The 72089-nt window shown below is 43.1% G+C and overlaps 1 protein-coding gene across 2 annotated transcripts; it reads right to left on the bottom strand.

Moving 5' to 3' along the window:
* Positions 1-40265: 40265 nt before the first annotated feature.
* Positions 40266-68045, bottom strand: Mmd (monocyte to macrophage differentiation associated). Of its 2 annotated transcripts, XM_004669981.2 has the most exons (7): positions 67888-68045; positions 60217-60298; positions 57318-57478; positions 52612-52686; positions 50606-50707; positions 49745-49814; positions 40266-42178 (listed from the first exon to the last, which is right to left on the bottom strand). In XM_004669981.2, the coding sequence occupies exons 1-7, from the start codon at positions 67911-67913 to the stop codon at positions 41978-41980; spliced, it is 717 nt and encodes a 238-aa protein (XP_004670038.1). In that variant the 5' UTR covers positions 67914-68045; the 3' UTR covers positions 40266-41977. The 2 variants fall into 2 exon arrangements, with proteins under 2 accessions (XP_004670038.1, XP_045015422.1); XM_045159487.1 differs by lacking the exon at positions 50606-50707.
* Between the last annotated feature and the right edge of the window lie 4044 nt (positions 68046-72089).

Genomic DNA, 72089 nt, shown 5'->3' with positions numbered 1-72089 from the left:
TCCTTAGTATCCACTGCCATCTGAAAAGAGACGTAAGAGTAGCATTAATAAATGGGCATTAGACACCAGACAGACTGAGGGTAATGTGAATTTCCCATAGCAGACCAGCTGGGACTGCTCCACTGAGATCACAGTGGTGAGTTACGGCCAACGCAGCATCAGTAAGCACATAGCAAACACATAGTAACCGCACTGTGCCAAGGTTCCTGACTTTCCTTATAGCTGTTTCACGTGTGCTCTGCTACCCTGGTGAATGACATTGAACATTGTTCCTCAGACCCCTTCGCCAGCTCACAACACAGGTTCTGGAAGAAGACATTCTTCCCAAGTATGGAGGTCCATAAGCCCTAGGCTCTGATATGGACCACTGTGTAGTCTACAAGACCTAAACACATCCTTCCAGACATAACTCTGTTCTTCATCTGCAAACTATGGAGCTATAAGCTAACATTATAGCTCTGAAAGTCTCCTCTCTGAGCTACCACAGAGCAAAATAATGTGGGTGTCCTGTTAACGTGATATTCCTAACCAACTCCCCCAGCCCCAAAGGCTGCTTGCACACCCGAGTCCTCCCTCCTTTATACTTCCAAGCCAGTCTCTTTTGCCTGGTACTATTCATATGTTGGGTGTAGTAGGTGAAAGGTGTAGATGAAACGATAACATCCCCTGAAACTACCCGCATCATTTTCTGCCTTTGAGAGCCATAATTCTGGTTTCTGGGGAAAACAGAGCAAAATAAAACACACAGGGAAAAAAAAAAAAAAAAAAAAAAACCAACCAGATTTCCTCTGAGCATTTTCACTAAGGACCAGATGTCCTGTAGGGGAAGCTTCTAGAATGGAGCAGATGTTTGGAGCAGCTCAAGCTTTCCTTCCCTCCAGCCTCTTGTACCACAAGGCCTTGTGCCTTTTAGCCCAAGGAGAATTTCATTTCCACAGCATGGGTCTTTGGTTTCAAAATTACCCTGCTTGATGTGTGGGGGACCAGACAGACTGGCACACTCTTCCCTTATAGAAAGACCTCCTCCTCCCTCCTTCAGCCCCCCAGGCTCTTGAAAACACATGCTCAGTCATCTTCAGCTCCAAAGCAACCTCTTCCTTCTTGCTGTTATTCTTAGACCGGCCGTCCTCTGTGCTGCTGGAAGATGAGAAGAGCTAACATTTCTCCAGCTATTGTATATCCACCGTGTGCTCTAGTCCCTGGAGTATCAGAATGGAAAACAGCTAAGATTCTGCTTCAGAAGCCCTCTTCATTTATCTGGGCACTGTGAGTCACCTAACTCACCATGTTTCCTTTCTTTAATGCCTTGGATACACAGAACCTCCAGATGAAATCCGTGACCCCATATAAGCAAGTCCACCAAAACCTGTGATATGACCCAAGGTTCTAATTTATCTTCCCCCCACCCTTACTGCTTTTCTACCACCTTGGTTCTATTCCTGTCCTTTTAAAAGAAATGTCACATGGGCTAATTTTGGAATAGGTAAGCCCAAAACCTGTCTGAAATGGATTACAATAAAACTAAATAGCAAGTAGAGGGTATCTTATATGCACCTATTTCATTTTCATAATAATCTTGCAACCACCAAGGCAAGCGGGGGCTCTGAGGGTTTTGTGACTTAGTCACAATCAGAAGTGGAACTCAGGGGCTAGAAGTGAAATCTACGAATCCATCTGACGTCAAAGCTCATACTCAGCCATAACTACTTATGCTTAGTCAGCACTTACTATGTAATTGCGTTTGGGCTAAGTATTCCACTTGCATTGTGTTATTTATCCCCACAACACGCCTCTTACCATTACACCCATTTAAGAGATGAAGAAAATGAGCACATCTTTTTTTTTTTTAATTATTTATTTATTTATTTATTTGAGAGCAACAGACACAGAGAGAAAGACAGAGAGAGGGAGAGAGAGAATGGGCGCGCCAGGGCTTCCAGCCTCTGCAAACGAACTCCAGACGCGTGCGCCCCCTTGTGCATCTGGCTAACGTGGGACCTGGGGAACCGAGCCTCGAACCGGGGTCCTTAGGCTTCACAGGCAAGCGCTTAACCGCTACGCCATCTCTCCAGCCCGAGCACATCTTAATTAATCCCCAGATGGTGGGGTGTTCAGGAAGGGGAGCCTTGCTGGAGGAGCTGTCACTGAGAAAGGGCCTTGAGATGTATTTCTCCAGCACACTGGGCGCGCAGAGCTAACGGGCTGGGACAAGACACGGCCCTGCCCCACCGCCCGCGTCTTCATGCTTTCCTTGCCGGGGTCAAACTTCCCCCTCAAAACTGTACGCTTCCGAAACAAGCCCTCGCCTCCCATACACTGCTTCCTGTTGGGTGTTTTGTCCCCCGCAATGAAAAGATCTCTACCCAGCTGACAATGCTGCCAAGCCAACCTGATGCGTCTAGAACCTGGGATCTCTGGACGCTTTGCAGCCATTCCGATTTATAGCAGAAGAAACTAAACAAAAACAGATCACAAATGGAATGTTGTTCAACTCCTTTGGAATGCCCACCTGCACGGTTAGCTATCACAATTTCGTCATGGGGGTGGGGGGAGGGAAATCTTATGGATGTCTGACCTGGAATAAGTATTTCTGAGTTTCACAGTTCTTCACAGAGCATATGTGCCCCAAACACAAAGTCCATGTGCAACACTTGGACTTTAACCGCCAGCCAGAGTGAGGATTACTTAGCGTCCAAGGGGTGGAAATAAAAAAAGCTTTAGAAAAGCAACTCTGCTCGTTGGCCTCACCTAGTGGTCATAGTTGGAAATTGCTCAGAGAAAGAAAGGGTACAAATTCCCCAAAGCAGAATTTATTGGGCCTGTTTGTTGAGTGTTGAGTATCTCACTGGTAGACTTAGAAATCCTAGGGAAAACACGTGGAAATAGATAATTTCACAAGTTTGGTTCATGAAGTCAGCGATTCCTTGGAAGGAGTAACCAAACCGTGCACTAACAGGCTGCTCTGTGACCTGATTGGCTATGTTATGTACAATTTAAAAGATTTTTTGCAGTGTTATTCTTGATGTCAAGATTCAAAAACACTTTCACATCTTTGGCAATAGCAGACACTAAGAAAATGAAAATTAATTTTAAAAAATTGAAGTTTTAATTCTACTTAAAAATAATCAAATGCCATATAGAGTAGCCAGCAACAATCATATGTAAACAGAAATCAACAATTTTGGCTGCTGTGAACCAAGTATGAGTGAGAATATGATGTGGTTACTTAGCACTACAGCAAGGCTTCTGACATCAATAATGGCAAAGTCATCTGAAAGTCTGCTGTCCTCCAAGAAGCAGTAAGAGATTGACACACACACAAAGTCAGACTCAATTGTTTTTGAATTCGAAAATGAGCCTAAGGCTTCTAATACTGAAAAGAAGTATTTATGCAGGAAAAGTGCCTAGTGCCAGTAGGAAAAAAAAAAACAACTGAGCTTTGTGGCTTTTAACTGCCTAACTCCACTCCCCTTTTCCCAGCATCACAAGAGCCTTGAAACCCAGACACTTCACAATCTTGCTCACCTAGCTGTGGAAATCAATAGTGTAACAGTCACTGGAAAATGCAAACATGCTGAATGCATCCCAAAACTTACTTTCAGAGAAGTGTCACTATCTGGTGCCTTCCAGAAAACCTCCACTTGCCGCTCATGTTTTAATATTTTTTAGTTAGTGTTGAAATAGGCGTCATTATGACATTTTCATACATACATATCATTGTACTCTGGTCATATTTCCTCCCCATTACCTTCCTTTGCCCCTCCTTCTGCCATAATATTATCCCTTCTGATTCCAAATCATATGTGTGTATGCACATACACGTGGGCATATGTTTAAATCTAGATTACACATGAGAGAAAATGAGCACTATTTTGTCTTTTTTCTCCCCATTCCTCTATCTTGTACCTTCACCTTCTCTTTAAGTTCCTCTCACCTCACAGTCCCCTCTACTTTCATATTATATATGTGTGTATGACTTAAATATTAATTCATATCATATATACTCAAGTCTACAATTCATATATGAGAAAAAAAAACATGTAACATTTGTCTCTCTGACTCTGGCTTAGTTCCCTTAATATGATGATCTCCAGACACATCCATTTTTTTCCAAATTGTAGTTTCATTGTTCTTTTTGACTGAACAAAACTCTATTGTGTGTATATATACTGTTTAGGTTAGAAAAAATGTTAGGGTTACAACAGCCAGGTCAGGAACTCTGGGAAGAGAAATCGGCAGCTTGCAGCTTGGAAAATCAATACAAGGCTGGCATCCATGGCTCCAGAAGCCCTTAACAAGTGCTTCCCTGAGAGCAAGGTGCTGTTGTCCTTTCACCTAGAAAACTTCTCAATTTTATGGTACACCTTTATACATACTCTTGCATCAAATTAGACTGTCTATGAAAGCCTCCCCTATTCCACAGAGGGGACCACCCCACAGTGCCCCAGGGATGGTAAGAGGGGGAGAAAAGGTAGACCAAGATTAGAAGTTCAGGTATGAGGGGAAGTCCTTTGTCCCTTAGGTCAGTCTGCCCTCCACTCTAGAAAGCGTCCTAATTTTCCACTTCTTTCTCATTGCTATACATAAGCATGGGTTTCTTCCTTGCTGTACCTTGTGCCCTGAGTGAATTCTTCTCCCTCAGAAACACGGGATGCAAGAATGTTGGCCACAGTTAAGTTCTGAAGAAATGTGAGAAGAGGCATATTTCTCCTCACCCTAACATATGCCACATTTTTCTTATCCATTCATCTGTTTATGAGCATCCAAGCTAGTTATATGTATTGTCTATTGCAAATAGTGCTGCAATAAACATGTATTTGCAAGTACCTTTGTAGCATAGTGATTGAGAGTCTTTGAGGTATATATACATCCAAGAGTGGTCTAGCTGGATGGATATTTATTTTTAAATATTTTTTGTTTACTTCTATTTATTTATTTGAGAGCAACAGAGAGAGAGAGACAGAAAGAGGCATATATATATATATATAGAGAGAGAATGGGTGCTCCAGGGCCTCCAGTCACTGCAAACAAACTCCAGATGCATGCACCACATTGTACATCTGGCTAACGTGGGTCCTGGGAAATCGAACCTCAAACTGGGGTCCTTAGGCTTCCTAGGCAAGTGCCTAACTGCTAAGCCATCTCTCCAGCCCTCATATGGTAGTTTTATCTTCAGCTCTTGGATGAACTTCTGAGCTGATTTGCATACTTGCTGCAGTGTGCTTATAATCCCACTAGCAGTGTATGAGGGTTCCTCTTTCTCCACATCTTCACTAGCATTTATTATTATGCGGGTTTTACATGATAGCTCATCTAATTACGGTGAAATAGAATCTCAGTGTAGTTTTTTTTTTTTTTTTTTCTTTTTGGTTTTTTTGAGGGGGAATATCGCTCTAGACCTGGCTGAACTGGAATTCGCTTTGTCTCAGGTTGGCCTCGAACTCATGGCAATCCTCCTTACCCCTGCTTCCTGAGTGCTAGGATTAAAGGAGTATGCCACCACACCTGGCTCAGTGTAGTTCTAATTTGCATTTTCCTCAAGGATAAGGATGTTAAATATTTTTTGAAATATTTATTGTCAATTTGTATTTGTTTTTATAGAGCTGTCTGCTTCAGTCATTTTTCCATTTATTGGTTGAATGATTTAGTTTTGGGAGGTTTACTTTTCTAAATTCTTTATAGAATCTATACATTCATCTACTGAAGATTTTATCCCATTCCATAGGTTGTCTAATGATCAGCTCCTTTGGAGCATATAAGATTCTTCCTTTTATGAACCAAATTTATCAGTTAAGAACAAGTATTTTATGAACTGTAGGAGTCCCCTTCACGAAGTCCTTGCCTCTGCCTATATCTTAAAGTACTAAATTTGTCTTTATGTGACTTTACTCGGAGCTGCTTCAATAATGAAGTTTGGGGGCATTTGTTAAAAACAAATATGTGTAGCTATTTTTTTTTTACATTGTCATTGCCTAAAGCAGAGATATCATTTGAGACAAACACAAATCTAAGAAGAAAACTTAAAAGGAAGAGTGAAGAATAAGATTTCATGGGAGACTTTGAAAAGGTACAACAGATCTGTAGGGATCAGAAGGCCACATGCATGTGCAGGGCTCTGCCTGCAAAGACCTGAGAATGCCCAGAATTCTCTTGCCTCCCGTTGATATTGAGGCTCCACATTACAGTAAGTGAAGGTCAAGACGTTTCTGAACTGACTGCCAGAGAGTTGAGGGCACACCAAAACTCACATAGAAGTTCGTGGCAAAACTAGGAAGTTTATTAGTACATGGCATTTAAGAACATTTCTGTTCAATCACTTGCTAAGCCTTAAGCTGAGTAGAGAATTTTCAGAATTTGATCAGAAGTAACACCATGTAAGCAAACACCAACAACAATGATAGCAAACAGTAGTGAGGAAGGGATCTGGTTTCCATGGTTGTTATATTATCATTTAAAATATCCAATGTTCAACAACACTTACTAGGCCTGGAAATAAAAGAAAGTATGGTCTATATTTGGAGAAAAAAATAGTCAATAGAAGTTGTCTCTGAGGAAGCCCAGACTTCAAATCAGTATTTCACATTGTTCTCAAAGAACTAAAAGAAAGCATGTGTAAGAATGAAAGGCTAACATGAGAACAAGCCACAGGAAATACAGACTGCCAATGGAGCAGGTCTCATCATAGTGTTCAAAAAGCAGAGGAAGAAAATGGCTGTGTGAATTGGCTTTCTCCTTTGATTCCATCCAGGCCTCCAGCCTATAGGATTATGATGCCCATATTCACAGTGGGGCGCCCCCCGCCCGACCTTAGTTTACCTTCTCCAGTCCCACACAGACATACACAGAAGAATGCATTGCCAACCTCCTATGCACTTGCCAATCCAATCAAGTTTCCAATCTTGATTAACCAGCACACCTGCCTAGTAAGGTATTGTCTGAACAATCAAACAAAAAATAAACTTAATGAACTCTAAGTGGGACAAATGCAAAACAATCCACTAATTATAATGAAACTGTCCAAAGACAGAGAATCCAAAAAGAGCAAAAAAGAAGCAACTTATTATGCACAGTAATATTCAGTAAGATTAATAGGTTATTTCTCACTAGAAACTACAGGGGGACACATTCAGGGAAAAAAAAGTCAATTAAGAATTCTATTTCCAGAAAAACTATCATTAAAAATGAAGGAAAAAGCAATAGATTGCCATAACATTATTTTATTTTTTTATTATCTTTTTAAAAGCTCAGCAAGACCAACTTTATTGAAAACTATTGCCATAAGAATAAGGAATTCAGTAAGTATCTCATCAATGGGATTTTGCAACAAGAGAGAGAAATGAGGCTTGAGTGTAAACATGGACTTTAAAAATGGGATTCACAGGCTGATGAGATGGTCCAGGAATTAAGGCAATGGCCTGCAAAGCCTAAGGACCCTGGTTCAAGGTTCAGTTCCCCAGAATACACATAGGCCAGATGCACAAGGTGGCACATGTGTCTGGAGTTCCTTTGCAGTGGCCAGAGGCACTAGTGCATCCATTCTCTCCCTCTCTCCAAATAAATAAATAAAAATAAACTTTAAACAATGGGATTCACATGCAAATAGCATGGATTGGATCAGTAGATAGAAAATGGGGGCTGGAGAGATGGCTTAGCGGTTAAGCACTTGCCTGTGAAGCCTAAGGACCCCGGTTCGAGGCTTGGTTCCCCAGGTCCCACGTTAGCCAGAGGCACAAGGGGGCGCACGCGTCTGGAGTTCATTTGCAGTGGCTGGAAGTCCTGGCGCGCCCATTCTCTCTCTCCCTCTATCTGTCTTTCTCTCTGTGTCTGTGGCTCTCAAATAAATAAATAAAAAATGAACAAAAAATAATTTTAGATAGAAAATGGCTGAGTAGAATCTTCAGGATGAAAGAAAGATTTTTTTTTTCTCATTGACAATTTTAATACATAAACATTTTAATTTGACCATAATACCCTCCAATTGCCCTCGTTTGTCCCTTCCCCCTCATCTCCATTCCACTTATCCCCTTCCCTTTCCAAGTAGCTCTTCTATTTTGCTGTCTTGTTCTTTATTACCTCTCCATCCCTTCTGTCAACATGTAGAAAGGTCCAGTATTGTGCAGCTCTTGTGGAGGTGACAAGCTCCATGTGAGGTCATGGATAATGGGTTGCTTCCTGTCTGGAGGATAGTGTTCCAAAATAATCCTCCTCACCCTGGGGCTCTTTCATTCTTTCCACCATTCTTTCACACTCTTCCCTGAACATCGGAGGGTGTGGGAGAAATGTCCTATTTAGTGTATAGTTCTCAGCATCCTCTTATTTTCAGCACTTTGATGAGATCTGAGACTCCTTAGTATCCATAACATCTCCAAAAAGAATTTCTCTGGCCACTGTCGGGTGCAGCACTAATATTCTTCTTACCACCTCCTCCACAATGTTCTCTGTATCCTAGCAGGAGGTATAGGAATGTCTCGTCCAGTCCTAAGCACTTAGCTGTCACTTCTCATCACCTTGACAAGCCTTGGGTCTCCCCAGTAGTTATTACCATCTGCAAAAAGAACTTTCTCTAACCAAAAGTGAGAAAAGCATTAATCTATGGGAATAAATACCAATATTTATAGTGGAAACTGATGGACCCAACATATCCATTTAGCCAAAGTGCAGTGGTAGTTTTCCCCCTAGGCCCTATGACCTTCCAAACCATAAATTTTTGACAGTTGTTAATACCAAGCATGAGTTCTCTACCATGGAGCAGTATTAATTCAAATAGCATTCTTATAACTACTGTTGAATGCAATTTCCAGATAACACATTTAGAACACACACAAATTACAAAATACCAAGAAAGTTAAAATAATAGATATTTTCTACTATATTTATTTGTGGTAGTTTGAGTAGGTGGCCCCCAATATATTCAGTTGTTTGTTTGTAGTTTGCATCTGCAGCCACCTGGCTGGAGGCAGTGTTACTGGGTGGATGTTAAGGTGTGGTGGTGGGTTTCAGGTTTCAATCTAAAGATATGCAAAGTGTGCCTAGTGGGAGTTTCTGAAGTGAGCTGTGTTGTGTGGCTTTTAGGCGTGTGCTTCTCTCTCTCTCTGCTTGGACCTGTGAAGCAGGCCAGCTTCTTCTGCCATTATGGAACTTCCCCTGGATCTGTAAGCTTCAATAAATATCCCTTCCTCCATAACTGTGCCTGGTCTGGAAGTTCATCTCAGTGAACCTGAAGATGTCTGCTACAATATTAATATCTATTTAACACAAAAGAAGGCAACAACAGAAGAATGAATAAAGAAAAAAAAGGAAACATAAGATATTTAGAAAATGAATAGCAAAATAGCAGAAGTAAATCCTACCTGATCAGCAGTTACATTAAATGAAAATAGGTTAAACATGCCACTGAAAAGGCAGAGGTTGGGCTAGAGTAATGGCTTAGCAGTTAATGTGTTTGTCTGCAATGTCTAATGACCTGGATCCAATTTCCCAGTACCCACATAAAGCCAGATGCACAAAGAGACAAAGTGGTGTATGTGTCTGGAGTTTGTTTTCAGTGGCTAGAGACCCTGGCACACTCATTATTGCTTTCTCACTCTCTCTCCCTCTCTCTCCTTGCAAATAAATAAATAACATAAAAGACAGGTCTAAAGAAAACATGGGATATAATTGTATAGCATCCATAATTCTAGTCTAAAATACATACATAGGTTAAAAATAAAATGATGAAAAGAATATACCATGCATAGTAATTAAGAGGGAATTTAAGTGCTAATCTAATATCAGACAAAATAGATTTTGAGAAATAAATTCAAGTTTAGGCAACATTCACAAATGTAAAGAGTCCATAGGAAGAGAGAAGGCAGTGTTTTCACAGCCATGCCATTTACACATTACTGATTTCTTAAAGAAATGTTGCATTTTGGTGCTGGTGGGATAAATGCTGATAAAGAGCCAATTTGCAAAGTCAGAGGGCCCAGAGTTCAATTCTGCCATCATCCATATAAAGCCTGATGGGCTCTTTTTTTTTCTTCCACAGCAAGAGACCCTGATGTGTGCATGCACAGGCAGGCTTGCACATGCATGTAGGTGCACACACACACACATACACACACACTTGCAAATAAGTAAATAATTTAGATTTTTTAAATGATATACTGAATTTTGAAATGTACATTGGTATACTTGGAGGCTCCAGAGAAATTAAATGGTGATTTAGAATAACACCTGGAAATAATGTCATATAACTAACAGTTGAAAGATGTGTTATCATCTAGGTGGAAGAGAACTTTTCATTGATCTTATCAAAATTACTTCAAAGGCTTCCACTAATTCCATTAAAAGATGAAATTTTGTCTGCCTCCCAAACATGGAGGCAGATAGTAGCCATGGGAACAAATGACACAGAGATATTTGGGCTCAAGTAAGATTAAATCACCTGTAAATGGAAGAGAAATCTGTTTCTGGAATCAACCAGCAGAAATGGTATCTTACTACATAGCTAATATTGCTCTCCTGTAATTCCTTTGCTTTTAAGTAAGGATGCTTCTCTCTCTCTCTCTCTCTCTCTCTCTCTCTTTCTCATTGTTAACTTGTAATTCGTCTACCTCAGACAGTAGCAGATCTCAGAAACCACTCCAAATGATTTTCACAACCAAATATTTATTCCCAAGAACTAGGTGACTTACTAATGGTAGGAAAAGGTTAAGGATCAGGTTCCTGTCTGTCCCAGTAGAAATGACCACAGCCCCCAATATCGTGGTCACTCTGTCAGGACCACAAGAGATGATGGCGCTGTTGACAGAAACCAAACCAGGGTGCAGCCAACTGTGAAACCACATCCTTGAAACAACGTCTTTAGCTAAGACTTTAGGTAAGAGATGGACTTAGACCTTGATGAATTTGTAAGGTTTATGCGATGTTATAACTTTTGTTTTATTTCTTTTTTGAAGTAGAGTCTCACACTAGCCCAGGCTGACCTGAAACTCACTCTGTTGAGCCCAGGTTGGCCTCAAATTCATGCAATCCTCTTGCTTCAGCCTCCTGAGTACAGGGATTAAAGGTGTGTGCCCCCATGCTCAGAAGGTTTGGGAGATAGTGTTAAGGTTCGCATTGCTGGTAGAAATCACCCAACCAGGAGCAGTTTGTGGGAAAAGAGGTTTATTTTTGTTTACAGGCTTGAGGGGGAAGCTCCATGATGGCAGAGAAAATGATGGCATGAGCAGAGGGTGGACATCACCCCCTGGCCAACATAAGGTGGACAATAGAAACAGGAGAGTGTGCCAAACACTGGCAAGGGGGAGCTTGTTACAACACTCATAAGCCCGCCCCCAACAATATACTGCCTCCTGTAGGCTTTAATTTCCAACTGCCATCAGCTGGGAGCCTAGCATCCAGAACACCTAAGTTAATGGGAGACACCTGAATCAAACCACCACAATAAGCAAATGAAATTATTATTATATTATATACATATGTATATGTATTATATATACTGTAGTAGAAGGATTATTGCAGCTGTCATGTCTACTTCAGGGATCTTCTCTGCAAGTAGAATGAGGTAAGATAGGAAAGTACTCTGAAATTGGTTAATCTCTGCATATTGTTTCCTGTACTCAGTGCCTGATGCTTCTATCAGGAAATATTTTTATTTATTTGTTTTCATGTGTGTGTTGGGGGGGTGGAGGATCCAGCAGGTTCTTTTCCTACTGCAAACAAACTCAAGATGCTTGTGCCACTTTTGCATCTGGATTTACATAAATGTTGCAGAATAAAACTCAGGGTGTCAGGCTATGGAAGCAAATCCTTTAACTGCTCAGCCATCTCCCCAGGCCCGCAAGAGGTCTTCACTGAACTGAACTTAACTAAGGTGGAATTTGCAAAGAGTTTTTACAATGAGGATACACAAAAATGCCATTCCACAAAGCCTTCCTGGGTTTGTGTTATAAATGTCTTTTGAATAGAAATTAGAAATGAGGTTGGGTTACTGGTGTGGGCTTACATGGGGATGATTTGCAAAATAGCTAGAGAACATTGGAATCCACAGAACACTAAGTTTAAGAGCTTTGAAGTCAGACAGATGTGAGTTTGAGCTCTGGCTCTGTACGTTCTGGCTACTTATCTGATCTTGGGCAGGTAGTGTGTGTGTGTGTGTGTGTGTGTGTGTGTGTGTGTGTGATGTACCCAGTACATACATAGCATTAAACAACAGCTATTTCAGTCATTCTGATTTTACATTCAGCCAGCTACTAAATGCTTTATTATTTCTTATTATTTATTATTCATTATTTTCTCCACATTTTCACAAGAGCTAGAAGATCCTTGCAGATCTAGCTGTAGGTCCATGCTAGCTAGCATTCTCACAGAGACAAAAAGGGCAGGCCCAGGCAGGATTCTTTCTGCAAAGTGAGAGGCAGTGTGAATTATAACCAACAGCGGGAAGCAAGATTAATGCCACACACTGGGCTCAATCCCTGAGCCTGTGCTTCTGTCAGGCAATGGGCAGAATGTGAAGGAAGGCTGGAGAAACAGCATAAGAGATGGAGGTGAAGCACGTAGGCTGAGGCAGTGACTAACCAAGGTTTCTGTGGCAGTTAAGGTCCATGCACGCCCGTCACCATTCTAGACCATTTTCTACATCCTCACAACCATCCTGAGTGAATCAGTTTTTTTTTTTTTTTTCCTTGCTGGGACAAAATACTCAACTAGAATCTTCAACTTAGGGGAGATGAGGGTTTAATGTGGCTTATGGTTTTGACAGGAGTTTCATCATAGTGGGAAAGGCATGGCAGGAGAGGATGTCACATCTTCACATCAGCAGGGAGAAAGTAGAGAGAGGGAGAGCACCCAGTGGGGATGGGCTATAGAATCTCAAGACCCACCTCTGGAGACACACTTCCTCCAGCAAGGCTCCACCTCTTAAAGGTCCACCACCTCCTCACACAGTGCCACCAACTGGGAATTAAGTATTTGGAAACATCAATGTACAGTGGATATTTTACTTTCAAACCACCATTATTCATTTGGCTGTCTGGATCATTGTGATGCTTTTTGAGTTGTGTTATACAGAAACAAATGAGATATCTTCCCAACATTCGGTTATATTTTTAAATCATAATATTCTGGAATGTTAGAAAAAAAGAAAGGAGACATAGTAAATGGAGACTTGAGTTTCCTTATATTATTTCAAGATTTTTAAAATTTATCTTCAATATGAGTGTCTGCTTTTACAATGTTTGGGCTGATCTATGCCAACATTTCTAGGGATATTGCTGACTTTCCATTTTTCTTCCATACTCTAAATCATGCTGAATGACTTCTTCATCAAGTTACCACACATTGCTCCAGAATACCTGCATGTGTGTGTGTGTATATATATATATATATATATATATATATATATATATATATATATATATACACATATATCTGGGCATCGACCAAAGCCTTCCCCAAATCTCTAAGGTATTTTCAGTCAGAACAAAAGAAATATGATGTTTGAGCTATTTAGTAATCTTAGTACATGGTCTCAATAACTCTATCTGGTTGCTCCTTAAAGGAACCTGTGCATCTCTCCAGTTTCTGGCACAGGACCTTGTGCATGGTACAGTATCTGAGAGATAGAGAGAACTACTTCCCTTGGTAATTCAGTTCCTTACGCATAGCTAAACTTCCAATCTGAGAATTGCCCTGTGATATTTAAGAAGTTTCCTATTTTCTTTGGAAAATGGTGTGGAGTAACTTCAGCTTCTATCTTTTATTGTCGGGAAAACAGCTGCTTCTGATTAGTCTACACATCTTACTTACAACGATAAGCTGTTGGGATGAATCCTGGAGTCAATCATTACAGCTGGGCCTGGGCTCCCCCTTGTGGCAATGTGTTATCATGCAAAAGTTTCCATGATGAACATCACAGCTGTTATTTGTAGGTGCTTAATTCTGAACCCAATTATCAGGGTAGGCATCTTCCATGGATTAGATCATTCGCCCTTGTAGCAATCTAATAACAAGTGCAATAGCTACTATTCATTATTAAGTTGTCCTACAGGTGGAAGAAAAGAGTCTTGAATCCAGGCTGCTTAGACTGCAGTTCATGCTTCTAACTCCTATGTTACATGCAGAGATATTAGTCTATATGTAAAAATGAAATAATAGGTGGTATCTTAGGCATAGTTGACAACAAACTTGGTGGACCTTAAGCAAAATAAGTCTAAGCAGGACATTGTTGAAAATACTGACCATTGTAGATAAACAAAAGATGAAACAATTAAAATACTGGTATCTGAATGATGTTGGCAAAATGGGAGGACCATCAGATGTTTCCTAGAGAGAACCTGGAAAAGGGACAGCTAAGAAGAGTGCACCCATGCTCACTACCAACTCTGAGGGTCAGGAGGACCAACAGTGCTGGACTCTGCCCACTCAGGGATGACCAGTGCCAGATATGATACAGGCTTCACTATGTTCCTCATGTTACCCACAGGCATCCACACAGAGTGGAAATTTTATTGGCACAAAGGACCTGTGGTGGTTTGAATGTGAATGTATGTCCCTCCTTGATAGCCTGAGGTACTTAAAAACCTTTATTATTGTTATCAACATGTTTCTTATGGACACATCATGTGCTGGTACCCTCTTTTTCCTTATCCTTGCCCCCATTACACTGGAGACAGTCGTCAGTGGGGCTGCAGGTATTCCCCATGAGGTTGTGCTTCCGTGTTGTGGGAGCAGCAGTTAGTTGTTGGGAGAAGGCAGTGCCTCTGGGCATGATGTCCCAACCTGTGGCTTCTTATAATCTTCCCACCCCCTCTTGCACAGAATTCTCTGAGCCATGTTGGGTGTGTTTTAAGTCTACTCCAGTGATGAGCTGATAGGAGCCTCTGGATCTCTGCTTTGGTAGGTGTTGAGTATCCTCAGGGTCTGTCTCCTATACCCTGGCCCTGAATAACAGGTTTAGCATTGAAGCAGTCATGCTCGTCTCCCCAGTTCCTCTGTGGCTTGGCTGAAGTGCGAGGGGTAGTTTATCTCCTCTGGTCTCACTGCCTTCTGAAAAAGAACAGATTCTCCAATGGAGAGTGAAGTCAGCATAGTTTAAATGGGATAAGAATTTTTAATTTAGAGAGAATTTAATGTATGTAAGCCCCCCTGGGGTAATTTTTAAAATTTTTTGGTTTTATTGATTTATTTGAGAGAAACACACACAGAGAGAAAGAGGCAGTTAAAGAGAAAGAATGGACACGCCAGGGCCTCCAGCCATTGCAAATGAACTGCGCCCTCTTGTGCATCTGGTTTATGTAGGTCCTGAAGAATTCAGCCTCTAAAGAAATCTCTCCACCCCCCCCCCCCGAGGTATTTTTGATTAAGCTTGCAACTTTTGTCTCCACATTGGAAGGAAGGGTTTGTCACTGGAAGTGGATCTTGAGTCCAGCCCTAAGGTGTATTCAGAGCAGTTTGGGCTCTGGCTGTTTGGGCTTGCTGGTTGTTTAGTGGTGTCTATACGCTATGAATGCATGGAGCTGAGGCAGCTTCTTTAGCCAGTGATGGAATTTCCCCTGGATTCTGAAAATCTGAAATCAACCCTTTCCTCTTATAATCTGCTTTTGGTCAGATGTGAGTGCAGCAAGGTGAAGGACTGCAATAGGACCTCAAGCACAATTCCTGATCAAAAGCTCACTGAGCCATCCAGTACACTGACCCTGGAGTCATTCCTAGAAAGTTAGACTTCAAGAGAAAACCACAGTCACCCCTCCCAGTTTGGAACACATGTTCAAGGCTGCCGGCGCTGCAAAGAGGAGTCAGAGAAGGTCCCACAGAACAACGGCTTCTTGGCTCAACAAGGAACAAAAGTGGTAAAGCTCTCTGCTGCGGGAGGGCCTTCTGGCCTGATACTGAAAACCTACTCAGAAGCCTATGGCTTGGGAAATAATATGCTCTAGGGGAAAACTACTACTCTTATTGTCTGGCTAAATACATATAGAATGCCCACCAAACAGTCCCTACGTACTTATGTTTATGCCAATATATTATTGCTTCTCTTTTCAGATGGTGGTGACCAGTGGGGTGACTCAAACCTCACTGAAATACTGAGAAGTGACAGTGGAGTGTTAGGTACTAAATGAGGCATTTCTATCTCACCATGCGAGGGAGGCTTAGGGACCATTGTGGAAGAGGTGACAGAGAGAATGTAGGAGCCAGAGGAAGGGGCTTTGCAATACTGTCTTCCAGACACAAAATGGCCTTGATATTCATGACTTCACAAGACCTGTATAAGAAGAGGAAAAAAGGATGGCATCAAAACAGAAGAGAGTCTAGTTGGAAAGAAGAACTGAATCAGTGGAGGAGGGACTTGGGAGATGGAAAAGGAAGGGTGGTGGGTACAGATTATGATCATGTTACATTGTTTATATTTATAGAAATTGTTAATAAAAAAGTTTGCACACCTTTAATCCAGCACTTGGGAGGCAGAGGTAGGAGGGTCACCATGAGTTCAATACCACCCTGAGATTACATAGTGAATTCCAGAGCAGCCTATGCTATAGTGAGACCTTACCTTGAAAAACCAAATAAATAAATAAGTTCTCTGAACTGTCGCACCACATAGGCTGAGGGGACTTAAACATACAACCTTTCCTTAATTAGTTGTTCAAGCTGATCTGGGGTGTTCCCTCTTCCGTGGAGCTGTACAGTGCAGACAAAATTGACTTTGCAGAATTGCTGCAGACTCGCCACTAAACAAACCAACGGCCAAAAAAACAAGAACCACCCCTGGGAGACCAGTATCCAGAGTTACTGCAATATATATAGTCTATTTTCCAACAAAAGATGGCAAAGAGCTGGGAAAATGGCTCAGAAGATAAAAGTGCTTACCACACAGGTGAGGCCACTTGAGTTTGGATTGCCAGGACTCCCATGAGGCCAGATGCATGCAAGCACCTGTGATCCTACCCTCCTGTGCAAAATGGGCAGTGGTGGTAGGAGACTCCTCAGGAGCTCCCAGGCCAGCCAGCCTGGCTTCCGCAGTGGTGAACAAGACACCCTACTTCAAACAACGAGGAGGGCAGAGACTAGCATGCAAGGTTGTCCTCTGACTTCCACCATGGCATATGCACAAATACACACGGGCAGATTTAAGAATTAAGATTATGAGATGTTTAAAGAAACAAGAAAATATAACCTACACATAAGAAAACAAGTTTTCAAAAGCAGGTACCAAAAGTGCCTTTGAGAGGGTCCAGACACTGTACTCAGCAAGCAAAAGCTTCCTATCAGCTGTCTTGATGTTCAAAGAGCTGGAGGAAAATTGCCTATAGAAATAAAGCAGAGAGAATGAAAATCTCATCAAATATGTATATATATATATATAACATATGTATATTATATATAATATATATATTATTTTTGAAAGCAAAGTCCAGGAGGAAATCTATTGTTGAAAGCTATGATAACCAAAATTAATTGTGGGAGGCTCATGATCACATCTGAAACTGGCATACAAAAGAATTAGTGAGCTTGGACATAGATGTCCAGAGATTATAAAATCAGGGAGAGAAAAGAATTAAGAAAAGTAGAAAGAACTTAGAGATGTGTGGAATGTCATTACACACCCCAGATAAAATGAGAGCACCTCAAGGAAAGAGACGGACGGCAAAACACTTGCAGCAATCATGGCTACCTTTCCCAACCTCAGATGAAAAGCATCCACCCACATTCCTGACAGCTCAGTGAATTCGAAGTCATGCCAACAGGGAGCCACACCCAAGTGCATCGTACTCAAATGTCTGAAGACAAAGGCAAGAGAACCTCAAAAGCAGTAAGGGAAAGCCTCCATCGCATACAAAGAAAAGGTAATTTCTTGTGGGAAACACCAGGGGCTCGAGCACAGGCAGAGGACACAGCCAAAGTGCTGGAAATTGAAACAGCATCAACCGAGAGGTTCAACTACCTGGTAGACACTCGGAAAGCGAGACACAGCGTTATTACACTATCAGGGAAACATAACCCGGAGAAAACTAAAATTGAAGTCTTTGCAAAGACTTGTACACTCATTTTCAAAGCAACGCTGCTTATCCAGCTAAAGGGTAGAGATAATTCAAATGGACAGGTGGGTAAGCCACACATGATATATCTGTGCAGTGGAACAATGCTGGGCAATGTAAAGGAAGGAAGTGCAGTTCTGCACCGATGGCTGATGGGGGTATGTACTGTGGGTGTATCACAGAGCATACCTCACGAACCCAGACGGGGGATGCAATGCTCATTATGTAATCAGGAGGTATAGAAAACATGAGATGTGTAAGGCTGCTGCTATCACAGGACATGTCATTTGACTAAATTTAAAAATTATATATGTGTAGGAGTCTACTGTAGAATAATGACAAAGTAGAGCACAGCGAGTAGAGAAAGTGGGAGCACAGCCACGATCACTATCAAATGCGGTACGCAGATGCGTAGTACACAGCTATATGAGCTGGGCCTCCACCCACTTGGAAGCACAGTCGCTTTGTGCGCACCGGCGTCATTGCGGAGCACGTGAGTCACGCAGTGTACTGCTACAGCCACGGCGTCAGGAGGATTTTTCAACACCTGTATACTCACGGGACCGCTGTCTTTCAGGCAGTCTGCTGTTGATGGAAGTGCCATGAAGCGTGGCTCAGCTGTGTTGGTGACACACGCTAATTACTGCGTGGAAGGTGAGCCTTAAAACATTAGGAGAAATAAATTATGCCAAGCACAAAAGACCACATAATGCACAAATACATTTACATGAAGTGTCCAGAATAAGTAAGTCTGCAGAGACAGGAAGTCGATCAGTGGTTGTCTAGGGACAGAGTGGAGTATGATGGGCAATGACTGCTAAAGGGTATGAGGCTCGTTTTAAAGGGAGAGGGATAACATGTTCTAAAATTAGAGTGTGGTGAGAGTATTCTCTTAATATGCTGAAAACCACTGACTCATAGACTTTAAAAAATTCTTTGTGTGGCTGGGCGTGGTGGCGCACGCCTTTAATCCCAGCACTGGGTAGGCAGAGGTAGGAGGATCACCGTGAGTTCAAGGCCAACCTGAGACTACATAGTGAATTCCAGGTCGGCCTGGGCTAGAGTGAGACCCTACCTCAAAAAACCAAAAATAAAAATAAAAATCGTTGTGTGTATATGTACAAGTATGTATGTGTGCATGCACTCACACACATGTGCCAAAATGTGCTTGTGGAGGTCAGAGGACAACCTTGGATTTTGGTCCTCACCTTCCACCTTGTTTAAGGCATGGAGTCTTTTTTATTGCTCCATGCACCAGGCTAACTGGTCCGTGACCTTCTGGGGATTCTCTGGTTTCCACCTCCCATCTTGCTGTTAGGAGACTTGGGATGCGGACACGCAGTAGCACACGGCAACATCTGGATCCAAGTTCAGGTCTCCACACCTGCTCAGCTACTGCTTTATCCACTGAGCCATCTGCCCAGACTGAATTATTCAATTTTAGTGGGCGATTTGAATGCTGCTTGAATTCTGGCTCAATGAATTTTTTTTTTTTTTTTTTTTACTTCTTAAAATTAATTATGGACATGCTTACTATGGATACATGACGTGTCTGTACCATCCTTTTCCTCACCCTGCCCCCTTTCTGAAGGGGGCCCTCCACAGTGAGGTCTCAGGTTTTCCCCATGGAGTCTGTGGGTTATGCATTGTGGAAGCTGCAGTCAATTTCTGGGGAGAGGCAGTTCGTTCCTCTGGGTATGATGTCCCAACTTGTGGCTCTGACAATCTTTCTACCTCTTTCTTCCACAAAATTCCCTGAGCCATGTTGGGTTTTTTAAAAGATGAAGTTGACAGAAGCCTAGCCCATGAGACACTTACCAGAATAGTGCCTCTCTAATAGTGTTTGTGAAATCGTCTAGAAACCAATGCAGGACCGACAACCTGAGTTCTCCGAGGGAAGCATTAGGACCTCTAAATGGTACAGTTTCAAAATACACTCCTTTCTTAATTGAGAGTACTTTGAATAAAAAAAAAAAAGATCCCAGTTTCTTTGTGTAGAGTCTGACTTAGAGAAAGAGGAAATTCAAAAATTTGGGGGAAAGGAGAAATGGTTCATTTTGTAACATAACTGTGATGAATGGTAATAAGGGCAAAACAGCTTAAAGGAGTAGCAAGGGACTAGATGGTCCAATAAGTAATGAAATATTGATCATAAAAATATAAATAATTTCATGAGAAGGCAGATTGGACAAAAATGAGTTCAATTAATAAATGGGAGACTCGGTAAGGATCAACAATGTCTTAGGAAGACATGGGCTAAAAATGATATTTGGAAGGAGAGCAAATAAGAGAGGACCACCACCCAGGGTGTGGTTGTGAGTATATGAGCTGGAGCGGAAGTGAGGAGGTCAACGGGTCTATCTTACGCGAGTAAGGGAAAGCAGTTACCTGTTCTAGTCGTTCACCCTGACAGCATGGATTGCAAGAGACAAACCCCGTGAACTAGCTCCTAACTTCTTCACTGAATGAGGGAACATGATTTAATGAGGGGAGGAAGGAATGGTAGAAGAGCATGGCTTAGAAGGAGCTAGATTGGTAAGTGTTGCGAGGTTTTTTTTTAATCTGGTTTTGACAAGGAAGTGGGTCAATGCTTGCCTGGAAATAGCAGTGGAACAGAGAAGACTCCCATCTGACCTTCAGCTGTGGAGAGCAAGAGGATGTCATTCCATTTGGGCTGCTATAATAAAATACCATAAACTGGTTGGCATGTAAATAAATATTGGGGTGGAGAAATGCAATATCAAGGTGCCAGTAGATTTAGTGTCTCCTGAGGGCCCATTCCTCATAGATGGCCTCTTCTCTTAAGTGTCTGCAAGGTGGAAGAGACAAGCTCCCCCATCCTTTTTTGTAGTTACCTCCAACTCATTCATGGTTTTAATTTCCCAAAGCCCTCTTAATATTTTCTCTCTCCCACTCACATACACACACACTGTCTGATTTTACATATACTTTTTATTTTAGTATTGATTTTTATTAGAGAGAGAAAGAGGGGATTGGAGCACCAGGACTTCTACCCACTGCAGGTGAGCTCCAGATGCATGCACCATCTTGTGGGCATACATGAACCTGTGTGCCTGCATCACCATGTCCCTTGGCTTACATGGGTTCTGGGGAATTAAACCTGGGTTCTTAGGCTTCACAGGCAAGCACCTTAACCACTAAGCAATCTCTCCAGCACCCACCCCCATACACATTTTCTTTCAAAGTAGGGTCTTACATGCTAGCTAAGACTGACCTGGAAGTCATTCTGTAGCCCCAGGCTGACCTAGAATTCACAGAGATCCTCCTACCTCAGCCTCACAAATGCTGGAATTAAAGATGTGCACCACCACACTTACCTTGACATCATCTCTTAATATTCACCTCTTTTTAAATTATTTATTACAGAGACAGGGCAGATAGAGAGAGTTAGAACGGGTATACCAAGGCCTCTAGCCACTGCAAATGAATTCCAGATGCATGTGCCACCTTGTGCATCTGGCTTATGTGGGTCTTGGGGAATCTGACCTGGGCCCTTTGGCTTAACAGACAAGCACCTTAACCACTAAGCCATGTCTCCAGGCCAATAGTCATCTCTCTTAATACTATCATCTTGGCGTTGGGGTTTCAACATATGAATCATGGGGCACAAACATTCAGCTCTTAGAGGACACACAGGTATCTTGAATTTCAACTAAGACAAAACAGTATGGGTAATGCTCACAGAAGTGTTGGGAATATAAATATGTTTGCAAACCACTTAGTAGGTTTTTGTGGCAGATTGGTAAGGATTAGAGAGTGGTAAGAATAAAGGACCAGTTAGATAAAGGGTTATTGCATACATATGCACTTTGGTTTTCATAAACAGCACCCAAACAGCTGGCTGTTTGGTAAATAACTTAGTATAACAACAACCTTTGTTGATGATATACATTTGTATGCATATAAAGTAATCTCATGGTTCTTTAATAAAACAACTGCAGAGAATCCCAGTGGTCTCTAACTTGATTTTATTTTTAGCACTTTAAATAGATTCCTCTGCTCTCACAGCTGCCTCAGGTCCTCCTTGGTGGTTCTGTACAGCTCAGCTGAAAAGCCAACCATTAGGAAGCAGATTTGGGCGGCTCTCTCTGCCCAGCAGCAATCTGGAAACCAATGTCTATTTCATTAGCAGACCAGGACCTGGAAGAGAGGGAAGAAGTCTCTGGAAATGAATGTAGAGAAGGACAGGAGAGAAATGTTGGCCAAACTTTTGTAAGTTTTATTTTACGCTTTTCCAGACCTCATCAAAATCAAAGCAGCTAGACTAGATTAGGCCTCTGGTCCAGTTGCTGAAATTAAAGGCAATGAAAGAACCTTCTTTCTTGGGCGGAGAAGGGTTTTGTTTGGTGAAAAATAATTGGTGAATCAAAAGTAGCAGCTGAGGGCTGGAGAGATGGCTTAGCAGTTAAGCGCTTGCCTATGAAGCCTAAGGACCCTGGTTCGAGGCTGGATTCCCCAGGACCCACGTTAGCCAGATGCACAGGGGGCCACATGCATCTGGAGTTCGTTTGCAGTGGCTGGAAGCCCTGGCACGCCCATTCTCTCTCTCTCTCTCTATCTCTGCCTCTTTCACTCTCGATCTCTCTCATATAAATAAATAAACCAAAAAAAAAAAAAAAGTAGCAGCTGAGTTGAAAACAACAGAGGCTATAGTCGTCTACCTTGGCCTGGCCCGCTCGAGGTGAGCCCTATACTCTACAGACATGACTACAAGCCACTTACAGTAGCCCAGCTTCTGCTCAGCTTAGCACTGGCGTTTGTCACGGGACCCAGGAAACAGCAGTAGAGCCATTCCCTGGGACCTTACTTAGAGACATCATTTTTAGTATTTAAATATATCCAGCCTAGCACATAGAAGAGCTATGCTCATTCCACTTCAATTAAAACAATGAGTCACTAGACCACATACATTGTTCTAAATATTTTCTCTCCTGGAATTCTTTAAAAGGCTGAAATTCTGCTCACACTTATGATTCACTAAGTCATTTTATGCTTTTGCATGGACATATGTGTACATTGTGTGTATGCATGCTAATATGTGTGTGGGTACACATATGTGCACATGCATGGGAGGCTGGGGGTTCACATTAGGTATCTTTCTTGGTTGATCTCCTTTTTATCTGATCAAGCAGAGTCTCCCATGTGAGCTCATAGTTCACCCATTTGGCTAGTCTAGCTAGCCCATTTACCCCAGGGACTTCCTGTCTCCCCTCTCTGTATCCTGGGAATATAGGTGGGCCACCATGTCCACTTGACATTTATAAAGGTGTTGAGGATCCAAACTCTGGTCCTCTTGCTTGTAGGGCAAGCACTTTATTTACTGAACTTCTCCCCAGCCATAAATAACTACTGGGGAAGCAGTGCACCTAGACGGTGATCTCTCAGCAATAATGATAATTGTAGATATTGTAATGGTACTATGGGTCCGTCAGGTACCATCCTTGGCATGTATTATCTCTACTTTCCCAGAAGCTGTGTGTGAGACTGTGGTGGTTTGATTCAGGTGCCCCCTCCCCATGAACTTACATGTCCTGAATGCCAGGTTCCCAGCTGATGGAGATTTGGGAATTAACACCTCCTGGAGGCAGTGAATTGTTGGGGGCAGGCTTATGGGTATTATAGCCAGCTTCTCCATGCCAGTGTTTGGCACACTCTCTTGTTGCTGTTTTCCACCTGTTGTTGGCCAGGAGGTTGATGTCCACACCCTCTGCTCATGCCATTTTCCCCTGACATCGTGGAGTTTCCCCTCAAGTCTGTAAGCTAAAATAAACCTTTTTTTTTGTTTTTCCTACAAGCTGCTCTTGGTCAGGTGATTTCTACCAGCAATGTGAACCTGACTGCAACAATAAAGTTGGTACTGAGGAATGGGATTGCTGCTGGACACCTGACTGTGTGTCTTTGGCCTTTTGGAGCTGATTTTCAAGAGGAATATGGAAGGATTTGAAACCTTGGCCTAAGAGATGCCTGGTATAGCTTGATGGACTATTCTGGTCAGAGGTGAAAGACCTGAATGCAGTAAGAACTATGGACTGTGAGGTTTGGCTTGTGAAGATGAGAAAGATCCCTGCCTGGACTGGCTAGAAGCAATTTGTGTGACAGGCTTGCTGTTGTGCCCATGTTCTGAGAACTTGTGCATGGTTGCCTTGCATAGAAATGGACTGTTGTGAGCAGAGGGATATGGCATAGAAATGAAATCTTTGGGCCAAACTCCTGCCTGTTCAGCTGCAACTATATGAGAGATTAAAACTACTGAGATTGGACCACTTGACCTGCACTGGGGCAATAGGAAGAATGTAGACTCTTTTGAAGGGGCCTGAGGGCTTAAGGAGGAGTGTCCTGTTCTTCAAAGTTGGCTTTATTCTCCCCTAGATTAACAAATTAACACCCCACCTGGTATTAGGTTTTATACCAGTTGGGGTGTCAATTTGTTAATCCATGGTTATTTAATTGGCAACACAGTCTTGTATTTTGGAAATGGACATGGGCAGTGTGAAGCAGGTTTGCTGGTTGCCTGCATGGAGACTGATGAGGAGCCATGAGGATGGACCATGGGTTGCAGTAGAGACACAGTGGAGATGGTGGGACCAAGAGATGGCTGCTGTGGACAGCTTCTGGCTCTGGATGAAGTTTTCCAGGACTGTGACTAGCCTAGCTGGAAGGGTGGAATTGGATCTCCAGAGACTTGTTGCTAGTTAGAATTACCAGACTTGGAGAATTGTCATTTATTAGAATTGTTGGACTTGGAGCTACAGTTTGATGTTTGCCCTGGTTGTTTTGAATCTTGTATTAGTTGAATATTTCTTTGATATACCCAATTCCATATTTTGCAATGTGAATATTTATTCTGTGTCATTATGGGTTTGGGGAAATTTTAGTATTATGGTTCAGTTAAAAGACCTTGGACTATGGGAACATTTTTGGAATTGATTAAAACAATGCAGATGTTTAAAGTTGGACTGAATGCATTGCACTTTACATCATGGATGGTATTCAGTTTATGGGGCCCAGGAGCAGAATGTGCTGGTTTGGTTCAGGTGTACCCCTAAACTTAAGTGTTCTGAATGCTAGGTTCCCAGCTGATGAAAATTTGGGAATTAACGCTTCCTGAAGTCAGTGTATTGTTGGTGGTGGTCTTATGGGTGTTATAGCTAGTTTGCCCTTGCCAGTGTTTGGCACACTCTTCTACTTCTATTGTCCACCTTATGTTGACCAGGGGGTGATGTCCACCCTCTGCTTATGTCATCATTTCCCCCTGCCATTGTAGAGCTTCCCCTCAAGTCTGTAAGCTGAAACTCTTTTGTTTCACAAGCTGCTCTTGGTTGAGTGATTTCTACCAGCAATGTGAACCTGACTGCAACAGAGACTTGACAGATACAATAATTTATAGATGTAGAAATTGAAGGTCAGGAAATTTCTTTTGCATAGTCAAGATTTAACTAGTGGTCAAACAAAGAAAGTTTCCTGAAGTTGAGTGAGAGAACCCCCAATTTCACTGTGTCTCTAAAAACAATGAAATATCACCAGCCTGTGGATCCTGATGGTGCCAGCACCCCGCTGAAGCAGATGGAAAGGTAACCATCACACCTGATGATCAGGCAGAGGTGAGCATCCATCACACTGCCAGGTGACACCCAACTGCCAGATGCCTCTCTCACCTCTACTGCTCACTCATTGCTGATGTTTAGATGCACAGTGTCTACTGTGTTGTCAGCACGTGGTGTTTAAGAACTCTGACACAGTCCTAGGCAAGAAGGATGGGGAAGGAGAAGCATCTAGGCTGAGGAAGGCATGAAAGTGGCAACCCGGAACTAGCTTTGCTTGAGTATTTGGTCAAGAGAGGGGTGTGGAGGGTAAGTTATGCTGTCTTAAAATAACAAAGCAGAGATGCACTTCTGGTACCTATGAGAGGCAGCACACTCTGTAAATAGCTGCTGATGTGTCTAGAACCCTGTGAGACTGTAAATTTCCTGATGGCACATTTTGTATCCCATACTTTTCTGCTTCCTCCAAGCCTAGAATTTGCAGAGGTCTAAGCCCCTAGTCTCCTGTCTGACTTTAACCCTAGATGGCTTCTATTTGAAATATTTATTATTTTATTAATCTCTGCTGATTAAAATCAGTTCTCCTTCTGGAATATAAAGTTCCATGGATCTTGGATTTCATCGTGGTCATAATGGGTCCCTAAATAACCGTGTAAGGAGACAGCAGGTCCGTAAGCCCACAGGAGAGAAGTAGGACTACTGCAAGGGCTCTTCCAAGGCGCCACACCTTTGGATGTTCCTATTACCTCCTGCGTGGGTCCTCACTACTGACTAGCGTGTTTCTAATCAGAATGTTTCTGGACTACAGAAACCTTAACTGTCCTCGGAGAAAACTAACCAAAACCATCCTGAGTTGGTATACTCTGAATATGTGCATAAAATATATATGTAGGAGCATGGGTAAAGTTGAGAGGACAAGAATATTGGAAGGACTATCTTTGAAGTCAGAGGACAAATAGCAGTGATAAGAAGGATGGTTGTGAACGAGGTGCAAAGTAAGATGGTGTGAGGTAAATGGTTTAGGATTCGAGTCTGAATGGGAAGCGAGTATGGGACAACTCCTTTTGCATATGTGCCGATGCTCCAAGAGCCCTATGAAATATTAATAACAGTTCTTCATGTTCGCAGAGTGTTTTGTAGCTATTGGAACCTGTTCTCAGACCCATGTCCACTCATACAACTGTCGCAGCTGTTCTGGAGGACTGGTTTGACTATCCTCAGAGCAGCTTTCTAAACACTTCACAGTTAGAAGAAGCAAGCTGCCGGGAGATCTCTCCTGCAAGTCTTAGGTTCATTTCACCTCAATGCAATTGGAAAACAGCTAATGTCTTGAGATGGCAATTCAGTCAAAACTCCTCCAGGCAAACTCTTCTATTTAAGAGTTGAGTTGCTATGCACTTTTGTAAACATACAAAGTTCTCCACAATGAAAAGTTTTGACGTTTAAAAGACCTGAGTTGAGTAACTTGATCAGCTCTCACAGTGTAAATCAAGGCGAAGTCAGGCTTCATGGGAGTCAGGTGCTCAAGGCTTCTAGTCTCTATGTGGTAAGTTCTAACTTTTTCAAAAGAAGGAGGGCTTGAGAGAGAGAGATGGCTCAGCAGCTAAAGGCACTTGTTTGTAAAGCCTGATGGCCTAACTTTGATTCCCCAGTATCCATGTAAAGCCATAGGCATAAAGTGGCACATACATCTGGAGTTTGTTTGCACTGGTAGAAGGTCCTGGCATGCCCATTACTCCTCTCTTCCTCTCCTTGAAAATGAATAAATGAAATATTTTTTAAAAAGCAGAAGGAACATTTGGGAATATGAAATAAAGAAAGATCACATGCATGTTCAAGCCTCTAAAACAAAGAAGACAGAGAGTAATGGCTTGTCCCCTCTGGGTTTCATAATCTCTATTCATTTTACCCAAATCTAATTTCCCTCAAACTTAAATAAGGAACAGACGATGTCCCATGCAGGACTTGGGAAAATAGCCTTTCATCAATTATTCTTCCCAGGCACAGGTCCTGGCTTGCCTCCAATTCACTGTGTGAGTCTGGGTTATTAACCTCCTAGGAGGTTCTGTTTTTCAACTGTAACATAGGATTTAGAACATTTAACACTCAACGGCCTCCCAAGTAAACTGAAAAGAAGCTAGTGTGATAGCCCTGAAGGTGCTTAGAACATCTCCACAGAGAGATGTCTTGGGTTGGGAAACTTTATCACCACAGTATGTGTTTTTTGGCAAATTTCCACTGCATTGAAAGGTGTAAACAACCATTGCCAGCTTTATCAGAAGCAGCTGGGTCAACTCATGAGCGAAGATGTGGGGAGAGTCATCAGATCCCCACCTGAGATTCAGGGCCCCCTGCATCAGCTGTATACAATGACACACAAGGTCGTGTGACCTCGGGGGGGGGGGGGAGGTAGAGTATATAAAGCGAAAGATCTAGAAACAGAGCTCCACTGCGGTGGTTTCTCTGCAGTCTCCATGCTCTGTAAGTAAGTCCTCACCTCGAGACTAAAGGAAGGGCATCTGCAGGGGCGATCCTGGTATAGTGAGCCCCACTGACATGCTGCTCTGTGGTCCCATTCTCCTGGACAGGGACAAGGAGTGTCTAGAAGTGGCCACAGGGAAGTTGACATTCAGGGTGGAATACAACTTCTCCATAGTGAGGCTGCTCTGGGGTCTCCATGCTCTGTAAGTAAGCCCTCATCCTGAGGCCGAGGGAGGGGCATCCAAGGAGTAATTTTGACACAGGAATCTACAACAAAGTGGCTACTCTGAGGTTACCCATATTCCTATATGTAACCACTTTTTATGCTCGGTAAGTGACCCCCCCCCAATAAACTTATTGGTTCACTGAACTGGTATTGGTGTAATCATACTTAATCTGCCATGTTTTCCCTATTCAAGGTGAAGATGTGTGTCTACGTCTCCCCAGGGGACAAGTTTCCCACAACAGCGTGTCTCAAAGTGTCCTACTTATGGATTACTCTAATTCAGGGTCTTCAGATGAAGTGATATTAAAAATGATAGGGTTTTAGTAATTTATGTGGCTGGGGCAAGACCCTAGATCTTCTGAATCTATGCTCTTTTGGTCCTCCAAATGTCACCTGGTTGATTTGATTTGTTACATTCATCTTAAGTGTTACCTGTTGCTCTGATGCATCCAGAACATTCTAGGGAGAATGGTGCCAATTCTTGATTCTGCATGCTAAGGAACAGGGCATTATCTGAAAGAACTGAAAGAACAGATTATAATCTCAAGGATTGTGAAGTCTTGAAATTCAGAATGATAATATAAGGGTAGTAAGGTTTTAGCTTTTTAATTTTTTTAAGTTTGCTTTCTTTTTTCAATTTTTTGCTTATTTTTATTTATTTGAGAGTGACAGAGAGAGAGAGAGAGAGAGAGAGAGAGAGAGAGAGAGAGAGAATGGCATGTACAAGGACCTCCAGCCACCACAAACGAACTCCAGATGCGTGTGCCCCCTTGTGCATCTGGCTAACGTGGGTCCTGGAGAATCGAGCCTTAAACTAGTGTCCTTAGGCTTCACAGGCAAGTGCTTTACCACTAAGCCATCTCTCCAGCCCAATTTTTGTTGTCTTCTTCTTATAACTGACATTCTTTCTATGAATGCTACCTTTAATGCACTGACCATCAAAGACTCCTTAAAGTCTTCATCAGATCATTCATTCATCCAAGAAGCAAGTTCCAGATAATTTCTACATGTGAACAACTTCTTAAAGATCAGGGGTACAAAGGTTAGAGAACTTTATGCGATGTCTATGTGGGAATCAGGTGAGTAAAACAGTGTGACACACGATTACCATAATGGAATGTCTTAGGAGAGTGTGGAAAAGTCATTTCTAAGTCCAGGATCATCAGAAGACTTTCAGGAGGAGACACAAACTTACATTTGAAAGATAAGTGAGAATGTTCAACATGGATGGACAGAAGTAAGAGTGTGGGCAGAGGAGGCATCCTAGAAAGAGGACCCTGCTCATACAAAGTCCAGGAGGTGAGAGGAAATATCTGAGGAATGGTGAGCAGTTTGATGGGCTGTGGAGCGACTAGAGATGAGTTTAGGTAGGCAGTCTGCTGCCAGATCCATCCCTGAGTTCATCCTGGAGGAGAAGGGGAACACTGTAGAGAATAGAATTGGATTCTCATTTTAGAAAGAATATTCTGGCAGAAAGGTAAGAGAATGAAAAGAGCTGTGAGACTGAAGGAGTCGGGTGGGAAGCGGTGAGACCTGCTGGAGCTGTCATAATTACTGAGCTGAGAAAGTGTGAGATCTTAGTCAAGGAAGTATCTGTGGAGATGCTGAAAGTCCAGAGAGACATGTAAGCAGACTTGGGGATTTGAGGACCATGGAATTGTGAAGGATAGAGGGAGGAGGAAGTTTAAAGCAACTCCAAGGTTAGATTATTATACAGATATTTAGACTGCTGCTTTACAGGGGAAGTGTAGCAGGAGAATCGTGTTTCAGATAAAATAATGATTTTGCTTTAAAGAAGTCAATTTTAAGTTGGGTGTGGTAGGAATATGCTGAAATAGTTAGTAGATAAACAGGTTGAAGCATCTGGAAATCAAGTAGGACTTGGGGCTGGAGAATCTTACCATAAGTACCAAGAGACAGTGGGTAGGGAGAGGAAGGGGGGCATCAGTATCCAAGGATCAGTGGAGGAAGCAGGGAAGAAGACTGAGAGACAGAGATCAGGAAGGACAGGGGAAGCAGGAGCAGTCATCCCAGGGAGGCTGGGAGAAGACCTGAGAAGAGACAGCAGACAATGCTATCTAGTTCTACGGAGGATGACCATAAGGATGGACAAAAATGGGGTGGGAAGAAACAACTGTAGAGCTGAGGTGCTTGAGGAAGAACCTTAGGCTGGACTTGGGTCGCCTACGACTGATACGACATGAGAAGACCCAAGCATGTGAACTGCTGGCCTGCGTCCCTTTGTCCTAATTCCTGGCCATGAATTTCACATAGTCAGAGCACTGCTGATGGGAAAAATATGCAGAAATGGAATTCAGTGTGTGTTGGGTACTAGGTCCTCCACGAGATGCTTTATGTAAATGACCACTCTGTGGCCCTGGAGGCTGGAAGCACAGGCTTCCCTCTCCAGAGGAAGAAATCAGCATGCCAAATGAACTGCTCCCCCGCTTTCTTCCCAGGGGTCATCAGGTCTCAGTCCCCACACCAGTTTTGCAGAGAGCTGTTTGGCTCTCACGCTCTTGACGCTAAGTAAAGGCAATGATGAGCCAGAGCCAGATGGTGGATGCTGTCTGCTACCGAGGCTTCCAGAGAACAGTTTTTCATCAATGCACAGAACAGAGGAGCAGCAATGCGTGGAGCTACTTTCTTTCAAAGGAGCAGAGGACAGCCAGGGGGTGTATGGCTGCTGGGGTGGGGGAAAAGAGGCAAGATAGCTCGAACTTCAGCCTCCTCCCCATAACCGAGTGGCAACTCTATCCCCATCCTCCTTCCCCTCCCCCACTTCTCCAAGAAATTAGACTGTTCAGGGCTTTTAGAATATGCGGATTCACTTTCAATCTTCAAGATTATATTTTTTTCAGCTAACGTTGCTATAACATCCTCCTACTTTTGTTAATGGTCTTATAACTGTCACCTGAAATTTAAAAGTTAATGGACAGAGGCTGAGGGACTTGCCATGTATTCTCCACAGTTTAGGAGGCAGGGCTAAATTCAATATTCTGAATTGAGATGCTAAAATCTTTATATATGAAGCATGAAGAACTATAAGAAATTGCATCATAATAACCCCACCAGGTATAAATCCTTGGGCCTTAAATGTGGTATGCATGGACTTATGTTCCCAGTCATTTATTACCCTTGTTAAAGGAAAAAAAAATAATTCATGAGCTTTAACAAGGATGGAAGGCAAACTTTATCCACAGACAACACAGATGAACTGTGAAATAATAAATATAAGTGGAGATTTATAACTAAAGAGGGATGGGGACTGGGGTGGGTCAGTGGATGGAAAAAATACTAAGAAACAAGGCTGTGTGATTCTTGCTGGAGGCAGGGTCAGAGACAAGGAATTTAACCCAGTATCAACAGTGGGAGAACTTTGTGCAAGTGACCCAGTTGGAGTTGTCTCGCTAAAACTGGGATCAACAGCATGAATGAGGCCAACCAAGGTGAGGCACTGGTCGGAAGACGCAGCAGAACCAGGCTCAAGCCTGGCCCAAGGACAGAGTCTCTGTTACTTGCCTGACTGTGTGACTGTTCACGGGACTCAGGCCAGCACCGCCTTCAGTGGCAAGCTCTCCCATGGAGGCTTCACGTTCCCTGTGGCCTCTGGCTGGCACATGGGTGGCCAGGGGCTTTGCTCTGTTATCCCTAAATTGTTGTATTTCTTCACATACGGTCGGCCAGTCTCTCAGTGCTGCCCATGACTCTGTCCTGATGGGTTCTGCCTAGGACGTAGCACTATCTAAGACATGACCTATTTCCTTATCTGGTTATTACCTGTTTCCTCCTATTTAGAAGGTCTGTCCCATGAGGCAACACCTTATCTGTTTTGATTACTATATTAACCTCAACATCCAGAAAAGCATCTGACATACGGGAAGGGCATGCTCGTATTTGAAGGAGTTGGTCTCCTTGAATAAGTGTCTGTAGATACCTCCAATTTTGACTACATATGTGACTAGCAAAGTGTAATTATTCCCAGTGACAAAGGACCCGTACAACCCATTCACAGTACATTTCTCCACATTTCATTTTTCAGACTTTTAATAATTTTTATTTTTTTATTCATTTGAGAGACAGTGAGAGAGAGGAGAGAAATAGACAGAAAGAGAATGGGTGTGCCAGGGCCTCCAGCCACTGCAAATGAACTCCAGATGAGTGCACCACCTTGTGTATCTGGCTTACATAGGTCCTGGGGTTTGAACCTGGATCCTTTGGCTTTGCAGGCAAGTGCCTTTACTGCTAAGCCATCTCTCCAGCCCTCAGTTTTAATGCAATATACAGAAATTAGTTGGATGGACCATCACATACTTGCATCTCATAAAAATTTTATGGAGGTCACTCGGTGTGGTGGTACATGCCTTTAATCCCAGCACTCAGGAGGCAGAGGTAGGAGGATCGCTGTGAGTTTGAGGCCACCCTGAGACTCCATAGTGAATTCCATGTTAGCCTGGGCTCGAGCGAGACCCTACCTTGCAAAACCAAAACAAATAAAATTTTGTGAAGGTCTGTTGCAGTATCTTCTCATCACTGGGACAAAACACCCAACCAAACAGCAGCTTATAGGAAAAAAAAGAAGGGGGGTTACATCAGGCTTACAGTTTTGAGGGAAAGCATAGCAGGAAGAAGACATCACGGGAAGGAAGTAGTCTGAGTGAGCTATACCCTGGCAAGGGGGGCTTGGGCTACAACACCCCAAGGCCCACCCCCAGTGACATAACTCTTCAGCAAGGCTCCATCTCCCAAACTGGCATCAGCTGGGGATAGAGTATGAGGCTTAATCACAGACACATGAAGTTATAGGGGGCACTTCACATTCAAACTACCCCAAGGTCCATAATCATAAGGGGCAAAAATAATCATAACCATAATCGTAAAAGGCAAAAGAGGCTCCGAAATATTCAGACAAAGAAATTCTCCTAGGATTCACTAGGCTGCAAAAGAATTCACATGCATACAACAATCACCTTCCTTGCTCCCCAAAATAACAGATGAGTCACTATGTATGTACAGTATAAGGAATGGGCCAGGCGCTTAGCGGGAGCTCAATCAATACTGGCTGTTGCTATCCTCCTTTCCAGACATCCATGCAGCATTTATTTTTCCATTTGTCCACATGCCTCCTACTGTTCCCCTAGCCTGCCCTTTCAGGCTGCCCCTTGCTTCTTGACTTCCTGCCAGTGCCTCTCCCACCCTCAGCTGAAATGCGGCATCTTTAAGGAGAACTTTGGACTCCCCAGGAACATTAACCACTCCTTCTTCTGACAATAACATCCAACGCGAACACTGTTTTGTACTTGTTCACTGGTCCCTGGGAGATGGCAGGAACCTGAGCTAAAGAGACCCACCTTATCAGTACTGCGTCACCAGCCCCTTCTACAAGTATGACACACGGAAGGACCAGGATGGATGATGGAGAGACCATAGGCATCCCAGACACTATGAACAGGAAAACAGCTCAGGTCACACAGGTGTTCCTCATTCATCTTCTGCCTGGGAAGAAATGTAAACCCTTCTTCCAGTGAACCACACACAAACAGAAGTGGCAGCTAAAGGACAGGGTGATTCACTCACCCACGCGCATTGTGCATTTGAGGGCAGAGTTCACCACAGGTTCCTTCACAGCATGAGCCTCGCGGTGCTCTCCACAGTAGGAGCTAAGGGCTGGAGAGATGGCTTAGCAGTTAAGCACTTGCCTGTGAAGCCTAAGGACCCTTGTTCGAGGCTCGATTCCCCAGGACCCACGTCAGCCAGATGCACAAGGGGGCAAACACATCTGGAGTTCGTTTGCAGTGGCTGGAGGCCCTGCTGGCACACCCATTCTCTATCTATCTGCCTCCTTCCCTGTCATTCTCAAATAAATAAATTTTAAAAAAAGTAGGAGCTGAGGCCTGGAGAGATGACTCAGTGGTTCTTATGGTATTTCCCTGCAGAGCCCAATAACCTGAGTTCCATTCCCCAGTACCCACGTAAAGCCAGATGCACAAAGTGGCACCTGAATCTCAAGGCCCTGGTGTCTCCATTTTCTCTGTCTTTTCTGATTCTCTGCTTGCAAATCAATAAACAATATTTTTTAAAGTAGGAGCTGATTTTCAAACTGGTGTTTAGCAATCAGCCTGTAAAGATGCCCAAATGTGGTATACAAACTAAGGCATTCATGTTGAAAACCTAGAGAAACAAGCAGTGGTTTCTGCTTGCCTACATGCTCTGCTGTGATCACTGGCCACAGACTTCTACTTATATGTGGACAGACAGACTGAGAAAAAGCTCATCCAATGCAGATTAAGAGAGTGGGGCAAGAAAGCCTGAGCAACAGGCAAGAATTCAGTCTTCCGTTGGGTGGCCTCCTCTATTGCTCTTCCATGTTACTACCCTGAGGGCCTCACAGAGCTGCTGGTTTTAGCCAGAGTGGCTGATCAACAAGCCAGCGATTCTCCTCTGTCTGCTTTGAATGAGACTGGGATTACAGGAGTGTACGACCATGCCAGCTTTTATATGGCGCTGAGCACTCAACTCAGATCCTCCTGGGCCTTCATGCCTGAGTTGGCAAGTGCTCTTACCCACTGAGCCATTTCCCCGGCCCTGACAGTTACCTCTCTCTCTCCCCCTTTAAACACTGTTTTCCCCTTTTAATATCATTTTTATTTCTAATCTTTGTGCATGTATATTATAGTTGGAAGAAACTCTTTAAGACACTAAGGGTTGGTAAGATCAAGTGAGTCCCCACGTGGCAGGCTCGGTAACAATAGACGGTGAACAAATTGTCTAGTTCGAGACTGTGATGTGTATCACTGAGCGGAGCACTCAGCTCCTGCCTAGGCACCAAAGCACTCCTCCAACTTCCTCCTTTCCTACAGCTTCTCCATGAAAACTCAGCCTCTTGTCTAAAGAAACAGTGCATATTTAAAGGACAACTGCTTTTCAAAATTTTGTGCAAAATTATTAGAGAGCCTAGCATGACCACATGCCTCAGTTTATCCTGGACCATCATTTGATCCAGAACCACTAAAAAAAATTTTTTTAAGTTGTGTGTGTGTGTGTGTGTGTGTGTGTGTGTGTGCACGTGTAGGTCAGATGACAACCTTGAGGTATCTGTGCTCTACTTTCATTGAGATATAGTCTCTTGCTTCTGCAAACAGATGCCAGCCTAGCTGAGCTGGTCTGAAAAGTTCACACTGACCCAGCTCCACCTGCCAGTCCTGGGGAGGGATCACAGATGTGTCTCACTGTGCATCTGGCTTTACGTGCATGTTGAAAACTGAACTTGGGTTGGCAGGCTTTACCAACAAGTGCCTTTAACCATGGAGCCATCTCCTCAGCCCGCAGATACATTTTTGAAGGTCTCCTTCAGGTTGTCTGTTTCTGCCTGGAAGCATGGCCCCAGGTGGTCTCTAACCGTAAGTTCAAAAGCTTGGTCACGTGTGAAGGTAGTACTTGACCTGCAGTTAACCCATGGGATTCAAAAAAACACTGGTGTGGTTTTAAGAGAACCAAAAACTTCTGATGAAAATGAGCTCCTGACCCTTTTGCTGGCTGGCACAGGTTGGGTACATTAAGTGTGGCCTGGAGCAAGTCAGTCGAGGCCCTGTGGCCTCTCCTAGGGGATCAGAAGTCCTCCCAAGCTCATTTTCCCATGCTCCCTAAGCCTGCCCAGACACCCCTGACTTAATGACTTCTGACTGCAGTGTGTGTGATCATGAGCTGTGCGGCAGAGTGAGAAATGCTTTGTTGTACCAAGACGCCCCTGATGACCATAGCTTCATTCCCCACGCAGAGCAGCCAGAGCGTACAGTGGCACGGCTCCCTGGAAAAATACTGCCACTGAGCATCGCACGTGTGTAGGTGGGAATGGCACAGAATGTAAGAACATATTGGCACTGTCTATTTAAAACAGCACAAGTGGCAGAAAGATATGAGTGTAGTCATTCTAACCTCGCTAAACTAAAACCATGGCCCAGGTCCTCTGGGGAAACTTCGCAAGGAGAAAGAGGAACCTGCCTTTCTGAGGTTGTTTGCACTTGGATATTTTCCAGTTCCACTGGCCACCTAATTGGCACACGGGAAGAGGAGCTGTAATCCAAAGACATTCAAATGGAGATGTGGAGGTATAGGGCGAGTTTTATTTCTAAAGGTCTCTCTCAGGGTCAACCCACTCATGAACTGTTGACCTAGGAAATAAACTGCAGAGAATGAAAATAGACTGTAGGCTTCCTGGGTTCATGGGACACTGACATTTACCCCTGGCAGAGAAACTTACCTCTGTGCTTGTTTCCTCATGTGTAAAATGGGGACGGCAAAATTACCAATCAATATGCTTTTATCTTCAGTAAGGATTAAGTGAGATAGCCACAAAAACCAACATACCTGACGCAGATAAGCACATGGCTGCCTGCTATTACCTTTAACCCAGGTGATGAATACAGATCAAACATTCGGCTTCCTACACATTGTTTATAATCAAGTGTCATTTAAAAAAAACCCTAAACTTCCAACATTAAGTGAATGTTCACTTCTGAAAAATGGTAGAGGAATTGAAAATTTTGGGTATGTTGCCTAGCATGCATGGCACCTCGGCTTAAATACCCAGTATCACACAAAAAGAAATTTCTGCCTATCAAAATCATAATATTTTAAATACTTACAGTAAGTGTGGAAAAGTAGTGCTACATCAAATTTTATACATGGGACGTTTACAACTGCATAAAATAAAAACCAAATCTAATAGGCATGGTACAAGAAGATTGGTAAGAAGTATAGGAAAAATGTTAGGATGAGTGGACTCAGTCATTTTAAATTTTCCCACCCTCATTTTCCAAAGAATTTTATAACTGGATAAATTTCAGGATAAGTAAATGTACGAAGTCATGTTAAAATTTTTTAAAGTTATTGTTTTTGGCATAATTAATGCTCAAAGGTTGCAGAACTGAGTACGCTTTTATTATTTATTCAAAAGAGAAAGACCAGATGGAGATGGGGCAGGCGAAAATAAATCTCCAAGTTGGTCAAGTGTTGTCAGTTGGTTTATGAAAGCACCAATCAACAAGCTTGGCTTTTCTTCAATCAGGGCACAGTGTCTAATACCGACAGCTCAGTCACTTGCCACTTATGTGTCCCAAGGGAACTGAACGCTGGGTTCTAGACAGTCAATAAAATCCTAGCTCAGTGCTCAAAAATAAAATAAAATAAAATCTGTCTTGCGACCTCAGTCACCAGCATCGTCTGAACACCCCTCTTTCTCTTTCACGCAACAAACCATCTTTACCGTGAGCTCTGCGCTTTGCTAGGAGTTGGGAACGAAGGTGGGTGAGACTCGCCTTTGTCTTGCTTCTGGATGAGAGAGAGAAAACAGCACCCACAAACATGACAGGAGCCCCAAGGAAATCAATGCTGGGGATCAGAGGACTGCTGAGCATGCAGAGTCCCTGGGTCCAAAGCAAGGCAGAGGCATTCGGCATCTAGTGGTTTGGCAGGTTAGAGGGGCTGGCTAGAGGCCATGCAGGCCCAGCAGCTGCAGGTACAAAAGCAGAGAGTGCAGGTATGGTTGCGGAAGTGGAATGTCCCTGCACAATTGGTTTCACTGGGGGGCAGGGCGTCACTGGAGAGTGGGACAATCACAGGCAGTTTGAGTTCGGTAGATGCATTTGGCCTGGATCCTCACAGCTAATAGCCAATGGAAGTTTGAAACAGGGGAGACATCAGATCAGGTCTTATTGTCTAATGCTGGTGGCAGCGGGGGAACAAGCTTGTTCTAAGGTTTGAAGCAGTGACAGAGATACAAGAGAGGGGGTGGCTGCGGTGGTCTCGAGGGCAGGTTTAGGTCAGACATGAGTGACATGATTCAGTTGTAAGATTAACTCTAAGACTCAGCAAACAAGAAGGGCCATCACTTGGACTCCCTCCGGCCCACCACCCCACCATGTGCCCGGAGGATTGTACAAAGCTGCTTCTGTAGCCATCAACTCCAGGAGGTTAGGGCTCCTCATCTAGCTTCCCACTGCAAGTGAACAAGACACAGCTCTACCACACACTGGCTGGAGCCTGCTCTCCTCTCCTGTGGAGCAGACCCCATTTTTACTCTCACTTTTAATAGATATGTAGCAGCTTTCAGTGTCTTGTTCCATTGTTTTGTCCAATACAAAAGGCCCCTGGGTTTCTGGGGTCTTCTAGGTCTTTGCAGTGGGAAGAAAGGTGAGGAACCCTAACTTGGAGCTGTGACTACAGAAGTGCTAGCTTTCATGCACATCGGTGCTAGAGAGAAAATAAGTTAAGGACAGAGATTGATGGTGACAGCATGTCATCAACTGAGGTGAGGGATTCCAGAGAAATGGGCTGAGCAGAGGAATATGGAATTGCAGTGAACTATTCAGGATAGAGATGCCTGCCTGGGAGTATTAAAGGCGTTGATTAGAGGTCTCATCCTTAGTCAGCTTTAAGCTGGAGATAACAATTAGGTAGGAGTCAGCACAATGGTGGGTGGCTGCTCCAAAGGTAATGATTGCTACCTTGGGACTACAGGATGGAATACTTGGGAATTAAGCTCCAAACTTGATAGGAGGGAAGGTGGCCTGGGGTTTCCGGGCACTATCAACTGTGTGAAGAGTGTCTTCTCTTCACTGTCCATGCTTAATGCCCTTAAGTCTGTGGTTTTTGCTGACACTGGCAAGGCAGTCATCATGAAGATAGGAAACGAGACCAGCAACCTGACTGAGGACGAAGCAATCAACTCTCTGGACCTTTTTTCCTGAACTACAGAAGAGGAAGAGGTTGGGGTACAGCTCAGTGCTAAATCACCTGCCTAGCATGCAGGGATCCTTGGGTTTGATCTATAGCACCAGAAAGGGAAAAAAAAAATGAGAGAATTGCATCTAACTCTGCCATTAAGATTTATGATATTAGCTCAATCTAATTGTCGGTCATGTGAAAGCTTTAAACATTAGCTTAGACTATTATGTAAGCTAAAAAAAAATATATTCCCCTAGGTAAAGAAAGATACATCATCTACAAATATATCTTCAGGCCTCAAGTAGCATATTGTGGTGGTTTGATTCAGGTGTCCCCCATAAACTTAGGTGTTCTGAATGCTAGGTTCCCAGCTGATGGATATTTGGGAATTAATGCCTCCTGCAGGGAGTGTATTGTATTGTTGGGGGTGGGCTTATGGGCTTTATAGCCAGTTTCCCCATGCCAGTGTTTGGCACACCCTTCTGTTGCTGTGGTCCATCTTATGTTGGCCAGGGGGTGATGTCCACCCTCTGCTCATGCCATCATTTTCCCCTGCCATCGTGAAGCTTCCCCTCGAGCCTGTAAGCCAAAATAAACCTCTTTTTCCCAGAAGCTACTCTTGGTTGGGTGATTTCTACCAGCAATGCGAACCGGACTGCAACACATATTTAATTTAAAAATGTACTTATTATTTATTTCCAAGGAGCAGGTAGGGAATGAATATGAATGGACATGCCAGGGCCTCTTACCACTGCAAATGAATTACAGATGCATGTGTCACTTTGTGTATCTGGCTTTACATGGTTACTGGGGAATTGAACCAAGGCAGTCAGACTTCGCAAGCGCATGGCTTTAACAGCTAAGACACCTCTCCAGCCTCACACTTAGTTTTTCTTGGGGGGGGGGCATGGTCTCTTGCTGCATAGCTGGGGCTGACCTCAAACATACTATGTAACCAAGGCTGGCTTTAGACTCACTGTGATCCTGCTTTGGCTTCCCAGGTGCTAGGATTATAGATGTCCACCACTATACCTATCACATAGCATACTTTAAGCTGGTAGTAGGCCGCTTGATGTTTCAGATGGCTCTGCCATGTTGGAATTTAGAAAGCAGATCAGAGAAGTTATAAATGAAGAGCAACTTGTTTTACTTTCCACTCTGACTAGTCCATAACTTACATGTATGAGAAGAGCTTTAGCTCTTCAATATTCATCTTCATTTTCAGACATATGACACAGAGATAGTGGAATCAATCCAAGTGACAAGTTTATTCTCGTCTACAGCACAAGTTTACACACACGCACACACACAAACACACACACACTTTAGTGGTTTTGACAGTGTTACTTCTGAGCAGACTTTAGGTGAATCCACAAAAGCTAATATTAAAAATAAAATATATAAACGGGTAGCTAGATGTTCAGAATCATGCAGAAAGGGGGTATCTGGTGGTGGTTGTCACTGGATCCCTTTGCCCACTGAAGAGTTCATCAACAAATATCAATTCTGATCCTTGTTACCATATAATTTACCAAAATCTAAACATGTACCCAAAATAAACTCTCTCTCCAGGTTTCAACAGTATGGGCTATCAATTAATAAGCATACCATAGTCCATCTGACCATTCCACTAAACGGCCCATCTCTAGAAAATAGCTGACACTGACATCCCATCAAAAGGCAAAGTGACTTCATTTCTTAAAACACCACCAAGAAAGATCAACTAACTGACACATCAATCTTAATATAAGACACTGAGAGAAGTCTAGAAATGATATATAAATACCACTCCACTGAGCCAGCATAAGACCCATGGGCACTGGCATGTGTCTCTGCCTGTTTAATAATGCTTTAAATATTCTTATATGGGGGGAACGGTACACTGGGAAGTGCAGATGGAAGGCAGAAACGTGACCTTATGCATCTAGTTCCACAATTTAATGTGGACATCAAGCTACTTGACAAGGACTTAACCACAATGACTGAACATTGGGTACCAAACAGATAACGCAGCTATGTGCCCTAACTCAGATACTCAAAAGGGCATCTGGCAGATGTTCAACCCAATGCTTTCGTAATAAGGACAGGGCTCTCCTCCACTGTCAAGAGACCCTGGAGAAGACATGGCAAAGGCATAGAGAAAAGTTGGATCTTTTGAAAAAGTAGGTATCAAAATACTTTTCCATCATTTTTAGCTCAAACCAGGTCAAGTATAGTGGCCCAAAGCAGCACTGAATGCAGTCAGAGATTGGCAGGAAAGTTTAGAAAACTGCAGCTTCTGTTTTAAAAAGTGGCAACTTCTCCATACTTAATAAAACCACCAGAAGAGGTATGATGTTTGTTTGTGGAATGTTGACTCTTGCTGCAGAAATTCACCAGGTGAATGAGGAACCGCAGAGATGCATGTCAATGAAACGCTTTTAAAAATTTACAAAAAAATGAAAGCTTGTTTAAAAAATGACCATGTTGTGTCAAGGTGAAACATGGTAACATGTAGTGTTGGTTCTGTCCATGATTCATTACACAGTGAATGGGAAAGTGGTAGAAATGACCTTACTTTTTCTTAAAAAGGAAGTTTTGCTATTGCACTGACTGTTACAACCTGACCTAGTAATTTACAAAGATCATCTAGTAAAACCTGTAAAATGAAAATACAAAATTCTGGTTTGTAAACATCAGGTGGCCAAGTCTGTCCAGAGTCCTTCATGAAAGTGGAATGGAATGAATAATCAATTCACTACTCTATTTGTTGGCTGTGAAGAGGAAAACTCCAGCACACAGCTTTTATACTTTCACAGTAATTATTTTATACATACATATACATACATATATATGTATGTATATGTATGTATGTATGTCAGTACAGAGTTTTTTCCTTCCCTGTGCAACTTTCAGTTCTTATCCCCACTCCCGAGTGCCACAACTAAGGTAATACTGGTCTGGAACCCCACACAGACTGGTCATAAGTGTCGCATGAAGTCTGTGGGACTTCGGTACAGGTATTTCCAAATGGCGTAGTAATGCACTGCAGCTGCCGTGGCCACAAACAGGTGCCAGATGGCATGGGCAAACGGAATGACGCCATCACTCTTGAAGAACACAACTCCCAAGCAATAAATTAAGCCTCCACAGGCCAGTTCCTGAAGTCCATCGGTGTTATTCTGTCAGGGAGAAAAGAAAATAAAACAGGTTTGATGTTACTCTGAAGGGACATGGAGGAGGAGACACTATAATTCCTCTCAAGGCTCCTGATTTTCTGATCAATAAAGCTTGGTGTGAACAGAACCCTCGTCTGTGAAAAGAACCTCTCCTACCAGACCTGCAAGCACCCTTGGGACTGGCAGTCATGATCTGGCCCATGGGCCACACTGGGGGCTCCGCACGACAGACCAGCACATTCTGTTACTTAACATCATGTTGAAGCAGACTTCAGTCATGACTAGTCATGGAGGTTCACTTTACTTAGTACAATCCTGGCTGCTGCTTCTCATCTTCCCCTTTGAAAGCTTCCTTCCTTAGACAGCAAGGCCCAAGCTATTGGCTGGTAAGTCACATCTCAGCCAGGGTATCCACTTCCCTTTGATCTCCTGCAGCATGCTCGACAGTGCTCTTTTGAGGTACCCCTGCTTGTGAGTTTATGGCATCCTTACAGCGGACACAGGACAGAGTACACAGAACAAGGTTTATTACCTCAACTGCTACATGCTTCCAGGCATGTTTGTTTGAGCCTGGGCATTTCATGTCCTTATGTATTTACTTATGAGAGAGAGAGAGAGAGAATTAATATGGACATGTCAGGGCCTATAGTCACTGCCAATGAACTCCAGTTGTATGCACCACTTTGTGCATCTGGCTTTACATGGGTACTGGGGATTCAAACCCAAGTTCCAATGCCTTATTTTTTTGTTCTTCAAGGTAGGGCCTTGCTCTGTAGCTCAGGCTGACCTAGAGTTCACTATGTACTCCTAAGGCAGCCTCGAACTTACAGTGTTGCACCTACCCTGCCTCCCAAGTATTGGGATTAAAGACATGCACCATCATGACCAGCTTAATGCCTAGAGAATGGGCATGCCAGGGCCTGTAGCCACTGCCAAGGAACTCCAGACACATGCACCACCTTGTGCATCTGGCTTACATGGGTTCTAGGGAATTGAACCTGGGTCCTTAGGCTTGGCAGGCAAGTGCCTTGTAAACATACTCTAGATGCATGGGCCACCTTCTGCATCTGGCTTATAGTGGGTACTGGCAAATCAAAGCTGGGTCCTTGGGCTTCACTAGCAAATGCCTTAACCACTAAGCCATCTCTCTAGCCCTTAATTCTTTTCACTGTTTAATTTTTTTGTTTTTTTTTCTTTTCACAAATTTTTCCTTTTTCTTTTTTTTTAATTTTTAAATTTTTATTAACATTTTCCATGATTATAAAAAATATCCCATGGTAATTCCCTCCCTCCCCACCCCCACACTTCCCCTTTGAAATTCCATTCTCCATCATATTACCTCCCCATTACAATCATTGTACTTACATATATACAATATCAACCTATTAAGTATCCTCCTCCCTTCCTTTCTCTTCCCTTTATGTCTCCTTTTTAGATACTGATGAATTCGATTTGCAAATATTCTGTTGGAGCCTTTTCAGTCTCATGAAGGATAAGGACACTGGCTTGGTGTTGTAGTTTGCTATGTTTCTATGTGGTTTTGTTTCTAGGTTCTTGTTTTGCTATTATGTAGTGTGAGAATTTAATTTGGTTACTGGACTCAGAATATGAGCAGAAAAATTTTCCCTCCACTCCCACGTTTTAAATTTAAGGTCTCACATAGCCTACGCTGGCACTGAACTCACAGTGTAGCCAAGGGTGACCTGGAACCACTGCTCCTCCTGCCTCTACCTGCCAAGCTTTTGGAAGTTTGCATAGACATGGGATTATTCAGACATTAAGAACCTGACAGAGTGTACCAATGAAGCTATCAGGACCTAGAGTTTTCTTTGCAGGAAACTTCCGATTATAAACTTAGTTTCTTTAAAGGCATAGGGCTAGTCATATTTTGTTCTTGCTTGAGTATATGACTGGATAAAACTTTCAAGAAATTTGTCCACTTCATCAAAGTTGCTGTATTTATTGGTATAAAGTTGTTCATAATACTTATTATCCTTCTGTAACATTGACAGCGAGGCTCCACACTGACATTTCATATGACCTTATTTTATGCCTAATCTCATTCTATGTTTTCTCTATTTCTTGGTCAGTACACACTGGTGTGGAACTTTTGGTATTGATTTTCTCTATCTGCTTAAGGTCTTCTGATTCCTATTTCCCTATTTTTAGTTTTTTCAGGACTAGGGACTGAACCTAGGGCTTATTCACACTTGCTAGGCGGGTTCTCTGCCACTCAGATATGCCCCCAACCCCCCTGCAATGCTTTACTGCCCATTACTTGAGGTTAACCTTTTCTTCCTTCCCAGCTTAAGGCAGAAGCTTCAATCATGGATTTTAAACTTTCATTTTTACTTGTGTTATTCAGGGTTCTCCAGAGAAACAACCAACAGCAAGTGTTTGTGAGCATGCATGCACACACACATGTGTATTAACTGAGTTACTTTATGGATCTGGCTCATCCACTTCTGGGGGTGTCCGAGTCTGAATTCGTAGTGTGGGCTGCCGGCCAGACACCGTTGATGCTGCAGCCCGTACAACGAAGGCAGCGCAGTGGAGAAAGTCCTTCTCTCTTTTTTCTTCTAAGGTCCTCGTTTGAGGGGCTGAGATCTCTGCACATTATGTACAATAATCTACTCTGTCTACGAGGTAAATTCCAATCTCACCTAAGAAATGCCTTCATGGAAACTGGACTGGAAACTGACAAGAAATCAGCAGTTACACAGTAATGGGAACATTGAAAAAGAACACTTCCTTCTCAGCACAGTTCAGGCCACGGCCCACAGGTGGCTAGGTTGTCTTATTATTCAAATCAAAGACTATGTTGTTAATTTTCAGGTATCTGGGGGCTCTCCATGCCTTTTTTGTTGCGCAATTTCGATTCTTTGACACTGAGGAGTATCAGATCTAGTATGTCATCGGTTTTAGTCAAGACTTTGTGTGTTGCTGACTTGCTAATCAGGTTAACTTGTTGGTTACGTTGTCATAGCTACTACCCTTTCCAGTTCTTTATCCATATGTTTAAGTGCGCGTTCAGTTTCTGAGAGGAATTCTCAAGTCTCCAAATGTGACAGTGTTTGTCTTGCTTGTGTGTGTTTTTAGAGGCTCCACTGTTGAGCACCCAGTCACTGTGCTGGTTTTACTTTCTTAAGGGCGACCTTCTGTGGTATGATACACCGCCTTCCTCTCAGGGAGCAGTGCGTGCTGTGTTCTCCACGTTGTCTCACTTGCTGTAACCATTTCAGCTTCATAACTGTGTTTTCATATGTACTATGTATTTTCATGACATGTGTTTTCCATTCTTTTAATTATGTGCATAAAGTGGGCTTCAGATAAACAGAACTGATACTTGCTTTTAAAAAATTCTGAAAAGCGGGGGAGGGAGGGGGTTACCATGGGATATTTTTTTATAATCATGGAAAATGCTAATGAAAATTAAAAAAAGAAAACCTCAAACTAAAAAAAAAAAATTCTGAAAAAAAGCATTTTTTAAAGTGGGGTGTTTACAGGCTGAAGAGATAACTTAGTGAAGGTACTTGCTGACAAAGCCAAAGGACCCAGGTTCGATTCCCCAGTATTCATGTAAAGCCAGATGCACAAGGTGGCAGTTTGCAGGAGGCCCTGGTTTGCCCATACTCTCTATCTGCTTCTTTCTCTCTCTCTTGCAAATAAATAAATAAAATTTAAAAAATTAATTGGGATGTTTAATTCATTTTTATTTGTTATCATAATATACATAAAATGTGAATTGTGTCTAAGGTTCAGCTGACTACTTGGTTTTACCTCGTCTGTGTTTCCATTGTCCTCTTAGTCCATCACTTCTCCATTAGCGTGTATTAACTGTACAGGAGAGTGGGTTTGATTATGACATTTTCGTACACGTGTACAATGGACTTTGGTCGTAGTCACTCCCCATTGCCCTCTTTTGCCATCCTCTTCCTCCCTTCCTGCTAGTCCTCTTCCTCTTCTCTAACAGTCCCCTTTGCATTTTTACATCAAGGTATGAAATAAACCACAATATTTCTCATTCTGACTCTGGCAATTTCACTTACTATGATTTTCAGTTTCATCCACTTTCCTGCAAATGACATCATTTCTTTATGCCAGGCCCTCTTTTAAGTTAACTATAAGCAGTTCTAAGTACCCCACCATTTCTTTTCTCTTTGCTTTCTGGCTATCACACTTACTTACTTTCTACTTGCCAGTTTTTGTTGATCATTTGCTTAGGGGCATTTTACGGATTACAGAGGAAATCAGCTTACAGCACTACTCTAGTACCTCCCCTCCCCCAGGCGAGGAGTCCCCGGCAGGAGCAGCACCGCCTTCTTCCTCTGCTCCCACCCTTCCTGTCACACGGCCTACCTTCTACATGTGACAGCCTCTCACTCACCTCTTACAAGAATTGAGAAAGGAAAAAGACTTTGTCTTCACTCATGAGTGTATCTGCTTTAACACTCTAGAATTCCCATGTGGTGTCTTTTGTATATTCTCCACTTTTCTGAGATTTCTCATCTACTGAACTGTCCTTGAAGCAAATATCAGCATCTGTCATTCTGGGATCTGTTTCCTCTCCTCCAACCAGTATTTTCTTAGACATAGATGGGCTTTCCTGCTTCTTGCCTACCTGGTGGCCCTGTCTGGGTGTTTGAACACCAAGTTGTTGAGTTCAGATTTTGACATCTTCCTCTGAAGATGGAGGAGCTCAGTTATGGCAGGCAGCTTATTTGAGGGTCAAGCTGACCTTTGCAAGGTTTGTTTTGGGCACTGTTAGGACAAGGCTGGGGTAGACCTTCATCTACACTGTTGTGACTCAAATCTAGAAACGTCCTCTGGAGGCTCATGTTTGAATGGCATTGTTTCCAGCTAATGAGCTTTTGGGAAGTAGGTGGGTCATGAGGATACAAACCTCAACAAATAAATCCCCTGATAAGTTCATAGCTGGACTATTTGGAGGTGGCATCTTGCTGAAGGAAGCGAGAGACAGGGTTATCCTGGACCCATTCCTAAGTATCTCTGTCTGCTACAAGGAAGCCAACTTTGTGTCACCATTTGCTCCCCTGCGTGACGCTTGGCCTCAATAGAGCCAAGTGACCTCAGATTGAAACTTACAAAATTATGAGCCACAATACTTCCTCACGTTTCTTCCCCCCTACAGAGTGGCTCTGGTGGGATTAGCTGAATGCCTGTGATGTTTGATCATACAAACTCCAACGTTTCCTTCAAGCAGGTATTTGCTGGAATCTCCACTTAGAGCCTTCAAATTCTTATTCTTGGCCAGGGCTTGTAGCGTTCTACCCTGCACAGATGCAGCTTGAAGCTTGCCAGGGTCCCTCTTTTGCATACTTCTGGGGTTTCTCCTCTCAGTCACTCCCTCCTTTTGAAACCCTTGTCCCCACAAATTCCAGCTGACTCGGCATTCAGAAAAGCCAATTTCTGTTTAGCTGCTCTTTGAGCTCCACTTCCTTTGGGTGCTGTTTGGAAAGTAGCCAGAGAAAGAAAGGGGAGAATTCAAAGCTCCTATTTCAGTTTATCTTTTTTCAGGGTCCACAGTCATGTATTGTCTGTGTTCATGCCAGAAAATGGCTGCTTTTACTCCTTCTCCAGTTCTCCATGGCAGAAGTATCCGGCCCACAGTCAGTGACTCACCATCACTACAACTTCAGTCTTTACTCCTTCCTCAGAACTGTTTTTGGTCTGGACTGTCTAGTTCTCCAGGGTTATCACAAAACTATGCGAACCACACATTCTCCACATATAGATGTACATGCTCACACAGGTACAAATTCTCAGGTTCCAAACAGTTAACTAGTTCCAGTTCTCTGAGAACGCCCTGGTCTGGGCTCCCCCATGCCTCGCTCTCCTACCTGCAGCATCATCTGCACTCCAAGCATGCCCTGCCTCCGACTTGTCTTTCTAATCAGCTCAAAACCACTTATTTTGGCACTGCAGGCCTGTTTCCATAGCAGCCTGAATTTTCTCCAAGCAAGGACATTATAAAATTTTATTATATACTCTTATTGAAAAAGAGTACTATCTGCTGCTGGATTTTAAGTTTGACGGCATCACTGTAGGGTCCTCCTGCTTGATTATCCTAACATTAGTCACGTGCTATTGTCCCATTTATGAAAATGCCAATTAAAGATTTAGGTCAGTAAAATTACTGGATAAACCTGCTTTCATGATAGCCAGAGGGAACTGCCTTGGAATTCTGCTGTCATAATTAGTAAGCTATCCACATAAGCTTTGCTTGTCTTGCTCTAGGTGTCCTGAACTGCCCTCTAACTAGATGGCAGCTATAGCAGATTCCGTTTCAGCCATGTGCCTCCCTTGCATCCCCATTCCCTGATGCCTTTATCAACTAAACTATACATGTTTGATGCTATGTAATTGCTAAAACCATCACAAACCTTGTATCTTAAGGAAATATGCATTGTTACCTTTTCACAACCTTATTTCCTTATTTTCTAGTTTGTGTGTATGTGTACTTGTAATTCTGACACTGACAGTTGAAACTGGAATTCAAACTAAACACACTGGTTCTCTTTAACTAATAAGGTGGCTAGTGTCAGAAGCCATGCGTACAAGTAACCAGTTGGACTGGACCAGAAGATCTTAATGATATACATTTTTTTCTTTCAACATTACAGAAACATATAGATTTCTAGCCAGTAATTTGATCTGAAAGTCATATATATATATATATATATATATATATATATATATATATATATATACACACACACACACACACACACATACACATACATACATACATATATAACAATCTAGTAAAGTTAATGCATCACTTCTACACTTAAAATTCCCCAAATCAAGCAAAGTGGGGGGAAAACCAGGTGACAGAAAAAAAATGATAGAAGTGAAAAGATTTTAAAACTATCTAATACAATGCTAAAGCAGATGACCTTTTGCTATTTATATTCTCTTCTCTCCAATCCCCCTTTAATAGGGTCTAGTTGCTTTATAACCAAGACTGACTTCAAGCTAGCAATTCTCCTGTCATAGCTGGGTGGGATTACAAGTGTGGACCACCACTCGTAGCTGCAAATAGCCTTTTAAGATTCTCCTAATCCTTCAGATTAAACAAGTCAGTAATTTAGGTTTCCTTAATCATAGCAAATCTCCAAATACCTTCTTTGAGAGATTCAGGTGAAATCAGCTATGTGAACAAATCATAAATAACCATTTTTGTACAGTTACATAATTTGACAATATTCTTCTTTGGAAGGATAAGGGATGGAAAAAAGGACAGGGAGGAAAAAACAGAAAGGTCCTCCAAAAGAGAGAAACAAATACAAAAGAAATATCAAATGAAGGAAAACATACCTAACCATACTGTTTCTCCAAGTCTTAGACAGTTACCTAGGGCAAGTGGCTGGACTGCATTAGACAGACAGACAGCCAGCCAGACACACACACACACACACACACACACACCTTAGTTTCTCCTTAATGGATGTGCCATAAATTAAAAAAAAACCTATATATCTATAATCACGTAGGAGTCTCAATGATTTAAAAGGAAGTAACTAAAACTATAAAGCTGCTTCTCACCATAGACGTCACCACCAAGGCTGGAGAAAATCCCATTGTGAGATAGAAAAAGAGCTCAACCACTTTATACCTGCAAGAACAAAAGTGTAGTTAATCTCACTTAAACATTTCTGACAACCAGAAGAGATAAAAGAATTTAATGATCTGTAAGTTAATAAAACTAATAGCAAGTATTTCATAGTAGGAGATTTTTCAGATTCTCATGTATGAAATAGTGTCAAGAACTACGGAGTTAGAACCTGGACACTTGAACCCTAACTTCCAGATGAGTCACTTATTTGATGTGTGTCTTACACATTCTCAACTTTAAAGCACAGAACTGAAATAGATGACCCTGGAGGTCTGCTCTAGATAAAAGTGGCATCCTCCAGTCTGCTGTTCTGTTCTATTGCTTAACACTTATGATGTGGAGGTAAAAGGCTGTGTCCCCAAGTTAGACTCGCATCTCCAAGCAGCCTATTTGAGCATCTTCTAGGTTCCTATCCAGGTTAGGTGTAAGATACTCTTAGTATCTGATTTCCTTGATCCTCACAGAAACTTTTTTTTGTCCTTTTGTGATGTTCATGAAACACAGATGTTCTAGTTTGCTCCAGATGCAAAAGGAGGTCCCAGTGGCTCTAAAGTGACCAGCCACATTGCCCCACCACATCACAGCACACACATGCCATGTGTATGTCCCATAGCAATCTGTCTACCAATAATGAATGCCACAAGGCTTCAAAGAGTTACTACAAGTAATCCCTATCCACTTTATGTATTTCTACTATTGGAAGTACGGGCATAAAGCATAGTGCATTGCAATGAAGGAATAATTTAGGCAGTTAATTGTCAAGCTATCAAATGCAAATTATTTTCTCTTACTTTTCATGGTAGAGAAATACATAAATGGTTCCTCCAGCTGCCATGAGCCAGATAAACCAACGCATGTGAGATGCCAGGGGTCCAAGTTCACGGAGATTTAACCTACAAATGTAAACACGACAACAAAGAACAGAAGGGGTAAATGGAGGGATTTGTAGAACTGTGTTCTCCTCTAGTCACCGAACACAGAACACAGAACAGCAGGAAGAAAGGGCATTTAACACAATGAAGAGGCATTTGGTCATCCTGGGTAAAATTAAGAGCTTAATAATAAAATTTGTGATTGACCTTTACTTCTAAGAATTAGTTGGATATGGTTTAAAAATAGCACCAGCTTAAAACAGACATGCTGAGGAGAGTCCCAGCACACCTGTCACACCTAACTTTTCCTGGCAGGGCAGACAGGGGTAAAGGCTGCCTGCTTTTTATCGCCAACCACACATTTGGGAGTGGACTGCTTACAAAGCTTAATGAGAACCCTGAACACAATCCTGAACCAGGATCACATACCCACAGCAGACACCCAATACACAGTCCTTAGGTCTCCATTAGCAACCACTCTGCCAAGACAGAACATGACAAGGACTGCCCTGACATGTGTTATGGAAGACGTCTTGTGAGGCTTTAACCATGGGCTGCTGTGAGGTCTGAATTTGCTGTGGTCTACTTTCAGTTGTACAAATGTTATATTAAGAACAAATAGGAAAAAAAAAAAAACCCAATTTTTTTTTCTGCTTGGCTTTAACTATAAAAATATTTCCAAAGGGGAAATGAACTACTTGTATATCTAAAATCTCATGTGAACAAACTGCCTACTTTATATTAACATTTTAGCTCAAATTTAAAAATAATTTTTATGTATTTACTTTAAATTGCTTCAAAAAAGCCTTCAAGCATTTTTGCTCTAACGGTAAGAGGCAGGGGGAAGTGCTGGCGCTTACTTTTTATCTAACGGACAATTACATTTCCTTTGTATAACTGAGGCTGCAGAAGCCAGCATCTGCGAGCCTGTGCTTCTAGTGATTGCAGCAATGAAGGGCACGTAAACTTCTTAGTGTTTAGCTGGACCAGGGGGAGAGGAAAAATCAATGTTTCTTTAGTCTCGGTGTCATGGTTTGAATCAAATGTCCCCATAAATGTTTTCTGAATGCTTGCTCCCCAGCTGGTGACATTTTGGGAGGTGGAGCCTTGCTGGGGATGTTGTGGGGGTAGAACCTGAGATTTATCAGCCCCCAGCTTGCCAGGATTAGTTTAGCTCACTCTACTGCTGCTTCTGTCCGCCTGATGTCAGCAAGGGGGTGACGTCCAGCCTCTGCTCATGCCATGCTTTCCCCTGCCATCATGGAGTTTCCTCTCAAAACTGTGAGCCAAAATAAATACCCTTTCTCCCATTGGCTGCTTTTGGTCAGATGTTTTGTCAAAGCAAAGAGAAGGTAAATATAACACCTAGGTTTCAAAGGAACAAAAGGTTGTACTTGATATGTACCAGAAGGATAGTAAGGTCAAGGAAACCACAGAATACTAAGTATTCTCAATAGTTTGCTAACTTGGCTAGTCTGGTAGCCAAAGGAACAAGAAAGAAAGGTGCTGGTACACAGGAGCTACCGGGTACGAAGTGAAAAGTGTGAACTGCAAAAGGAAACTTGCTTTCCCTCATACACAGTTAACAGCATTTCCACTTGAGTTCAATTTCCAAGTGTTCTGAAAAGCAGCAGAGATATATGGAAAGCATTTGGAAGGAAAGGTTATATTTCAAAAGCTAGCTCCATACTAGTTCATGATACTTGCTCTTAAACCATCTTATGCCCAAATATCCCTTCACAAAGCAATACGCTCCCCTTGAAATCTATAGTCTGATCAAAAAAATCAGATTGGGAGAAAAGATGAACGTGTGCATGCATTGCAGAGAGGGCCAGTGCACTCAGGGGGGCTTAGGAACACGGTTGAGAGGAAGAAAGGAGTGACAAATTCTAATCATAAAAATACTGTCTTCAAAAATATCTTACCATGGGGCATAGGAAGCAGCAATGAAGAAATAGATAACCATTCTATCACACATGTGAAAACAATGTTCCACTGTCCTGTTGGGGGAAAACAAGTCAGAAAAAGGGTTTGACAATTTGCAGACTGGAGGACAGGGTTATCTCCCCACAACGTTGTAATTTCCATTCTTGCTCTAGTTTCTCACACCATTTATAACACTGGTCCTTCAGAGCCACAGCTCCTCATTTTAATTCTATGAAGGCACAATAACACATAATAGATAATGAGACATAAGGCATCCAATGGTGCTCAGACATTTGTCTTTCCTGATGCTTTAAATTTCTTTTGGCTCCTCAAGGGCAAACACCCCATCATTCCTATCCCAGTGTGATGCTAGAAAACAATTCCTGAACTGAGGTTATATTCTTACCTTTTCAGAATATCTTTAAAAAGCTATCACTTTGAACATACCAGAGTGGACACTGATTATAACTAAGTAAATTTAGTATCTTAGGAACAGCAATAACAAATATAAGAAAGGTGCATCTGCTGCTGTAAGAAGAGGGTGGCCACTTGAATTTCTACAAAAGTTCCTCCTTCCAATATGGAATCAGGGCAGCATGTGTGTAAAGATCCTTTACTAAGGTCTACTCACAAAATGGATAGGACAGAATCTGTTCTTTACTGAGGTATGTGAGAGCACAAATGCATGATTTTCTTTTTCTTTCCTTTTCTCTTTTTTCCCTTTCATTCCTCCCTCCCTCCCCTACGCCCTCATTCTTTTGACAGGAGTATGTTCATGGTGTGTGCTGGCATCTGTGGGAGTGCACATGCTATGCACATGTGTGCATGTGTATAGAGCCCAGAGGTTGCTATTGGGTACCCTCTTCAGTTGTTTTCCACTTAGATTTTGAGAGAGGGTCTCATCTTGAATGCAGAGCTCATCAATTTGGCTGGACTTAGGTAGCCACTAGGCCCTAGGGATCTGCTTGTCTCTGTCTCTCTAGCACTGGGATTATAGGCCTGTACTATGCTCAGTATTTTATATGGGTCTTAGGGATACAGCATCAAGATGTCATTCTTGCACAGCAAGCATGTTACCTAACCACAAGCCATTTCCCCAGGCATTTTAAAAATATTTTATTTATTTGAGAGAGAGAGAAAGAGAAAGAAAGAAAAAAGAAGGACGGAAAGAGAATTCGTGAGAGTATGGGTACGCCAGGGCCCCCTGCCACTGCGGATGAATTCCAGACACACAGCACTTTGTGTCTAGCTTTACAGTACTGAGAAACAAAACCCAAGCCATCAGGCTTTGCAAGCAAATGCCTTTAGCAGGTAAGCCATTCCCAACCCCCCAGCTGTTCTTTTGACAGGGCCTTAAGTAGATTAAGGAGGCCCCAAATTCACTAGGTGGTCAAGGCACCCTTGAACTCCACAGGTCCTTCTGCCTCCACCTCTCCAGTGCTGGGCTAATAGGTATGCAATACTGTCTAGAATCTACTCTCGGTTTTAGAAGTGTGGCGAAGGTGTGTATGTTGGGGGCGAGGGGCTTGCCATTTGGTAGAGCGCCAGGACCAGGCTTTGCTTCACTTCACATAGCACTGGCCAAAAGAGACTGATGAGGACTTGTGTTAGTGAGGAAGTGAAAATCACACTTACGGGAATGAATGGCATTTAGTTTACTAGGTGGAAATTACAATTCATGACAGACAGTAGTTTAGATAAATGCCAGCAAACATTAGATCAATGTCTTTCAAACCTGAATACCTGTGAGATTCACCAGGGGCATTAATAAAGGCAGTCATGACTCCAGGCCACAAGCTGCTCTTGAGAAGAGCTAGAAGACAGGCTTGATGATACAGGAAAAGGGCGAGTCCTGGGCTCCTGTTTTTTATTTATTTATTTATTTATTTGAGAGCGACAGACACAGAGAGAAAGACAGATAGAGGGAGAGAGAGAATGGGTGCGCCAGGGCTTCCAGCCTCTGCAAACAAACTCCAGACGCGTGCGCCCCCTTGTGCATCTGGCTAACGTGGGACCTGGGGAACCGAGCCTCGAACCGGGGTCGTTAGGCTTCACAGGCAAGTGCTTAACCGCTAAGCCATCTCTCCAGCCCTGGGCTCCTGTTTTTAACTCCTACTTGATGTTATTTGAGGACTAATTCTGCTTTCTAGACTCTTAGGCAGTAATAGGGCAGGAAGTTAAACCCAGAATCCTATTCAAGATCTGCTACCAGCTGGCCCTGGTGATACAGACCTGTAATTCCTGCTACTGGAAGGTTGAGGCAGGAGGATCTCAAGTTCAAGTCCAGCCTGGTATATACAATGAGTTCAAGACCACCTGGATATCTCTCAAAATAAAAAGTAAAAAGAAGGCTGTGGACATAGCCCAGTGGCACAGTACTTGCTTGCATGTATGACACCCTACGTTCAGTACCTAGTTTTGTTAGTCCCCAAAAGAAAAAGACCTGCCAACCCCCTTTCTGTCTCATTATCCTCACTAGTTAAATAGAAACAATTTCATAATATAAAACATTAGTGCAGTGACGTAGGCTATGCACTCAGGAAAGTACCTAGCACATACTTAGTGTTATTTCCCTTCCCCTTGTCTCTTCTGCTTAAGGTAAGGCTCTATTGGATAATTTAAAAAGAATGTTCAGCAAAACTCTTGACATGACTTGGGATTCTAGCAATGCTCTTTCAAGGTTCAAGAGTCTTGTTTCCATTATACCTTCTCCAGACCCTGGCAGAGAGGCCCTGGATAATGTAATGAAGCAGCCATCTACAACTCCGTATTGATTCAGAAATCTAGACATCAAAGGCAAGTGTGCTGAGGCAACCACAATCATGAGCGTGCCAAGAAGATAATAAAGTGCTCTGCTTCCAGACAGGCCTCTGGGCCCCATGACAGTGTGCCCTGAGGAGCCAGCACCAGGTCTCTTGTGACTTCCCTGTGAGTCTGTGTGCCCCAGACTGCCCTGTAATTCAGTGCTGTGGCTTTATTTTAGGCACACGGAACTGTTATCTTGCAGGAAAGAGTAGCATAATGTAAAGTTTATGCAATGCTGGAAGGGTATGTGAAAAACACACAGGGCTGGGAGTCAGGGGTCTGGGTGACCCCTTTCTATGGGTCAGTCTGAGCCTGTTCTCGCAATGGAAAGTAAGGGGAGCATGGATTAGATGATGCCCAGGTGCCCTTCCAGTTCTAACATGCCATGATTCTACACTGATGAAACCAGCGACTCAGAAATCTGAAAGCCCACTTGCAAGTGAAGCACATCCTTCCAGTATTAGATCATAGGAATGGTTTTAAATTTTTATCAGGGTTTGTATTGTTGTTTGTTTTGAAACAAGGTCTCACTCGGTAGCCCAGGCTGGCCTCAAATTCATGATCACCCTTCTTCCTCAGCTTCCTCAGTACTAGGATTGCAGATAAGAGCCACCATGATTAATGAGTTGTTTTTTTTTCATTCTATAAAACCAAACTGTGTTTTTCTTTTGTGTGTGTGTGTGTGTGTGTGTGTGTGTGTGTGTGTGTTTGAGGCAGGGCCTCTTCTCATTTATATATTCCAAGTTGGTTTCACACTTTTGGTCTCCCCTCCCTCTCCTGAGCACTGAGACTGCAGACATGTGAAACCATGTCCACCCCAAAAGGCATTTGAGTATTACTTTAAATCACTCTTCATCTACTCTGAGTCTTCCGATTTTGAGAAGAATTTTTTCCCTTTTGGGTTTAATGTATTCAATTATTGCTATCTCTATTTTGTAAGCAACTCATTCCCACATAAATGATGATCAATATTCACTACAAAGAGAAACACTTTTGGGGCTGGAAAGATGGCTTAGTAGTTAAGGCACTTGCCTGCAAAGCCTAAGAGCCCTGATTTGATTGCCAAGTACCCATGTAAGCCAGATGCACAAGGCGGCACATGCATCTGGATTTTGTTTGCAGTGAATGGAGTCCCTGGCACTCACATTATCTCTATCTGCCTCTCCCTCTCTCCGTGTCTTTTCTGCTCAAATAAATAAATAAATAAAAATATATTTTAAAAAATACAGAAAGAGGGCTGGAGAGAGGGCTTAGCGGTTAAGTGCTTGCCTGTGAAGCTTAAGGACCCCGGTTCGAGGCTCGATTCTCCAGGACCCTCGTTAGCCAGATGCATAAGGAATTAGTTTGCAGTGGCTGGAGGCCCTGGCACGCCCATTCTCCCTCTCCCTCTCTATCTGCCTCTTTCTCTGTCACTCCCCAAGAAATAAATACAAATAAACAAAAAAATTATTAAAAAAATAAAAAAAACCCACAGGAAGACTTTCATGTCCTTGCTGGGAGGCCAAGGACTATAGTATTATTTGGTAAGTGCTTCACTGTTAGCTCCATGTTCCACGTGCTTTCTCAGTGCACAGTTACTGCTCTCTTACAGCCCAGTGCTGTGTGGGACAGAAACAGAAACTAGCTCTCAGGATTTTAAGTTGCTAGAATTGGAGAGCAGGCAAGATACCATTTATAGATTCTTAGAATGCCTTGCTTTCTTAGACCATACGGGTCCTCTAAGACTTTTCAAAAACTGGAAAAAAAAAAAAAAAGTCCTGAACTATAGAATGGCATTAAATCCTACAAAGCAGGAAAACATCTACTCTGCCTTGGCTGACTAAAGTGGAGCAGTGTGGATTGAGCACCACGCTGAGTCAGCTGTGCTGATCTGCCCAGAGAGCAAGTGCCCTCGCTGTACCTTAAGTGGCTCTTCTTCCATGACACAATGTGGAATACGGTGGACACGATGAAGAGGGCGCAGAGGCCCATCCCATAGATCCATGCTGTGATCTTTTCCCAGCAGTCATCAGACAGCCGATGGAGGAGGGCGCTGCCCACAATGGCTGGAACAATGAGGAACTGGGGGTATGAGAAAGAGAAATAAACACTCTGGCTTTGCTGGGATTGAGACTCTTGCTAATATAGCGTTCCCAGGAACCATCTCAGGAAAATAATTTGCCTCCCTGGGAAATAATTTGCCTCCCTGGGATAATCACAATGAGAGCAGAGGAAGTTAGGAGCCGCATTGGAGGCAGGAACTTCCACTCAGGGCACAGGACCTACACCAGCCAAAGGGTACAAACAAGCAAGGATGTGGCATTACCCAACTGTTGCAAAACCAATGTTCTTTATCCTAATTTCATTAAACAAGGGCACATTTCATTCTCCTCTCTTATCTGATTTGGAGGAGGCATTTGAAACAGACAAACATTAAGCATATACCCAAATTTCCCCAGGGGTTCTTATTTTCTCTGCTGCACCCGGAATGACTGAGATCCCACTACTTCCGTAGAGGATAACTGAGTGGGTCAAGTCAATACATACTGCACAAAACACCACACCCACAGCACGTCAAATGCTGAACTCACACATTCTGACATTTACTTTGGGTCTGTTCATTTTACCAATTTGGGAGTAACTGCAGAACAAAGGAATTTTGGAGTTACTTCATTTAAAATGGTATTTTTGAAATTTTATTTTTGTGGTTTGCTTATGTGTGCATGTGTGTGGAGTCCATAAGTGTATGTGCCCCTGTGGCACCTCATGTGCTTGCCTGTGGTGGGTGGGCTTGCCTGCAATGGGCAGAGTGGAATTTCGGGGATGCTGCTCCACAGATCTTCTATGCATTCTGGTTTGAGCCACAGTCTCCTACTGATCCTACAGCTTGTCATTTCTCTGTCAGCTCTGGCAATTCCCAGGTCTCTGCTTCCCTACAGGACTGGGGCCACAGGACGGCATGGAGATTCAGACACGGGCAGTCTACGGCTCCCTCGGGCCCTTGTGCTTCTGCAGGAAGCTCCAGCCTTAAAATAGTAAGCTTTGAGTAATCCATTCCTAAGACCTATCTATTCAAAAATTTCTAAGAAACCAGAATCTGGAACTTTCATTGTAATACCTGCTTCTCACTTATCTCTTTCTTTCTTAGAAATTTTTGGGACAAGATCTCAGGCAGCCACACCTGGCCTTGAACTCACTATGTAAGGAAGGATGGCCTTGAATATTTGTTCCTCCTATCTCCATTTCTCAAGTGTTAGGATTACAAGTGTGAGCTACCAACCCCAACTTCTATATCATATCTCACTAATACAAACCCAAAATTTCAATGCCAGTTTTCACTGGCTGAGAGCAAAACAAAAATAATAAGGACAGAAACATTAAAGTTTTCATAAAACAAAATCTACTTACTTTTAAGACTACCCTTTTATTCTGAAGTTATGTCCTTTCTCCGGTTAAAGTATCCTCTTTGATTTTGTTTTGTTTGTTTTGCTTTGAGAAAAGGTCTTACTATACAGTTCCTGCTGGACTTGAGCTCACAATCCTCTGGTGACAGCCTTCCAACCAGGGGCATATGCCACACAAGGCAGTGTCCTATCTTTAATGAAATAACGGCAGAAGAAATTTTTTGTCTGTTTCAAAATTTCAATGGTCTCTAAGGGCCCCAAATCTGTATGTAGTTTAGTAAAATTACATTTGATGTTCTAAAATCTTAACACGGTGTTTTTCTCAGATTTTACTTAATTTTAGTTTACGTTGTTCTGAACTAATGACATGTTCAGAAGAGATAAGGAACAGTTAGTATCCAAGCACTGTGTCGTCCCAACCCTATCCACAACAAATGAGCTATTTCTTCCAAACACCTGTCACTAAGGGAGTAAATGAGCCATCTCATCTACTTCTACTTTTCAACTGCCTCCCAGCCACGACTTTCCTTTCAAGTCTAACAAAATGCAACTTTCGAAGGGAATAACAAAACAAAAGACAAAGAAAATTTATAAAGACATAAGAAAATGTCAATTCCATGACATTAACAGGAAAACTATGAAAATACAGAGACTGCAAATGCAAGCAGAAAAATTATCCACAAATAAACTATTTTTTAAACGATTTTTACTTCTGGGCCTTTTTTTCTTTCTACATGTATTTCTTCCTGCTTCTCTTCCCAACTCCCACCCCACCCTGCAAACTCAAATGTGCCTTGTAGGTGCTCCACCCGAGTTACAGCCCTGCCCTCAGTTATACGTGGTGGCCTTAGACTCATTCTGTAGCTTAGACAGGCTTTGAACTTGTGAGCCTCCTGCCTAAACCTCCCAAGCAGGAGAGATTACAGGCCTGCACTACCAGACCTGGATGCATGTTTTGTGGGGGAGAAAGCTATCTCTTTCTCTCTCTCTCTTTAAATAACAGGTATAATTTGCTTATGTAGGGAAGAAAAATGTTAATCAAGAAATCACCAGTTTCTTCTTTAAAAGAATAAAAATAACATTTCCTTTGAGAAATGATGGCCACTGTGGAGAAAGAAAGATGCCCTTCAAGTCCCTTTTTCAATGCACCAGGGTAACAGGTTTCAAAAGTAAGTTTCTTTGGCTGTCCTGTAAGTAGACACTTGACTACCACTTTCCTACAGATCTGGCTGGGAGGTGGGGGGGCAAATCCAGGACAGAATGGATTACAGGTCAGAACACACAAAGCACTCTCCACACGGGTAGTTAAGGTCACAGAGATGGGAAGTCCAGCTACTCCTGCTGTGGGAACCGAAGAACCCCTTCCTCCCCCCAAGCCCTGCGGAAGGACGGCAGTAGCGAACATCTGGTACTCACCGCGTGTGTGTAACAGTTAGCAGCATGTTCATAGCAAGTTGGTTTATAGCGGCCATTGGCTGGGGCCCGATGGTTCATGAAACTGTAGAAACAAAAACCCATCGTGTGAGAAGCGTCAGCATCATGTGAGAACTATGGGCGTGCTACAGTGGTCTCTTGGTGCATTCTAAATGAAGATGTCACTGGAAAAGCACCTGGTTACAGATGAACAATGAAGATGTGGTGCATATAAAAAATGGAATTTTATTCAGCTGTGGAGAGAAATAAGACTATGAAATTTGCAGGGAAATGGATGGACCTGGATAACATTATGTTAAGAAAGGTAACTCGGAAAGTTAAATGCCATATGTTCTCTCATAGGTGGAGCCTAGTTTCAGTCTTTGTAGATTTGTATGTGAGCTGCAGAAGCCAGGAAGCTAGGAAACGGCCAGGAGGGAGGGAAGGAGGAGAGGCATAGTGGACACGTAAGTGCAGAGGCCGAATGGGGGGTGATCTGAGTGGGCTCAGGGGAGAGAGGAGGAAAGGAGAAGGTGGTGGGGTGGGGGTTAACCAAATCTAAAGATGTTCTAAATAAGCCATACAGAAACCTATTTCTTTCTTGCCTTATTAAAAACATATAACTTTAAAAGAGAGTTTGGACAGAAATAATAAAGAAAGAATAATAAAAAGAAAAGTGAACAATTAGTTTAAGAAAAAAGCACTTAGTTACAGGCTGAACACCAAAGCCATTAAAAAGGTGTGAACTAGGCCAACAGCAATGAGGCTAGAGCAAACGCTTGGGTTACTAGAAGTGCTCCTTCAGTTTATTCAAAAGATAAGCCTACCACCCCAAAGCACACAGAAGCCATATCTAACTCTTTAGCAGCTAAGTGTGGGGTGTATAACCAAAGCTTAAATTAGCGAAAATTTTCTCAACTTCAGCTACTGTCATTAAATGAGAAGGTAAACAATGCATTTGGTTTTTCTCACACAGAATACATCAAGATTTACATATGCAGAGTTGTAAACTCTGCACCCCACATTAAGAGGCCTGCTGGACTAGTATCACCTGCTCTGGCACCAGGCAGCTTAAATGATACCTGACTACTGGAAGGCCGCCTAAGCCAGGAGGCCCGCTTTCACCTCTATTCTGCCGGAATGAAAAGAGTCGGCTTCAAGAACCAAACACAAAACTAGTACTTGATACTCTTCTCTAAATTCACACATCTACACAAAAGGGTGCGAATCTTAATACCAAAACCTGTTACACCTGCAAACATGCTCATCTTCTACATCCCCTCTAAGCAACAGGATGAAAACATGAGCTACACAAGACCTGCCCTTCTATTTTAGCACGAAGGTGAGGATAGCCCCCAAACCAACCCACACCCACCCCTGGTTTCATGCCCGACTCTAGATCATTCTGACTGTTCTCTGGAAAAAACAACTCAAGAAAACAACTGTCTGAACAAAGGATACAGAAAGAGCCCCAACAGCAATCAGGTCTCAGAGGGTTGTCTTGCCAACATGCTCAGTTACAAATGAAAAATAATCATTACTAGTATCCTTTGCTGTTCCAGCTAATTTGGGATAGTTAGAGGTACTTTTTTTGTCACTAACCAATTACACATTATTCATTTACAGGATGAAAAATAGCAATAGGTTGACACAACAGCAAGTCAAATTGCAAAACAAAACGTTTTTTAAATTAGAAATAGATAGCTGGGCATGGTGGTGCACGCCTTTACTTCTAACTCTTGGGAAGCTGAGGTAGGAGAATCTTCTTGAGTTCGAGGCCAGCCTGGGGCCACAGAATGAGTTCTAGGTCAGCCTGGGCTACAGTGACATCCTACGTTAGGGAGGGAAAAAAAGGCCCTATAAATAAATTGTTAAAATGCATGATCAAGCCTTTCCAACAGTGTTTTTAAACACAACACTAACTCTTCCCTGATTAAGAAGACCCTGTTAATCCTCACATCAAATAAGTACAGGTAAAATGTTAGTTCCAGACACACTCTTCAGACATCTACTATAGAATGTACTGGGGCCAGTGAAGATTTCCACTTGGACCAAGATATGTTAGATGTAAACTTGTAGTGCCTATATGAACTTACTGAGTGGTTTGAAAACTGCTTAGAAAAATAACACCGCTGGTAGCTTCAGGATTTGTTTAAGCTATTCTTGCACAGAGACACATAATTTCAAGCATCCTCTTTTCTCTCCTGATAATCTTTTAAATTATTTTACTAACCTCCTAAGGGATAAGAGTGTTGGTGGTGCAGTTCTTAGCAGTAAAAGAAAACTAATTACACCCCTGGGAAGAATGCTTTAGGAATGCCCCAAGCACTGAAGGTGATCACATGGTCACCCTGAAATACCACACAGAACCCAGCATAGCATGCCCTATTAGGACTTTCAGAGAGAACAGTGGGGCTCCAAAATGGTTGAGGTTGGATGAAACTGAAAGTGTGCCATGTTGGGTGCAGCAAGTAGGAGCCATCTACTCACCACCAGTCTGCAAACTAAAATAGCAATTTATGTCTCAGGCAGCCCAGCCTAAAAATAGACCGGACATTACACAGCAACAGAGATTGGCTTTCGTATTTTCTCCTACAAGTGAAGAAGCTGGGTGGTCGTCATCTGTGACAGCTTGGCCCTTGCCCAACGGGAATAATTCAAGTCAAAAGTAGAGTGAGCAGAAATTGTCAAGAAGAAAAAAAATAATGTTTCTCTCTAGGGACCTAAGCCGCCTGTCCTGGTGAATAAGGGAGGAGTCAGGCACTTCGGGAAAGGTAAGAGCAACTATCCTGGGAGTGTTTTACTGACTAGGGCTCAGGAGGACAGACAGTACAATTGTTCTGCAGGGAAATTATAATACAATCTTTCCATTTCTTTCAATCTGCCAGGGTACAATCAAACCGCCTCCACAGTGTCTGAAGAAATCATTCGTTAAGACCTAAATGGAAAAAGCAGATGTAAAATGCAAATAAGCTCCCACATACTGGGCTTAGTCTCTTCTCCGCAGGAAGGAAAAGATAAGTTCATGTGTTATGGAAAACAGCCCTCACTGGCATCACTGAGCAGACCCTCATGGCTGCCCAGGGCTCTGAGGAGAGTAGCCATCATGCTGCCCAAGGTGAGTTGCTCCTGAGAAAAGGAACTGCATTTAACATAACTCGTATTGAAGCAAGGTTTGTTCATTTGTTCATTCATTTACTTTCTCTTTCAATATTCTCTCTTGTCTCTGGCTTTCTGAATGGTCCTATGCATCCCTTACCCCATGGCAGAATTTCAAAGTGACAGTGATAAAAAGGAGTCAGGGACCCAGGCATGAGCCATGATACATGAACATATTATCAACCTATCTGAAAGTCGGTCTGCAACCCACCAGTGAGCTCACAGACCCAAGGTAAACCCCACAGGTGTCTTCCAGTCTCTCATGTTCCTTACTTTCCAGGTCCAAATATGGTCAACAGTACTTTCAAAATATATTCCAATTTAGTCCACCTTTAGGACTCCACAGCCCTATCTTAAAGCAAGACATCAACACCCAGCAGCTCAAACCTGGAAACATAGCCTCCTTGCTACCTTCCTCTTCTTTATACAGCAGCTGCAAGTCTATTAAAACCAGATCACAACACACACCCCTATCCCAACTACAAGCCCATCTTTGGCTTCGCAAAGCACTTGGAAAACACTATGATGTGCCCAGCCCACTCTTCTCCAGGTTCAGTGTTGCACCCTTCATCAACCTACCCTCCACCTTCCTTCTGCACCTTCAACCCCTTAAGATCAGCCGTCAGGCGCTGGCTGTTCATTTTGGCCTCCACAGGCTTTCCCAGTTTCACTTACTTCTCATTCTTCAAGCCCAACTCAAATGTCACCTGCTAACAGAGATTTTCTGGAACATCCTGGTGTCACCCAAGCTGAATCCTTACAATACTTAGTAAAAATTTGATCTTTAAACTTTTTAGAATTTAATCTCTCCCCACTATAATATAAATTCCAACAAAACTGTCTTCACTCTTCCATTTCCAATCCAAGCATGAGGTTCACTTCATGCTGAATTATGCTTATCTTGAATGGATGAACAAAAAGACAGACCCTTCCAGCTACTGCCAAACTATTTTAACAGAGAGAATTCAGAGTCAATCTAGTTTTACTGGGGGATTGCACAGGTTTTGCACTTAAGCACAACAAGCAGTCACACAGCAAAAACAAACAAACAAACAAACAAACCCCACTGAATCTCATGAAAAGAAAGCTCGAAGGCCAAGACAAGAAACATTCCCAGAGCCCCTTTAACATCATTTCATGTCACAGCTTAAGCTGACCATGCAGACAGCTGTTATCATACCAGTCCCCTCTACAGCAAAGCATGACATTGGTTCAGAGTATCCAATGCCAGTAGTGGCGCTGTGGTCAGTTATTAAAGAGAGAAGGCATATATAAGGAGACTATCTCATGCCCATGATTCGATGTGCTAAAATTATGCAAAAAAAAAAAAAAAAGACAGCAAGCAGGCCTGGAAAGCTTTCTAATTCTTTAGCATAACGTGTGTTCCCAAACAGTCCATATGATATTGGAGCTGAGGGAGAGCGCATCTTTTTCTTTAGGGAGACAGAAAACCTACAGTGAGGGTGGTAAAGAGAGATGGGAAACAAATTTAAGTCTGTTACTCTCTAAACTTACTTGCTCTTGCATTAAGTGGGTATACAATTTGTCCTTCAGGGTAAAATATGAATATATATATGAATACACACACACACACACACACACACACACACACACACACACATACATACATCCAACAGCCATGCCTGGTAAAAACACACACACAATGAATGTTAGCAGTTATTATCATCAGAAATGCTGGGAAGGGAAAACAGTAATTGTGTGCATGTTTAGGTATTCTGAAAGTCTAAATAAATGAAAGGGATAAAATGTGAGAATGATGTTGATCCTAAGCCTCTTGTGAAGTCATGTTCTTTAAACCCTCCTTACAGACCTCCTCTATACAAATGGCAGGAGTCAGGAAGCTGACCCAAAGGCACCATAAACACCATGGTCTACTATGAACAAACCAGCAATGTGTCCTTATAATGTGGACACAGCTACATACAAACTGGCTTAATGAATCGCTCTTATTGCAATCAAGTGTTCCTCAGCATGAATCCTGACACGTAGGTCTACCAGGTGAAAAGAACACATGAGTTCGAAGACAAGTGTGTCCCTCCCTACAGTTCCTGTGTACTTATACATACTCAATGCTCAGAAAGGCATACAATAAACACAGTTTTAAAAGGTATAAAATATTATGTTCAACATGTGAGTGACAAAATCAGAACTCATCAAGTTACTTTTTCTTTAATCTGTGGGTTTCATTTCCAAGTTCAAATGGATGCTTACATACAGACTATCACTGAGAAACAGGAAATTAAGGAATTACTTAAATACTTAATTAATATCAGGGTAAATCTAGCTGTTGTCAAGAATGTCCATGGATGGGCTGGAGAGATAGTTCAGCGATTAAAGGCACTCACTTGCAAAGCCTGACTGCTGGGGTTGGATTCTCTAATATCCATATAAAGCCAGAGCACAAAGTGGCACATGCATCTGGAGTTCATTTGTAAGAAGCAGCGCTGGTGTGTCTATATTCTCTCTCCCTCTTTCTCATTCTCCCCCTCCCTCCCTCCCTCCTTCCTTCCTCCTCTCAAATAAATAAAGATTTCACAAAAGGATGTTCATACACTGTAATAATGTGCAGCCAATAAGAAAATCAGTCTATACCAAAAGTAAATGTCTGTGTTTTTAATTCAAAAGCATTAAAAATGGAGCGCAAATTACAACACAACTGAGAAATTACTGTCCATCAAAAACAAGATAGCTGAATCTACTAAAGCGGTTTTATTTTTTTTTTCCATCTTAGCACTGTTTTAATGTATGTGCAACCAATAAAAACAGTCCTTTTTTTCTTGAAAATCAAAGGAACAGAAGAGAAAGAAAACAGGGAAGGGGTAATTTCATAGAATATGACCACTGTGCTCTGAAAACAGGAAGCACAGACATACAGACATGTAAAACCAAATCAAACACACCCCACACAGGGCTTTACCATTCATGCCTGAATGCCTAAATGTTACATTCTCCCTTAAGACCCCTCTGGCCTTCACTCCTGATGTCGGGTTGGAAGGCCCAAACACTGAGGTTCCGTTTTGCTCACGGAACCACTGGTGTGAGGTTTCCCTCAGGGAATGGTTCCAGGCACTGCCCCACCCCCTGGGTGATGAGCAATATTCAGAAGTCAATCTAAGTCTTCAAGCTGACCTCCCTCTTTTTGGCACAGACTACCTCAACTCATCTTATCATGGAAGTGGGGGAGGAAAGAGATAAGCATTATTAATGGGTGAGTCGGCAGTGAGGGGAAACAGAAGGGAAAGGGAAAAAAAAGCGCACTTTAAAACGTTGAAATGAAAGGTGGTGCCTTAAAACTCAACCATAACATGCCTGTAAGATTTCATGCATTTCTGCCTTTGGTTTACTTTTATTTACTTATTTGGGAGTAAGAGACAGAGAAAGAGGCAGAGAGAGAGAAAGGGGGAGGGGAGCGCATAAGGACCTCCAGCCACTGCAAACGAACTCCAGACACATGTCTTATGTTCTTATGCATGTCTTATGTCGTTTATACATCTGGCTTACGTGGATCCTGGGGAGTCAAGCCCCGAACTGGGGTCCTTAGGCTTTACAGGCAAGCACTTAACCGCTAAGCCATGTCTCCAGCTCCATTTCTGCTTTTGGATTCATCAACACCCCACACTAAGTGAGCCCGCTGCTGTTGAAGGTCTGGGAATGGGAATGGCTGCCAGGCTTAGACAAAGAGATGGAGAGTTACCAGAAACCCAGAAGAGGTGAACTTTCACCCACTTAAATAAAATAGAAAAGCCCAGAGCTTCCTCTGGGAACCACCAGCCAGGCAGCCTCCATCACTGCCTCAGTGTAGGTACCCAGAGAGAAGAAAGACCACCGTCTCCCCCACCAGCCAGGTGTCCCCAGCAGCTCTCCAGTGCAGAGCAGCCAACTTGCCTTCCGGTGGCGCCTCCTCGGTTCTTCCTCCTTCTACCCCTCATTTCCTAACCCAAGCGTCTGAACCACAAGTCTCACCACCTGAATGCTAGCTCACCCCTGCCCAGATCCCAAAATAGCATCTCCATGGCACTCTATGCCCTAGAACCTGCGAGGCCCCTCCGACAGCCCAGGCAAAGCTGGTACCCCGGGGAGCGTGCCTCAGTTTCCTCGTCATGAGGGCCAGTCACAGACAAAAACACTCAGGCCACCCAATCCTCCTCTAACAAACAAATCTCTCCCCAAGGAAGAGCACAGACCCCCACCCCAACCCCACCCCGGGGGTCCAACGACGGAGGCCGAACCCTGAGTAGGGAAGCTGGGGTACGGTCCTCAGAGGGAGGTGGAGCGCGGCCAGGATGGGGATCGGGAGGGTGCAACGGGGTGTACCCGTGGGTGCAGGGAAGGGGGAGAGGCACGGGGTCCCGCCCGGGGTGTAGATCGCGAGGGGCACCCGGGTGAGGCGCGGGGTCCAGGGAAGGAGGAGATGCCCCGGAGGACGCCAGGCGTGGAGCGGGGGGCACGCGCCCAGGACGGGATGTGCGGACCCGGGCCACCCCTCTCTCTCACCGCTGGAATCGGCTCTGGAACCGCATTGATCCTCCGCTCCTCCTCGGGGGCCCGGAGCGCCGTGTCGTCTGCACCCGCGGCGGGGCGCGCGGCCCTCATGGGCTTCGGGCTGCTCCCCAGGCCGCCAGCGTGCCAGACCGAGCGGCTCGGCCAGACCAGGGCCCGAGTGAGCCAACGCGGGGGGTCAGGACGGGGCCAGGGGGGCCAAGACCGGGCGGCTGGGGGCGGGAGGGAAGCCGCTTAAACGGCCCCGGCGCCTCCCGCCTCCCCGGCTCCTCCGCCCCCGGCTGTCGGCGACCCGCCCCGGAGGAGCTCGGCTCCACCTCCGGGCGCTCCGCCCCCCTGCGTGCGCCCGCCGCCGCCCGCGCGTCACGGGCGGACTGACCAATCAGAGCCCGGAGCGGCGCGCCAGCCACGCTGCCATTCATTCCCCGCCGGAGCTCAGGCCGGGGGGCGGGGCCGGCCGCCGGGGGGCGGGGCGCAGGGCCTGGAGCCCGGGCGCTGGAAGGACGGCGCTCCTCCGTGAAGCCCTGACACCTTGCAAGCCCCTGCGATCTTGTAACTCCAGAACCTGGACCAAAATAAACCTCCCGGGCTGGAGAGAGGGTTCAGCGGTTAGGGCGCTTGACTGCAAAGCCTGAACGAGCCGGGCTCAATTCTCTAGTACCCACGGAAAGCCAGATGCACAAGGTGGCGCATGGATCTGGTTGGAGCTCCTTTGCAGTAGCTAGAGGCCTGATATTCTCTCTGTGTCTCCTCTCTCTCTCTCTCTCTGTAAATAAATAAATAAAAATATTTGTTAAAAATAAACCTCTAGTCTTCAAAAACAAACAAAACTGAAAGAACTAGCAAGCAAGAACATCTTTTTTGACCCTGCCCCATTCATATATCTTTCATCATTCATTTCTGCGTCCTTCCTTTGTCTGCTCCTCTATCTTTTAGGTTATTTTGAGGGGCTGCGGGGCAGATTTAAACATCTTCCGTTGTCTAACATGTGAAGAGATTAAAATCTTTAGTGCATAATCAAGCTCTGAGATTCAGTGAGAATGACAGAGTCCTCTCCGCTACAGCTCTACAGGGATCCTCTTATATTGTCGTTTGACTTATATTTTTTTCCATTTTTTAAAATCCAAACTACTTCCAAATAAACTAAAAAAAAAAAATGTTGATTTGAATGAGGATCCTCTTGCTAAACTTCAAACTCAGAGGGCCTGCCAAAATAAAGTGTCAAATAAATGAAAGGGAAAACGATATGTGGAAAGGAAATTAGAGGGGAGGTGAATATGGCCAAGTGAAAACAGGAAGGAGGAAAACTAGTTAGGGGTTTATGCAGCATGTTAGGACCGCACTTGGAACCTCGTGTGCTCCTACCCTGTATCCTGCCCACACCCATACCCCACAACTCTACTTGACAACTTCTACAGGCCATGGAGGGCCTCCCCTCTTAGAAGTGTTCACTGTGCCTGCCATGGAAAGCTAGGGGATGCTTTCACCCGTAATTCTAGTTTCCTTTGCTTTCCACGTGCCAGGGGAATTCTCATGCTGATCGTATGGACACCATGAGGAACTCCTCCCGACAAGCATCTTGTCATTCCTTTCACTGTTCACGGTAGCTAATATTGAAAACAGCCTAGGTGCTCACTGAAAGACACCTGGAAAAAGAAAACATAATATAACACACACACAAACACACACGCAATGCAGTATTATTCAGTCATAAAGAAAAACAAAGGTGTGAGGATAATCTAACTATAGCATCTGTCAGGGTCTCGATGTTCAGTGTTGATTCAGCAGATCTAAGCATAGACGAGTGTCCCCATCCCCCCTCCGCTCTATGTAGTTACACCCCAAAGTTTCAAGGTCAAAGAGGAGGACAAACCATTCTTTGGTCAAGGACATGGAATACGTAAGTTTCCCTGTTAGAATCTACAAACAAATGCTCAAGAAGAAGAAAATCGTGCGCTTGATATGTTGAATGTAGATGCAGGTGGGAGGGGGTCTGTTAGGAAGGAGAAAGGGGATTAAAGAGAAGGGAAATAAGAGAAGGTAAATATGTTCAAGTTGCATTACACACATGCATGAAAATATCACAATGAAACACATCATTTTGTACAATTAATATATGTTAAGTGTAAAAAAGAAATTTGCTCAACGCAAACATAGGATTTATACACAGAGTCCTATAAAGATAAAGCCCCGGATTCATTCAGTATTCCAACTGCCTCCAAGCTTAATGTAACACTTCTCTTTAAACATGCATACACACTACTTCTTTTCCCTGACACTAAATCAGACAATGATGGGAATTGAAAGTCTACTCATTGGCTACTTGGCACTCTTCAGCTAACTGAACAGGGGTGCAGGGGAAGGTGACACTGGAAATGACGAAGGTAAATGAAAGTAACCACATGAAGTAACATAAGAGGGGTAAAAACAAGAAAATCAATTAGTGCTGGGTGGTGTTGGAAAGAGGTTATCAGTGCCAGAGAGAGGGGAACCTGAGGATAGGTTTTGAATGATCTAGCCAGCGTAACTTGGTAACCTATCACAGTGAAAGAATGGCTTATGTGAAGATCAGAAGGGATCAGGGAACATTTTTAAGGTTTATAAACACTGATGTAATATTTACTCAAGAAAAAAAAATGAGGTATAAAATCATATTAATCAGGAAACAACAAAGCACCTACCTTAATTGTCATGACCTGTTCTGCAGAAATGAAATAATATTAATCAGAAATGGATTTTTAAAACAAATATGAGGGGCTGGAGAGATGACTCAGCTGTTTAGGTGCTTTATTGCAAAGATTAAAGGCCTGGGTTTGATTCTCCACTACTCACATAAAGCCAGATGCAAAGTGGCACATGCATCTGGAGTTCATTTGCAGTGGCAGGAGATCCTAGTGTGGCCTCCTCTCTCTCTTTGTCTCTGCTTGCAAATAAATAAATAAAAATATTTATGAAAATGGATATGATCACAAATTTACATGACTTTCATTGCTCATGAAAACCACCTTCCAAGTTAAAAACAAGATTTAAAGGACAAAAATAAAACCTAAAAAATGACTTCAAACAAATGCATCCTGTGAGCACCTACACACTATATTTAGTGAGATGTCCCTCTGCATCTGTTTCGGAGAAAGAATCTCAAGTGTTTTGTGGAAAAGAAGTCCTAGATTCAACTTAGAGATTAGACTAGTGGGAACAGAAGAAAATGGAATGATTTTTTTTTTTTTGCATTACCAGGATATGACATTTTTCCTTCAGCTCAAAGATACAGTTCTTTTCAGCACAAGTGCAGACACATTTGCATGAACAAACCTGTGCCTCTTATTAAGGGATTTGCGAGAGTGCAGACACCAGGTGCGGCAGGAGCTTTTGGTAGCACACCTGTTCTGCTGACTGAGGGACTCAGAGTTCATAGACAAGATGCTGACGATACTGGGAAGCACCTGGGACCTGGTACCCTGACAGGGATGGAGCAGCCTGAAAGTACCCAGTCTGCTCAGAGCTGTGACATGAGCTGCCCTGGGAAGGTTAAATGAACCTCTCAACTCGGATGGGTTACTGGCATTCAGATCATTTCCACAAATGATGAGGCAAAGCAATTATCCTAATGGAGATGCTCCCATTCTTTCTCCTTTCCTGAAGAGTGGAATGTTATCTTTTCCTATTTGGTTTTCTGCCCACATTCCTTGACCTGGGATGAGCCCTTGTCTCTGAATGCCTAGTCCCTTATCTTTCCAGATGAAAATAATCAGAGGATACAATGGGACAAAGGAAAACAAAACAGACATAGAGGAGGAAAAAGAAGTGTGGTGATAAATCTTCATTGTCAACAGGGCTGGATTTAGGGAAGGATGAGGTGACTCTTAAGAGGGGAGAGCAATGAGATGTAATCCCTAGAGGTTAGCTGAGAGCAAATCCTCTAAGTGAGAAAGAAAGGTAAACTTCAAGGGAAGAAGAATGTGGACTACACCTAAGCCTGGTGTGTTTGAAGCAAATGCATGGGGCTCAAGTGAGAGGCCTTCATGGAGAGGTGTCCCATATGGTGATATCAGGCAGGTATGAAGGTTTTATATCAAAGGAAGGATGGTACATGAGGAATAGCTCCGTTGGTAAAGTGCTTGCCCACAAGCATGAGGACTTTCATTTGATTCTGAGTGCCCCCATAAAAAAGAAAAAAAATGTCATGTGTGGTGGTG

This window comes from Jaculus jaculus, chromosome 9 (genome assembly GCF_020740685.1).
Source record: "Jaculus jaculus isolate mJacJac1 chromosome 9, mJacJac1.mat.Y.cur, whole genome shotgun sequence".
In the NCBI taxonomy this organism is placed as follows: domain Eukaryota; kingdom Metazoa; phylum Chordata; class Mammalia; order Rodentia; family Dipodidae; genus Jaculus; species Jaculus jaculus.
This window is presented reverse-complemented; position numbering and strand designations above follow the sequence as displayed.

Bases quoted from the DNA above. Each gene is read 5' to 3' on its own strand.
- Mmd (XM_004669981.2), bottom strand. From the start codon at position 67,913: ATGCGGTTCCAGAGCCGATTCCAGCG. The intron at 50,708-52,611 runs GTAAGATATTTT...TTACATTTGTAG, and splicing joins GCTGCTTCCTATGCCCCATG to GTTAAATCTCCGTGAACTTG. The intron at 49,815-50,605 runs GTAAGAGAAAAT...TTGTTCTTGCAG, and splicing joins GTATTTCTCTACCATGAAAA to GTATAAAGTGGTTGAGCTCT.